We start from the raw sequence: 72089 nt of genomic DNA, 5'->3' as shown, positions 1-72089 counted from the left end.
TTGCCACTGCTAGATGGTGAATTTCTTGAGAATAGGAGCTATATATTATCAAATTCAGCAACCCCAGAGCTGAATGTAATGTCTAGTCTAGCACTGTATCTGTTAAATGAACGAGTATTGAGCACCGAACGAGCACTGCCAATAAAAAAGAAGAAAAATAGATAATAATGAAAATGAGAAATTAAAGCTTTTGATAAAATACCTTTCCCATATTATATTTGTTATATAAATATATATGCTGCCATATACTTTGGCTCTTTTTGTATCTCTCTGTAACCATTGTTACTGTTCCATTTGGGTGTTGCTACTTTGACCTTCAAAAACTAAATCAAAACCAGATGGGGATGGTGATATATGCCTGGAATACCAGTACTTGGGAGGCTCAGACAGGAAGATTGCATGTTTGAGAGCAGCCTCAGCAACTGGGCAAGACCAAATATAAAACAATGGGTTGAGAATTGGAGAAGGGCTAAATAAGTGATGTGATGTCTTGTACCCCATTAAGATGGATGACTATAATAGACCGATAAATGTAAAACAAAATTGGGCTTATTGGGCATAGCTCAGAGCTAGAATTCCTTGAGTTAAATCCCTAGTAATACACACACACACACACACACACACACACACGCACGTGCGTGTACGCATACGCACACACACACACACACACACACACTTTTACATACACACACAGAGCAAAACAAAATCTTTCATGTAAGATCATTTTTCTTGTATCACTTATGGAATATAATTATGACTCCTGCTTGTTAAAGATATCTATTTAACTCAGAAACTGGAGAAATAAATTCATGATATTGATAAGATTTCACTAAATGGAATATGTTGCAGACTCTATTCAATAGCCCATTTATTACTTGGAAGCTATAAGACCCCACTCTAACTGATTGGTTCCCAGGGACTATTGTTAACTAAAAGTCAGTGTCTAGTAAGCCCTAAAAGGTTTGGTTATATGACAAATATAGTACAAAGTTATCCACTAAACGGCCTAGCTTCCTTAAAGAAGACTTGAAGAACAAATAAGAATTTGTGCTATTATTTCCATGGTAGAATTGTATATTCAGCCAACCTTTTATTCAAAAATAAGGATAGGGAGGACCTATACTCACTATTTGATATGTCATACTCTGAGCCTTGTGGCCTTATCACAAGGCTTTGCTGCTTTGACAATTAAAAACAAAACAAACATAAACTTCTTGCAGTGAATTTTATAGCTTAAAGAAATGAAACATCTCATAAAGAATACTTTCATTCAAATTTATCTAATGTCGGTATATATATGTGCTGCTGTATTTTGTTTTAGAATAGGGTAAAGAGCACAAGTGAGGCCAAGCAGAAACTTTCATTCAATGGTTTGTAATGTGCACACTCCCAAGACTTACTTCATTTTCTGCCCAACTGGGATTCTGATTGCTGAAGTGAGGGTTGATAAGCTTCACACACACATATTTAACATACATGTTAGAACATTCCAAAGAGTGTTGCTAGGGCCACATTGTCAGAAAAGCTGGCTTAGGTAAAGAGCAGTTAAGATAGGTAGGCAAATCCACCCAAGCGAGGCTCTGCTGCTTTGTCTGGGCCCCACATACATCTAGTCTTATAACCCAATATTTTGTCATCTTGTCTTCATTCTTTTCATGACACATTGGTCTTATTCTTATCATCCCTCTCCTGTCCTTTGACTTCTCTTTTCAGGCCAAACTTCTGGATCCCTGAATGGTGACTACCCAATCTGCTCAAATAAACCCTATTGTTGGGAGAGTACTGTAGTGATGAAATAACCAAGGTTACCCAAGTTTCTTTAGGACTCACCAGCTTAAGGATAAAAAATGGGGGAGGGGCTATATCGCATATCATAAACATGAAATTCCATTGGCTTGTACTGAACGTAGCTGGGGGTCTAACTACCTCTTTGCCACCTTCCCCTACTTTGACTCCTTCTATCACCAAATATCAATCATTTAGTTCTGAAAGCAAAGCTATATGGAACGTTCTACGGTCTGAATGGAGTTGAAGCCATTAAGAAAAACAGGAGGATTTATCTTTTGCCTCATTGTAAACTCTACATTGTCACTATAGCACCAAAGTACCACTGCCTGGGTCTACATTCTCTCAAAGGCCTTCATGGAAACAATTTCCAGCAGTCCCTGGCCCCATCTATTCTCACCTGTAGGTCTTAGACATGAGTCCATACTGCCACACATTTGAAGCGATATACTATATATTTCATGTTCTTTCTCATTTTCCTTGTTCTCCAGTGTTGTTTCTTTCACTCAAAAGAACCCAATACAAATAGAGAACTGTGGTAACGTGTCACATGTACATTATTAGTTCATTCCTTATATTTTTGCATGTCTGAAGATCAGCTCAATTGAAGGTAACTCACCTCATCATCTCTTCTTCCCCTTCAAGTAATCTTTTTGAATTTGAAAAATAGTATCTGTAGAAAGAACCTACGTTTATCTTCAAATACAAATTCTTTAATATGGCGTAGTTCAAGATAAGTTTGGCAGAGGGATGTGGCAGGTATCTAGGGATATTGTTGTAGGCAGGTGCGGTCCTACTCTTTTGCTGCAATCACACCACCAATCAACCATATAGGCAGGTAAGTTTAGGGGATGAAAGAATATAAATCAATTTAAATGTCTAACACTACAAAAGAAATCCCTCTTTTCAGTTTTAAAATTATGGGATATATACACAATTCTACTCAGTGCTAGAGAAGAACAAAATTATGGCATTTTTGGGAAAATAGATGGACCTGGAGAACATTGTGTTAAGTGAGATTATCCAGGCACAGAAAGTGGAGGGTCATGTTATTTCTCACCTATGCAGAAGTTAGGGAGTAATAGGGATATAAGAGGGACTTGAGATAATGGAGGAAAAACTCCAGTGGAACCAGGGAGGTGGTATTGGGGAGGGTGGAGGGAGGAGAGGGAGAATTAATGGAGGAGACACTTCCACTGACATTATGCCCATATGTGAGAATGCCAATGAAAATCTCAATATCTTGTATGGGGAAGTGGGGTTAAGCCCATCAAGTGCTACGTGCATGTACGTCACTACCACTCTGACTACATTATGATGTGAGACTATAATGTACTGATAAAAGTATAAAAATTGATAAGGGTAAAGATATTCCCTAGACACACAAACTTGTGGTTTTAAATATGAACTACTTAAAGACAGGAATCAGTAAGCAAATACCGACTTAAGTATTTGAGGTTGCCTGAATAATGACCCACACAAATATCTACATCTTATTTCTCAGAACCTGTGACCATGTCATTATATATGACAGAAGAGACTGCTGTTGTGATACAGTTAAGGATCTTGAAATGAAAAAAAATCATACTGAATTATTGTCCTGAATTAGTTGAGTGAACTGAAGGTAATCACAAGGATGATTAGAACAGGGAGACAGGAAATCAGAATCGTAGAAGTAGTGATGACAGAAGAAATATATTGGAATGCAAATGGCCTCCTAGGAGCTAGAAAAATACAAGGAAATAAGCTATCTCTTAGGTCCTTCAGAAGAAATACAGGCCCATCGATACCTTGATTGATTGACTCCATTGAAAACTATTAATGGCATCTAAACTGCAGAACTACAAGATAATAAATTTGTATTGTTTTAAACCAAGAAGTTTGTGATAAATTGTTACAGAAGCAATAGATAACCAATACATTTCTCCTTATTGTCAAGCTCAATAAAACCTAGTATGGGATCAAAATGCTCTTTTTCTTTAGCTCTAGATATTTACTACCTATTCATTCCAGTTGCAATTCAAGTACCGTCTACTTTTTAGTAAGTCTTATTTCATACATCTTTACCACTTCTCAGCTGGGCTAGTGCTGTATCTAGAGTATTTTCATGGTTCTAAGTTTTTCCTGCTTTCTATTATAGTTACTTGTATATATGTTTTATCTTCTCAATCAGACTGTCAATTTTCTGGGAGAGGGAGTTTCATCTTAAACATTTCCTAGTTCATAGATCTCCTATCTCCACTCTAGAAATTGTATTCTGCACGTAGAAAATGCTTTGTAAATATTAGCTAAGTGAATGTTTGGTTAGGAGTAGAATTAACCAAGAACATAATGAGCATAGGCATCCGGGATTGAGCTATGTAGATGCCTTTTGCAACTTAATTATGGGTTTTGAATTTGCATCTCGATTATGGGTTTTTCATGGACAGATTTGAATTTCTGCTCGGAGGAGTTCTGCATTTCACAAGACGCTTTGCCTTGTTCTTCTAGAAAGACAGTGTTCACAGATGCCAGGGAGAGTCTCATTCCTAGGACAGAATGCTCTAACAGCTCTCTTATCAGCTTCATTTGACTGCAACCCTTCTAATCTCCTCCTGGGAAGTCCAAGTACGTACTAGGATGAAGTGGCCGCCAGGGAGGGATATATAAATAAGCTAATGGGTGTTTATTAAGTGCCTAATGTGTATTAGGCAAAGTGTTATAAACATTTTTACAAACTGGTTAATGAAGAGATGTGTAAAAAGCATGGAACTTTCCCTTAAGGAGCTTACAGTCCAAATGAGAAGACAAAGTTTAGTTAACTTGAATACTTGTATCTTGATATATATACTTCTCTACAATAGGGTCATTTAGAAAACCTTCCTTCCTTTTTTTCTCTGTAGATGCAGAAAAATTAATATTTCATGTTTCCAAAAATTCTTACCCTTAACTCAGCTAGCATGATGAGTACTCAGATGTTTTAATAAAAACCTGTTTCCTTAAAAATAGATGAAGTATCTAGACCTAGATAATAAAATCTTTACTTACCAATTCTGAGTTCTTTTATGTTTTGGGTTGTTCGGGGGCTTCAAGTGAGACAAAGGATAATGCTATTTAACTTCTCAGTTCTACCCCACAACAGAGCTATTCTAGAAGATGGCAGTAAAATGTATGGGAGTTTGGGGAGCTTTCATCTATTAGCTTTGGTTTTACACTGACCCATCCTTTTCCCAATTGAAAGTTCTTCAGTCTAATTACAGCATTGTAAGATAAGAAATGTAGTTTAAAATGCTAAGAGAGAATATCACCATCTCATAATCTCTATCTCTGCAAAGGGTGTCAGTTCCTATGTTCAGGTTATCAATGGTATGTCTGTCCTGTGACACTGACATAATACTCATCTTTAAGCAGTATTCAAAGTTCAGGGGAAAAAGAAAGGGAAAACCTGGAAAGTATGTGGAGGTTGATGAAGAAGAAGATGATGATGATGATAGTTGTCATCTTAGTTTGCTTAAATTGCAGCAAGTAACAATAAAAAGAATTATGTGCTAGTGGCCAAATGAACATTGCTGCTCTATGATTTAAGCGTGCATACAATCATCCATATGTACGTATGTATGTATGTATCTATCATCTGTCATCTTCTATTTAGAAAGCTATGTGCCTGATATTTGTCTTAAATTTATTCAAGGGTTTTCTTCTTTACTTTGAATATCATTATATCTTAGGTCATCCTAATTTGGATGTTCTGAATATGAAAAAATAAGCTTCATAGGATTGAGGTGAAAAATTACAAGAAATAGGTAAATTGCCCCATAGGAGCCAAACCATAGGGAAGGGCTTTAGGGTTTTAGGGATAAATACATTAGGATAAGAGAGTTCAGTGTGGATCTATGGGTGATCCTACTGCTCCCACCACCTCGAAGTAAACAGGGTAGTATTTTCATTTGTGTTCTTGCCTTTTATGTTCATGAAATAATATCTAATTTTCATTCCTCATTGTCAGCCATTTAATAATTTCTATTGTAGAATTTCAAAATGTACAGTGCCTAATCATTTATTCCTCAACATTTATTTATCCATCTTGAATGTTACCATTACTATGAACTGCATTATGATGTGGGACTATAATGCACTAATAAAAGCATGAGAAACAAAAATAATGTATACCAGACCAAAAACTTGGTATAGTGCCTAAGATAGGTACCATTCCTTCCCTGGGGGAGTTTAAATTCTAATAAAGAATAGCTGTACTTTAAAATTGATTCACAGATCAATGCATGATTACAAATTGTGCTAAGTTCTATATTCTAAAAGAGAATAATGATGGAGATTGTAGTGCCACTTCACATAGGTTTAAGAAAAAGTTGTTTGGGGGAAATGATATTTTATTTGAGACCCAATAAAAGGAGCCGGCTATAAAAGAAGGATAAGTAGATTAGGGGCATTTCAGCAAAGAAAATGTAAATATGAAGGTTGACTGGACTCAGCTTTATGGTTCTTGTACAGGTTTATGGCTGTGTCAGAGATACGGTTATTTTCAGATGTTGGTTGTAGTTGAGCCATCTCAAAGTCTTCATTCTGTGTCCTCTGCTCTGTTGGGAAGGTTCAAACAGCTGTTGGTTGGAACACTTCGGATGCCCAGGCATCTTTCTCTATTTCTGTGTAGTTATCCCCATAGTGGTCTAAAGGTAGTTGGACGTCTTCGATTGTGACTAAAGCCTGTCAGAGTGAGCACTCCAGGAGAAAGCAATAGAAGTCTAGCATTAGAAGTTACTTCTGTTGTATCATGTTTGCTGGAGCAGACACAGTTTCAAGGGAGGGACCTGAGATTCCATCTCTTAACAGAAAGAGTAAGGGAGCATTTGCAGACATAGTTTATTATCACCAAAGACAAAGTCCCTCATTTAAAAACTAAGCTATGCTTCAGCTAGGCATGACCAAAGAGTGACAGCACTGGAGAAAATCGAACATATTTTATAAACATGTAACTATAATATATAATGCTTCCTATTTAGAAGGCATATGCTATACATTTCCAAGCAGTGATTTATATTTACTTCTCCAACTAAATGCATAGTCCTATAAGAAAATTGAAGATTATCTAGTTATCATGTTTACCAAACTAATTGGGATAATTACTTTTGAAACCATCTGAAGGTGAGCCATCAATCCAATTAAGTGAGTTAATTTTGCATATTTGAATAATATTTTGTCTTAGTCTATTAATATAGCCACCATCACAAAATATAAGGATTTGCATTGTTTTTATTAACTAAATCAAAAAGGTATAATGTTATGAATATTTTCTTTATGAAAAATGCATATTGTTACTTAAAAATAAGCACAAATACCATAAAATTTGGAATGTTTTAATTCTATGAAATGAGTTTTAATAAATAAAACCAAACAATTTTAAACAGATCTATAAAAGAAAGTGTTATTTAACCTCAAATTCATCTCCCTTTTCCTACTATAGTCTGTGAAAGATCAATGAATCTTTCTTTTACAGTTCACAAACAATTTAGGAGTTGAGAATGGATCAGGCCAAGAAGGGTACTATTTCTACACTTTCTGACATGGCAACTATTAATTCAAAATCAAATAAAAGGAATGAATAAACACACACTTGCAGTATTAACTTTAGCTTCTGATAACCCTAGGCACAAAGGGGACACCTGCTACTGGATATCTTGCTAAAAACCTTAACAGAGATTAAATTTTTACAAAATTATGTGTTAGAAAATGTTATGGCAACATGAAATATTCTGGTATCATAAAAGGATGAATTGCTTGGTACTGAATAAATTCCTACTCATTAAACAAGTACTGAGCTTATTGAAGGACAGGAGCAAGGGTGGAAAATATGGTTGGATATGATCAATGCATGCTATATACATATATGGAATGCCACCACAATGTGTGTTAATAAGAATATAAATACAGAATATTCTCAAATAAATGGTCTAGATATGGTGTGTGTTTTGTTGTGATCTTCAAAATATTTTTTAAGAAGTACTGTGATTTTATTATTTCAGGTAATATCTAATTTGAGCCCTGACTGTCTATCCCAGGAAAGCATTTGAGTTAGACATATTGAATTTAAAGTTATCTATGTATATTTTGAAGAATAGTTTTAACTGCAATTTCCCCTTTAAAATAATTTCTTTAAAACTCCCTCTTTTTAATGTCCAAACAGTTGGACAGATGTGGTTACTGCATCAATAATAATGTCTAACAGAAGCTCATTGTACAGAACTTTACTTTTGCTGTTTAATTTTTATTGTCCTTCCCTCAAGATAAAGAAAAGTAAGTTACTTAACCCTTCCACGAGGTTGATGGTCTCGTAAGAGGGTTTCATTAGAGATTGATATGAGGTAGCAGATAGTGTCGAAATCCTTGTAGAATGCTCAGTGAATAGGCCAAATGTATTTATTACTTCCCAGTGATGATTTGGCTTCATTTCTTAGAACATGTTCTTTTGCTGAAAGTATTATTCTTGGTGGCCACCGAAATGTAAGCTTATGCCTCATTCTTTTTTTATTGTAGTGCTGGAGATTGAACTCAGAACATTCTACCTCTGAGCTACACCCCCATCCTATTTTTATCCTTTATTTTGCAACAGGCTCTCACTACGTTGCCAAGGGCCTCACTAAGTATTCGAAGCTGGCCGCAAACCTGTGATCCTCATGTCTTAGCCTCCTGAGGACTGGCATCACAAGCATGCGCCGCCACACCTGGCTTCCCTCATTCCTATATTGAGCCTTCCAACTTCAAATTTTGAAAACTAAGAAACCAATTCATATTAACATATTAAATATAAAATATGATAGAACATAGGGAAGTTGATTCATTATGCTGGGGTTTGAGATCTGGAGAAAGCTATTTGTTATTTGGCATTCAGACTAAAACAAATGAAAATGCTGGCAGCCACTTTATCTTCTGAATATGTAATCTGATTCAAAATTTGGCCTATTCATAGATAATTTCCAGGTATATAACACAGCTTTCACCTTAAACAGTAGTATAAACAACATTGTAAATCAAAAGGATTGAGACTGAGAAGAATAAATCCATACCTGGCTATTTATATTCCCTTTTGTTAGTTCCAACAACTATGAGTTTTTTTCCTGTAAGACTTAATTTCAGCCACCAAAGAAATACAGCTATCTCTGTGACAGAGTCATTTCAACAGGAGCTTAGACAATTTGAGGGTGAGGCGTCTGAAGACTAGAAGTTCTGCAGTGACATAAACATAGATTCTAGCTTCTGCCCTGTTCTTCAGCCAGAAATGTAGTCGACACATTATCTCTGCTTCTCTTCCTGAAAAACTTCCAGATTTTAAGTGACCCCTAAAGTTTATTTCCTTTTTTCAGTATCTTACTGGAAACTAGTAGAGTGCTCCCCAATAGGCTGAAGTTTCCTAGGGTGTTTACGCTGAGATGAATACTGTCATCTCGGTCTTGACTGGGTGAGTAGCTAATTTGCATTGGATGTGGGCACAGCTGGATAGTGGCCCTAGGGCCTTGCATGTGAGGAGGCAGAGAGCCCATAGTTACCTTTCACTCCAGAGCTGTGATTTATTCAATATGTCTGAAGACTTTTTAAAAATGAACTAGAGGTTTCAATAAAGGCCTTGCCTTTAATATATATAACCTGTGCTTAAAAATAACCCCAGCTGAAAGCAGAAGAATGACCTTTGCAAAAGCAGTAATGGGATATTTTGGTTCTTTTTACCATACCGAAATAGGTCTATTTAATCCTGCAAATGGATTAAAGGGAAAAATGGGTGGCAATTAAGGAAATCTCAATCAGTACTGGCGGTTGTGCAGAGTAAGGCTTCACTCTATCTTTAAAGTGAACATGGATGCAGGATACCTGGACTGCTCCTGTGAAGTGCAGAGGTGTGGCGTAGATGGTCACGTAGGGTGATGTGCTCATCCTTGTAACTCTGATGTGGAAACTGGGCACTGTCAGTAGATTATTGCAGCATGGATCCTTTTTGGGAATGGCGCTGAAGACATTAATTTGCTTTCCCCAAGTGGTTAGATTTCTATTGTGAGCTGCTTTAGCATTACATACTCTTGGGCCTCTGATTTTCAGTAAGACAGACTTTATTCTTAAAAGCCCCTAGGGGTTTTCTTTATTCCTCCAGGTTCCTGAGGCAGTTGTGGAGTGTTAATGTTGCTGTAGGTTCTGACCTGAAAGGGGTTAAAGGCCCAAGTACCATTTTCTCCGAGCTGCCTACAGATGGGCAGGGAGTACCATCAGTTCAGTAGCTGATTGTTACTTGAATTTTCTTCCTTCCCCTATAATTGATGATTGAAAAAGAGAGTTATGGTATATACATTTTACACAGTTTATTTTATTTAATTTTCTAAAAATGCTTGCCTCTTCATACCATCAATTCTCTAAAACGGCATGCTTTGATGAAGGGTAGACCGAGGTGAAGCAGTAGTTCTCATCAGCTGCTTGACATAAATTATATCTCTGACTATTTCAAAAGGGGAAAAATGGAAAAGGCTGTGAAGGGCCCTGGGTGGCAGGCAAGAGCACTCGAGACAGATGTATTGGAGAAGTTGCTTCTAAGATACAAATCCATCCTTAGCAATTGCCTGGTGGTAGAGCGGGGCGGGGGCCCGCTTCTCTCTCCGCAAGGTGGTGTCGGGACTGGTTGCCAGGTAGTAAACTCACTTGTGCACGGCGTTTAGAATGGCCTGCTATGTTTGCTAATGCTCCCACTTCCCTTTCAACTGCCTTTGTTGGGCAGGAGCCCCTAACTGCCGCTGGAATGCCAAGCAACGCGACAAATGATCTGCCAATGTTTTTCTGTTAGTCCTGTGCAGTGAGGATTTCGCTGATGGATTAGACCCCAGAAAGTATTAGAAAAGCAGCTTTTGTCCCCTTTGGAATTCTCGTAGCACTTTGTACTTCTCTCTAGTAGAGCAATTACTGTGTTGCATTGTAATTATTTGTGTCTGCCTCTCCCCCTAGACAGTGAGTACCTGGGCAGCAGAGTCATTGCTTTATTGATCCAGGGTCTAGCACAGTTTCTGGCACCAGGTAAAAATTCAGTGATTGAAGACTGAATAAAGGAATGGATGAGAAAATGGTAATCAAGACTCTGAGGCTGGAGACAGACTTGGTCCCTCCTAAGACTGCTCGTTGTTTCATGAGTGTGAACTTACTGCAGGCTAAGCTATCATTTCTAGGGCTGGAGGTCATGTTTTGTTCTATAGGACAGGGCCATGTCAGTGTCCTCTCCATTTAGAAAAGATGGATGTGCCTGGGCAATCGTTTTTCTTTTAGGAAGGGTACTAGGCAATGAACCCAGGGGCATTGTACCTCTGAGCTACACCCTCAGCCCTATATTTATTTTTTTGTTTTTTGCAGCACTGGGGATGGAACCCAGGGGCGTTCTACCTCTGAGCTACATCCCTAGCCCTATGGTTTATTCTTTATTTTGAAACAGGGGCTCACTAAGTTGCAGAGGGCCCCACTAAGTAGTTTAGACTGGCCTCAAATCTGTGATCCTCCTGTCTCAGCCTCCCATGTACTGGGATTACAAGTGTGCACTACCACAACTGGCTTGGGCAATTGTTTTCTGTAAGACTACCAGAGGGAATGTAAGCGTAGCACCTCGAACCTCTCATTTATTGCAACCATCACCTTTTTTCCCCTGTACTTGTGTGATTTCTTGATTAAGGTCTGCTTCTTCCACTAGACTGTGAGGCCAGTGATGGAGGTCAGATGGATCTGATTTAGCTCATCATCGTATCTCCAGTATCTGACATAGTGCTTGGCAGATGGTAAGTCCTCTATAAATAAATGGATGGATGGGGACACTAAAATGGCTTCCCTCATTCTTTCAGGGATATCTTTGCCTTTATGAAGTAGGGAAATTGTCATGCATCACTTTTATCAGAAGTAAGATGGACAGTTTTTTTTTTTTTTGGTTCTAGTCTAACATTTGAGTATCTAGACTTTTACAGAACATTTTAATGAAATTTCTTTTAATTATTTGATCAGATTATTGATTTGTTAGAGAAAAGTATATCCATCTTCAAAGGTAACATGTTGACTTTTAAAGTGCCCAAGTTTGGAAAACTCTGCAATTTTGATCTCAATGGAATCCGTCTGTTACTTTTTTAAAGGAGTGAGTGTTTGGCCGCTGCGCAGAGCTCTCTCAAGGGGAAAGGTCTTTAGAGTGACACTCAGTAATTTAGCCATTAAGGTTAATGTTCATCTTCTCTCTGTCTATTGAAACTTCTAGGGTAGGCAGTGCAAATAGCTTATCAGGTAGTTTTAAAGGTCATGTGCAAAGAAAAAAAATTCCTGTACCTTTCATGGAAATGTCCTTAGTAATCAGCGCCTGCTTATGGGAGGAGGGGGCTGCGGGACTCTCTCAGCTCATCTATCTTGTCTTTTCCTCCAGGTGACTTTGTGACAGATTTTGAGTTGGTAGCAGTCCAGCTTGGAAAGGTGGCCAGCTCTGCACAGCTCGGCTTCCCATATTTGCCAAGTTAGTCAGTTAAGACAAATAACTTTAACTTTCTTTTTCTCTTCAGCCTATGCGCTTTACCTCTGGGCTGAGCTTGACAGAGATAAGAGCAAAGAATAGATGCCTTTGTTGACAGCCTGCAGCCTTGGTGAAACCCACCTTTCATAGAAGGAGTTGGAATAAAGATGGTGGATGCTCAGGCATTTCCCTTTGCTGTGACTTGTCGTTCCGGCCTGTGACAGAGCCATGCCACTGCCATCTCTTTTAGCCTGCGTCAACCCTCTATGGGATGCGTCCACTGAGCTCTGCCCCGGCACGTCTGACCACACCACGAATCTCTAATAAGGTATCTGGTACTCCTCAAGAGAAACAAAAACTCAACCCACTGTTCCAAAGCCCAGCTGACACCACTGACTTGATTTCCTTTGGGATTTCACAGAGTTATTGGTCTTTGTCTATCTTCTCCTTTCTCCTACCAGTAAAAAGTATGGGTTGTAGCTGCTTGGATGCTGAAGGAAATTCTGGAGTTTTTAAAAATGGTTGCTCTGAGGCAAGAATTTAGGAGTGACTCTAATAGCTCTTTCAAAAGAGCGAACTGTACCTTCAGGCTTATTGCGATCACCCATTGAGAGAGAAATCACAGAATGAGCCTGTAATAATGATAAAATGAAGAATGCATTCTTCTGCAGTGCATCCAACAACTGCTTTGCATATGGATTCGGTATTAAGATAAGAGTCTGCTTTGCATTCAATTTTATTATCTGCTTTTGAGAATATAGCAGCAGGGTTGGAGGATTACATTTGAGAGTAAAAGTTGTATTTTCAAAATCCTATTGATGACGACAGCCATTCCCTCTATTGTCATTCTGTCCCTCCTTCCCTGAGTCATTGCTGGGAATTCTTTCAAATGAATTTATTGATGTTGTCGGTCCTATATTCAACCTAGTTTTTTGCTCTGAGACTCTGTGGTCTTCCATTTTTATTTTACATTTAATTAATTATTTTTGTGTTGCTGGGGATGAAACCCAGGAGCATTCTACCTCTGAGGTTCACCCCCAGCCCTATCTTTTGATTCTTTATTCTGAAACAAGGTCTCACTAAGTTGCAGAAGGTATCACTAAGTAGCTGAGGCCGTATATAATCCTCCTGTCTCAGCCTCACAAGTACTGGGGTCACAAGTGTGTGCCATCATGCCCAGCTCCATTTTTATTTTTGAATGAGAACTTGACAGGCATTTATGGAAGACAAAAAGAAGTACTTGGGATGGCTGAGCTGACTAATTTTCAAAGATTTAGCTCAAAAATGGATGTGGTATTGCTCAAGATTTTCGGTAATCTTACCGAAGTATATTTCACATCTCATAGCTACAAGTTTGTTTGGAGGTGATGACTAACCTGCGTGCACCAGGGCCTCTTTCGTGACATTTAATTTTGAACACGAAACAGAATGTTCTGGAGATTGTAAATAGCAAAACAAGGGGAAAATTGAAGGCTTTTATTTGATTTGATTAGTGAATAATAATTATACGTGACAATGGTTTCCTTGTGGCGTATTTTGAACATTTCTACCCTCATTTCCTCACTTTGCCCCCCACCCCCAGCCACATCCTCTTATCATACAGTCTTACTTCCACACGTATGTTCTTCTTTCTCTAGGTTTCTCCTAGGAGATAAAACATGTAATACTTTTCTTTCTGAGTCTTGCTTATTTTGTTTGACTTTAGGATCTCTACTTGCATTCATTTTCCTGAAAATGATATAATTTCATTCTTCTTTATGACCAAATCATATTCCACTATGAATCTATAGCACATTTTCTTCATCCATTCTTCTGTTGATGGCCACCTAGGGAGGTTCCATAACATGCCTATTGTGAAATTTGACTTTGAGAAGCATGGTTATGTGGGTATCTCTACGGTATGCTGACTTTAGTTCCTTTGGGTATATACTGAAGAGTCATACAGCTAGAATATGGTAATTACATTTTAGTTTTTTGAGAAAACTCCACACTGATTTACATAATGGCCCCCCATATCCTCACCAGAATTTTCTGTTTTTTATATTTTTCTGTTATTTTAAAAAATATGCTTTTATTGATGCACTATGATTATATATCATAATGAGATTAGCCGTTCTGACTGTGATGAGATGGAATATCCATGTAGTATGGTTTGTATTTCCCTCATGGCTAAAGATATTGAACATTGTTTCATATAAATATTGGTCATTCATTTTCTTTTGAGAAGTCCCTGCTCAGGCTACTTGCGCATTTATTGTTTAGGCCATTTGTGTTTTGAGTGGAAAGCTGTTTGAGATTTTTATATACCCTGGATATTAATCTTATGTTAGAAGAATATCTGGAATTTTTCTCAATCTGTAGGCTATTTTACCACTCTGTTGACGGTTTACTTTGTTGTGTAGAAACCTTTTAATTAGATGCAATCCTACTTTTTGGTTCTTGCTATCATTTTCCAAGCTATTGGGAGTCCTATTCAGAAAGTTGTTTCCTATTCCTATATCTTAAAACACTCTACCTCTGTTTTCTTCTAGCAGTTTCAAAGATTTAAGTCTTACTCAGGTCTTTGATCCATTTTCAGTTAACTTTTGTATGGGTTGAGATATAAGGATCTACATAATGGATATTTAGCTTCTGAAACACCATTTATTAAAGAGGCTATTTTCTTCTACCTTTCTATATTTTAGGCACCTTTGCTATATCTCAAAGATTCTAGTATGTCATGTTTCCATTTTCATTTGATTCTAAGGAATTTTAAAATTTCTCCCCTGATTCCTTCAATGACTCTACAATACACAAAAATGTTTTATTCACTCTCCATGATTTTATTTACTCTTGTTTCTCTTGCTATTGATTTCTTATTTCATTCAATTATGATCTAAGATATAATAAATTATTTCAATCTTTTGTATGTGTTAAGACTTGTTTTATGACCTCAAATGTCATATAATGGAAAAAGATCCTTTAGCTGCCAATATACAGTGACCCCTTATTTGCCTCCTCTTTCTAATTCTTGTGTGTGTGTGTGTGTGTGTGTGTGTTGGGGATTGAACCCAAGGACACTGACCTCTGAAATACACCCCAGCCCTATTTCTTTTATTTTGAAACAGGGCCTCACTAAGTTGATGAAGCTGGCTGTGAACCTCCTGTCTCAGCTTCCCAACTATTGGGACTACAAACACACACTACCATGCCCTTTAATAGTAATAATAATAATTTTTGTGATACTAAGAATGGAATCCAGGAGCATTCTACATCTGAGCTCCACCCCCAGCCCTATTTTTTATTCTTTATTTTGAAACAGGGTCTCACTGAGTTGCAAAGGGCCTCACTAAGTAGCTGAGGCTATCTTCGAACTGTGATCCTCCTGTCTCAGCCTCCCAAACTCTGGGATTACAAGCATGTGCCACCATGCCTGGTTTGATTTATTCTTTTTATGCATCATTTTATTTCTGTTCTTTTTTTACTCTTCAAACATTATTTAATTTTTTAAAAATTATTTTCATCTTAAACACAACGCCTTTAAAGCTATTAATTAAACTTAAAATAAGAATTTTACAACATATTTACGTAGTTGGAGCAAAAATAAGTGTATTGTAACAAATAATGTTTTTGCAGGTTAATGTCGGAGACATATGAAATGCATGTTGTAGTATTTCAAAGGTTTTACCACCTTAGTAAAAACTATGATCTTAAATGGTTTTATTTGCTGTTGTAGTTAACATTAGACAAAGTTAAATAATTTTTCCTAAACAGTACTTATTTATAAGCTGTTTTAATTTATTCAGTTTTTAAATACTACACTATAAAATCAACTCTCTGAGGAAGAAATAATCATTTATTTATGATATTAGAAACAATTTCTATAGTAATCTTTAAAACAAAACCAAGCAAAAAACATTTGTAAGATACATAGTATCTATTTGGAACAAGGTTTTTATAGCTAATTTTAAATAAAGACAATTAAAAACCAAAAGAATTAAATTTTTATTGGTTCATTGTAGTCGTACATCTTAATGGAGTACAAGATGGTGTACCTGCACACATCACTCATTTAGCCCTTCCCCAATTCCCATCCCATTCCCTCCCCCCTCTCACATTTGGCTTATTGATTGACTTTGGTATGTTTGTGAATGTACATAATGGACATTAGGGAATTTTCCTCTTCCCCCTCCCATCAATCCCAGTTAGGCTTATGTATTTGCTCATCTATGGTTTCTCCTCCTTAATCTAAAGTTCCTCCTATGACAATTCTTCTCCCTAGCTTCAGCATATTAGGGAGAGCATCCAATTCATTACTTTTTCTGCCTAATCTCATTTAGCATAATATTTTCTACTTTCACCCATTTCCCTGTAAATGGCATAATTATTTTCTTCTTTATTGCTAGTAAAATTCCATTGTGTATGTATTACAAAACATATCCCACGGTCTTGTAATCCATTTGTCTGTTGATGGACATTTTGGCTGGTTCCATAGTTCGGCAGTGGTGAATTGTGTAGCTATGACCATAGATACCATGCATGATTTTGGTGCTCTGGTTTCCCACGTCATCCCTCACAGTCAGAAAAATCAGTCCTTAAATGCATGTGGAACAACAAAGCTCCAGAATAGCAAAAATAGTTCCCAGCAACAAAAACCATGCAGAAGCTAACACAACACCTGCCTCGAAACTATACTACTGAGCTGTAGTAATAAAAACAGCATGTTACTGGCACAAAAAACAAACACAAACACATAGACCAATGGAGCAGTGAGATTGTCGCCAGGCATGGTGGTGCATGCTTGTAATCCTTGCGCTTGGGAGGCTGAGAAGAGGAGGATCTCACAGGTTCGAAGCCAGCCTTAGCTACTGAGTGAGGCTCTCAGCAACTTAGTGAGACCCTGTTTCCAAATAAAATATAAAATAGGTCTGTGAGTATGACCCTTGAGATTGAAAGCCCCTGGGTTCCACACCCAGTACTACCAATAATAATAAATAAATAATTCAGTGAGATTGGTAACAAATAACAAAATAATTAGCAATTGCAGCATTGAATATACCATAAAAATGATTATTGTTTCCATATTTTATGAGAGCTAAAACAAGAATGCAGAGTATCACCTTGTTTGAACTCTTTAGGGAACTTTGTACATGGGCAAATTTGCTTTGCACATAAACATGCCTGTGAACAACTGCAAAAGTTCTGTGAATATTGATTTTGGAATTGCAAATACTCATGAACAAGAAGATTAATTTGCAAAGTGGAATCTACAAACAAATTTAAACTCTATCATGACTTACTTCTTTCCAGTTATCTATTTTTACTTAAGGGACATGTTTTCCTGGAGATTGTACATTCCCAACTCCAGAAACCTCTTCATAAGACCTAAACAAACTCAAGACCTATCCTAATTTATCACAGAATTACTCAAAGGCCAGAAGTCATCGTAATGAAATAGGGCTTGGGAGCTCCTACCTCAGATTTTCACCATATTCTGTCCATTTTTAACATAGGCAGCTGCTTTCAGTGTTGACTTTGTGGAACCACTTTCCCCCACCTCATCTTTTCCTGACAGAGGAATATAGCCTACACAGTACCTAAGTATACTTAACATCCTTTTGGCCCAATTGTACATTTTATTGCCTGTAATGAACAGTTTTCAGTGTGTAAATAAAGTGGATTTTGCTTGTATGTATTGTTAGGAAGTGTATGGACTCATCAGGGTTCCTTTTTTCCCCAATTTGGCTAGTTAGCTTCACCCTACAAAGGCTGTTAGTCTCTTTCATCTTGTGAGCTGCTTTAGGTTTAAGAAAATAGTTGTGTGTTTGCAGTCTGTGTTTTAAGAAAGGTCACATTGAGATTTTTGTTTTGGCTTTTTGTGGATGCGCTGTCTGTCATGTCACATTAGAGGCTTTCCACGATTATACCATGCATGGCACCGTGAAAAGATTCAATCTATCATGAAAATAAAGCCTCTGCATGTGAAAACCAGGGGAAATGATGCACCTTGTTAAAACCAGGTCAAAGAAGTATAAAATACATTATTGGAAGATGAATTCGGAGTCTAAGAAACAAAGGCCAGGGATAGCAGCCTTGATCCTGTCTTCACCTTGGTTTTGAGCTCACTTGTCCAGAGGACAAGGGGAAAATTATTGCTTTAGAAAGTGACATTTGAGTTCATCTTCTCCTAGCCAAGGAAGGAAAAATGTGGAGTGCATTATTTAAACAGAGATTGCATTTTGAGCTTGAGTTCCTTACACCTAAAGCCAAAGCCCCTCAGTGGGCCCTATTCTAAGATCTGTACTAAAGCCAACTTCAAATTGCCTTGGGTAAAGTAGTAGTAGTAGAGTATGAAATGTCTGTAGCCAGAAGAAACTGTGGAATTATTTTTTTGTGTGCATGTTTCTCCCTGAAGTATAGAAACGACAAAAATAATATATTTTGGAATGAAACCTGATAGAGCATTGATACCCTTCTTCATGTCAACTCTACCGAATGAAGTATAATTTATATATGCATGTAGTTGTCTCCTTTATTCTTTTCCTCCAATATCAATGGCATACTTTTGAATTGATGTACTTTCAAGTTCGTATACCTAGATTTTCTTTCCTCTGGTTCTTTCCTTGATCACTTAGAGTTTACTTTTGACATTTATTCCTCCTAAAATTTTTCCATTTGCTTCTGTATCAAGAGGGTGCTTTTCTGTGTTCATCCTTTCTGAGTCTGCTGTCCCAGACATTAGCTCTTCCTAACTGGGGTTTTCTGAGTTAAACCTTTCTTAGTATTCCTCTCAAGCAAGGACCATCAGTGTTTTCTTCCAATTCTCCATTAGAGTGCTTGAGTCACCCCTTCCTAGTCTTGAGGTTGTTCTAAAATCTTTAGGCTCTTTCCTTCATCAATGTCAACATCTCTCTCTCCATTTATATTTCACTTTTTAAAATAAACAGTCTGTTTTATAAGCCCTTTAGAATCATTGTAACAAAAATCCTGACCTTAAAGGATGTATACTATATCTTATCTTGCTCATCCTCATTTGGCAACCATCCTAATTTTTTGTTTCTTTACCACTAAATTTTTTCAAAAGAATAGCATACTCATTATTTTTATTCCTTTTATTTTCAGTCTGTCTTCTGTTCCCATCACTCCAAAAAGACTATTCTAGTCAAGGATCCTAGAGAATTTGAAATTATAAAATCTACTCTCTTTCTTCTTCCACACTGCTTCTGAAATGTTGCCATGGTCAAAGCAGTGTTGTTTGAGTGATTATTTAGGGAAATATAAAAGTCAAAGCTGGGGGGTGCACTTTTGTAATCCCAGTACTTGAGAGGCTGAGAAAGGAGGATCACAGGTTTAAAGTCAGCCTCAGTTATAATGAAGCCCTCTACAACTTAGTGAGACCCTGTTTCAAAAATAAAGAGTAAAAAGTAGGGCTGGGGATGTGGCTCGGAGGTATAATTCCCCTGGGTTCAATACCCAGTACCACAAAATGTAAAATAAAATAAAATAAAACTAAAAATATTTCCCCAGTATTAACACTGGATTGCTTATTTCTATTCCCAAGAAATAATGGAAATATGATATTGTATATCCTTTTAGCAATTTACTGTATCTTTTAGTATAAAGTCACACACACACACACACACACACACACACACACACACACACACACCATGGATTGCTTTTTTCACTTAAAAATAAGTTTAATAGACTATTCCACATTGGTAAATATGGATCTGCCTCATTAAAAATAACTGAATAGTCTTTCTTATAAGAATGAATCAGCATATTGAACTGGTCTCCCATCAGTATATTTTTAGATTGTAACAAAATTATTATCATAGTGTTTCAGTTAACCTGGTAAGTAGAGAACAGAAGACTGAAGCTCAGAGAACAGTTACACTGAAAAGATGAGAAGAAATCAGGAAGGAAATCAAAAGAGAAAAGGTGAACAAGATAAGACACCAGAATGACAGGAAGCCAATGGAGAAAAGAATCATAAGATGGAAGAGTTAGGTGAATATACCTAGAGGATAAATTTCTAGTTTTGAAAATCCTACCAAACACTCTTTCTTTTTAAATATGAGAAGTCTAATAACAAATGTCTATATAATCTCTATCAGATTAAGACATAGAATATTTGTTTATCTTCTACTTATTTTCCTTACATCTTTCTCCCTGTTTATCAAATAAGCACTAATTTGAAATTTGTGTTGATCATTCTTTTGACTTTGTTTCAAAAAACCATTTACCATAATGGGTAAATACACACATCTCTATACAAATTGCTTGACTTTATCTGTTTTTATTAATATTTATAGAATCGTACTTTTGTCACTTGTTCCTACATTGTTTAATTTGTCTGCATTGATATATCCGACTCACTCTTATGATTCTCCCATTGACTTTCTATTATCCATTGTCTTTCAGTGTTTTCTTCACCTTTCCCATTTGTTTTCCTACCAAGTTTCTTGTCATCTGTATTGTGTAGCTCTTCTTTCTGTTCTCTTTTCATATCAATATTCAGGCAGTGATTTGATTTAGATCTTTTATTTTTTAATATTTTCTATTCTTTCATTCATGAGGAAACTTCCCAGACTTAAATTTCTGCATCCAGTCTTCTTCCTGAGCCCTAGTCTTTTATTACCAAACCTTTTTCTTTATATCTTGCTGTATCACATTAAATTATACTTTCAAATAGAATTTAGTGGGTGTGTGTTTATTTCATACCCTGTACTAGGCACTAAGGATGCAGAAAAAATAAAGGGGGACATGGTCCTGCATTTTAGTAGAAAAATTATATTAAAATCGGAATGAAAGTTAGCATGAATTTATTGTAGTACCCTAGATTCATTCTGACTTACATTTCCTAGTTCGTTAATAACATCATCACTTTCCTCCTGACCTAGGTTTATCAGTTATCGCACACTTTCATCTCCTTGAGCTTTTTTCTCCCTTCAGTTTTAGAACTTTTTTCCTCCTGCTCCATTTGAGAGTTCAGTTACTACCTTGCATCAGTTCTTCGCTGATGTAATACCCTTCTTTTTTTCCTCACTACTATTTAGTCTTCTCTTTTAACACTGGGAATGTACCGATTTTTTTTCAATCTCAGATTTATTCTGCATGGGGTAAATGCTTAAGCTTTCTTATAGCTAGATCTTAATGTCATTGTTACTCATAAACTCAATAGACTTCAGTGGGTGTCTGCTATAAAACAAGATCTAAATTCCATCATCCCACATTCAGAGCCATCCATTGTCATATCCCCAAGTTCTACAACGTTCTTTCCTCTTACTGATTTCCTTTGTGAGGGGTTTGCACACCCAGATCCCCATATGCATCAGGCAGATACTGCAAACTGGTGGGTCTGTTTGAGGGAGAACTGTGGTGACTGGGAGACAGATTCTTCATTTGAAGGGCATAGTTTATGGCTAAACTTAGGCCAATTGTTGCTATGCTTGAGTTTCAAGCCCAGTATTGCCAGGTTTTTTTTTTTTTTCATTTTAAAAGAGAAGACAGTAATCCAGATTTTTATATAAAATTTTTGTATTTTTAGATTTTGACAACTTCTTAAGAAAAGTAGTTTAGTCAAAAGAACACATGGCTGAGGGTTGCAAGTTTATGACTTTTGTTCTTTGTAAATTCTAGACAGGCCAATATATTATTTGGATTTTTACCTCTATTCTGCCTTACAGGATGACTTCAGTCTTTTTTCTCAGATTATCAGAATTTACTAAATCCTAACTCTTTTGGGAAGCTTTCCCCTGCTACTGAACTGCACTTTTTTAAAGCGTTTATTGTCCATTTTAATAATTATGAATTAAAAAATGCCTCATATTTTTTGTTTTTTCCAATTCCTATGTTGCTTTGAATATTATGATCATACAAACCATACAAATTCAATATGTAAAGTTAAAATGTATAAGAAATTATACAATTTAAATAATACTCATTGTCTTACCACATAATTCTATAAGCATTATTATATTTCTTTTTATTTCTAGGCATTTAAGAGGTATATCTTTATCACTGTCTCTGTCTATAAACTTGTATTGGTTAGGGTTCTCCAGAGAAATGGAACCAATAAAATATCTATACATTCTTCTCTATATCAATATATATATTTGATATAGAATATAGATATATTAAAAGAACTTCACTATGCTGAATTGACTCATATAAATATGGAGACTGAAACGTCCCAAGATATGCTCTTTGTAGTCTGGAGGCCTATGATAGCTTATGTTGTTTTTCCAATCTAAGTTCAAAGTCTTAGAACCAGGGCAGACAATGGCATAAGTACTAGTCCACGTCTGAAGGTCCAAGAACCAGGAGGGCAATGGTGGAGTTCTGACCTGAATCTGAAGGTACAAATACCAGGAGTACCATATGAGACGATCAGTATTCTAATTCAATGAAGTAAAAAAAGTCAGCTTTCTTTTACCTTCTTGTTCTATTAAGGCCTTTAATGAAGTATCTAACCACATTGATAATGGATGATGTTATTTACTTGGTTTTATTGTTTAGATCTTGATGCCCCCTCCCCAAACTTCATGTATTTAAACCCTGGTCTTCCATGTTGCACAGTTCAAAGGTGAGGAATGGCTAGGGGAGATGGATTATAGAGGTTGTGACCTTGAAGAGTATATCTTTTCTTTGCTGCTTTCTGTTTTTTTGCTTTCCAGCTGTCCTGAGCAACTTTCCACTATCACGCCCTGCATGCCCCATTGTTTCTGCCTTGGAGTTGGCCAACTATGAACTAAATCTCTGAAACTGAGAGCCAAATATATTTTTTCTCTTCTAAGTTGTTCTCATTAGATATTTTGGTCACAACAACAAAACGATGACTAAAGCACTCAATCTACAGATTCAAATGCTAATCTCTTCTGGTAACACTTCCACAGATACACCCAGAAATAGTTTTAACAGATATACCTAGAAACTGTTTTAACAGATACCTGGGCCTAATTTAGTCCAGTAAAGTTGACACATAAAATTTATTATTACACATTACCCCCTATCATTTTGATACTCATATTCAGATCCTTAAAATATTTTCTCTCCAAAGACAATAATGAGGTCATAAGTCTGCCTGACATAACTATCCCGTGTGCAACTTACATTTTACTAACCCTGTCTTCAGAAAAAAAAACATAAAGACTTAAGTTATGTGTAGTCTTCTCCTTAATATCACATAGTACTCTGATGTAGAATTAACTAAACTTAAATGTTGATACATCTTATGTTACATGATAAAGAAATAAGAAAAATAAAGATATTTGCTTTATATATGTGTACACAGTAATATATTCATAACAAAGTTAGTAGAAGATATACATGACAATCACATTTTTCTTTTCTGTGACCAGTCATGTAACATAGTATTTATAAATAACCTTTTCCATTACTCATTCAGCATTCCCTTTTCCTTCAAGTACCTCAGCTAGTTGTCCTTAAGCTGGTAGTGTGATACAAACCCATTCCACAAGGATCTGGGAGCCATCTATATGGTTATGCCTAGATTGGTTTGTTATAAGTCTTCATTGGCTTAAATGATCTCTTTGTATTCTAAGTACACTCTTCCTTAATTCCATGCTAATGCAATTTTCTCTTGGTGTTTTGGCTCAATTACCCCAATTGTGTTACCTTTTGTTACTGTTACAAAAATACTTGAGATAAACAGTGTTGTAAGGAGAAAACATTTATTTTGACTTACCATTTCAGAAGTTTTGTTCTATAGGTGCTTGTCTCCATTGTGGGCCTACGGCAAGGCAGAACACCATGGCAGGCTTGGTGTGGCAGAGCAATGATGCTCATCTCATGGCAGCCAGGAGACATAAAGAGAGCAAGGAATCGGCTTGTAACTTCCCAGGGCAAGTCACCAGTGATCTACTTCCTCATACTTTGCTCCACCTCTTACAGTTTTTACCACCTTCCAATGATCCATTCAATTATCAGTTAATCAGTAAATTGGTTCATTGATAAGATCAGAGTCCTTATTGATCCAGTCACTTCCCCAAAGCCCCACCTATGAATACTACTACCATAGGGACCAAGACTTCAACCCATAAGTTTGGGGGGACTTTTTAGACTCAACTATAATACCAGCATTCAACTCTCATTTTGGTCTGTTTACTCAGAGGGATGAGGATTCTAAAGTGGCCTTGTGGCAATCTTTATAATTTCCAATCTATGGACTTATTGTGTTGGATCATTGATTTTTTCTTGTTAATTTATATGAATTATTTACGTATTCTGGATATTAAATCCTTATCAGATATATTATTTGAAAATATTTTCTCTATTATAAAGATGGTCTTTTTGTTTTCTTTATAGTATCCTTTGATGTACTAAGGTTATTAGTTTATCTACAAGTCCTAATTTTTTTTCCTTTTTTGATAGTGCTTTTAGAGATCTTCCACCACATTTTCTCCTAAGACTTGTATAGTTCTAGCTCTTAACCTTAGAGTTTCATATATTTTGAATGAATTTTTCATTTATGGTATAAGAGAAAGGTCTAATTTTATTCTTTTAAATGGAAATAACTAATTTCTTCAGCACCATTTATTGAAAGATTGCCATTTTCCAATTGAATGGTCTTAGAACCTTTTTTTGAAAATTATTTGTCCATCTATGTGAGAGAATATTTCTGGTATATCTATTTACCCCATTTGTCTAAAGGTCCATGTCTATGCTATTTCTAATATGACACTATCTAAGTTTTGAAGTAAGGAAGTATAAGTTTTACAACTTTATTCATTTTTCTATAATTATTCTAAAAATTTGGGATTCTATACAATTTCATATGAATTTGAGGGTCAATTTTTTTTTACTTCTATTAGATTGCTGTTGGAATTTTGATACAAATACCATATTTTTATTATGAATTTCTCTAAATATCAGTGAATTTGGATACCTTTAAATTTATCAGCCAGCTATATCTCTTCTTTTATGAATTCTGATGTTATTTATTCATGAATTTTTAAGGCATTTGTGATTATTAGTTCAGATGAGCTCTTTATACACTAAGATTTAAATACTTAGGAAATATTTCTAAAATTTATAATTTAAAAATTTTTTTACAAACTGGAAAAGTTTAAACTTTTGTAATTTTATATTTATCACCCTTTTTGTGTTTCTTTTATTAATGTCAGCAAATTTATCTTCATTCTGAGAATATATAAATACTGATATTTATTTTAGTAAAACATTATCAAAACACTTAACTCTTTGATCCATTATGCTACTATACAATGCAAAATTTTTAACTGATTTCTTTCCTGACAAAACTTGCATTTCGTTATTTTAGACTTTTCCTTTATTACTTATTTATGCTGTCACATTATTTCTTTATGTTTATGTGTCTTAGCTGTAGAACTTGAGTCAGTCTACTTTTGTCCCAGTTCCATATCATTTCAGTTATTGTAGCTTTGAAGTGTATTTTAATATATACCCATCATTACTTTTTACCCCCAAAGTTGAATACTTTTTGCAAACATGTATCAATTAAATTTGTGACCATTTGAGGACAAGCTTTGGCCAGTACAGTGCTTTGCACAATTAAATTATTTTGGCAGAAATGGTATTTAACCCAGGGCCTCACACATGCTCAGGAAACATTCCATCACTGAGCTACATCCCAAGCCTCTTTAAAAGAAATGTATACCAGATTTCACAAAGTTGTTGAGGTTGGCCTCAAATTCGTGATCGTCTGGCTTCAGCCTCAGGAGTAGCTGGCATTACAAGGATGTATCACCATGCCTGGTACACTATTAATTTTGAATAATATCTAAACTGTATTTAATGGTACTGAATATTCTGGATTTTATACTTCTGAATAACCAAATCCACCTCAGTATCCTAGGATACTTGAAATTCAGCCTCACATGTAAGGGATGTTATTTCACTACTTCTCAGTTTTAAGTATGAGTGCCCTCTTGCATGATGGGCGTTGTTGTTTTATTCCAATGTCATGCAACACACTTAGCAAGTGTTAATTCTCTGCAGACCTGGAGACTTGTCGAGGGAAGCAGAAGCAACATTCTGATAAAGGGTAACTTGTTATGTACTGAATGGAACTTGCCATTTTTTCTCATTTTTTCTTTACCATCATTTGGAAGCTTTATCTCATGATATTATGACTTTATAAATGCTATCATTTTTCCTCCCTCTGTAGTCCTGGTTCCATTGTTTACTAAATCTATATGCTCATTTATTTACTTAAAACCAAGAGGGCTAGGGACGTACCTAGCATGCACAAGGTCCTAGGTTTGAGCCTCAGCACTGCAAAACACAACAGCAAGCACAGCAACAAGAACTGTAAAAACAAAAACAAAGAATGCTTACCCAGCCACTTAATCCCACTGCTAAAATCTTTGAATCTTATTTAGCTATGTCTGACCATGATCCTCAAAACTATTGTGTTTGGATTTCTGGCAATGTACTGCTCATTCTATAAAGTGTGTAAATGGTGGTAGTTTAGATCACTGCCCTCCATAAAGTAGTTCACTGAGCTTCTGTTTTGAAATATACCAGGGCATGGTATAGACTCCATTTGTAGGCTCTTTCAGAATTTGCCTATGAACCTCATTTGCCAATAATATTTGTATAGAAAGATGTCTGAGTGTTGCTTTGGTTTCTCCATATGTATCTGGGAAGATTCTGCTATGTTCACTAGCAGAGAGTGATATCTCCCTCTTCCATCTGTCATAAATAGAGTTTCCCAAATACTGTTTCAGATACAGCCATTTCCTGTATCTTTGGCACCTCTACAGAGACAGGCTCTATAGTCATACACTTTTTGTATAGAGGAAGAACATGCAGATTGCTGGCTGATATATACATTTTAAAGGTGACTATCACTAAGTGTTTTGACAGATGTCAGAGGGAAAAAACGCAAAATGACCTTGACCAACTGGGGGAAAACATATCTTACTGAGAAAAAAATAAAAAGCATGGACTATCACAAGGAGATAAGCTCAAATTAACAAAAATAGAGTTGAAAAAGACTGTTTCATCCCAAGCATGCAGACAAAGATCTGAGTGTTACAGTTGATCTTAAGCTAAATATGAACAAGTCAGTCAGTGCCATGGTGAAAAAATCAATTCATGCTAAATTCATAAAGTGATTCTTCTGTTGAGAAATCCAATTTTAAGAGAACCATATATATAAAATTTATAATTATTATTGGCATTAATATTGGTTTTATGGTGAACAAAGTCCTTTCATATACATTATGAGTTAAGTTGGCCTGACAACTCTGTAGATTACTTATTAGTATGTCCCCATTTAACAGAAAATAACATAAACTCAGAAAAGGTAGGTGATTCAGGTGATAATTGTCCAACTGAAATAGATATGAAAGAAGATGTGTCCTACAGATTAGAAAAAATGGGGTCCTATAGGCAGGGAAAATTGGGGACTATTCAATTAGTGAGGAAAAAAGGGAGCTAATCTTAGTGTTTGTAAAAAATTTTTTTATGAGAATTAACCTCTCAGTTTTTTGTCTTCTCATAAATGGTACAATCTTAAATTTGCTTCATTTATTCCTTCACTAAGACTTTTCTTTCAAATTTCTAATGTGTTCCAGCTGCTCTGCCATCATGTGGAAAATATAAAAATAAGTAGACCATTGCCCCTGCTCTCCAGGGCTCTCTATTAAGGTGGTGACAAATATATAAATAGGTATGGTGACATACACTTTTAATCCCAGTACTTGAGAGGTGAGACAGGAGAATCACAGGTTTGAGGCCAACCTCAGTAACTACTGAGACCCTATTTCAGACAAAAAAGAGAGCTGAGGGTGTGGTTTGGAGGTAGAATTCCTCCGTGTTCCATCTCCAGTACTACGAAACAAAACAAAAGAACAATGGAGATCTGTGTTCCTGACATGCAGGAGGAGCTAATTTTATGTTGAGATGTCATAGGAAGTGGGGATGTTTTAAAGCTAATTTGGAAGCTTGATCAGAATCTTTCCTGCTCAAATTGAAGCAGAGGAGACTTTGGTTAAACTTCAGGAAGAACTTTTGAATAATATCTTAAGAGCTATAATGGCCTCTTAAAAGAGGTAAGGAGTTTTCCAACCTCTGGAGGATTTAAATGTAAAAGATAATCTTTCAAAAGGCAAATGATGTACTACATGATTCTTTAAGCAAGGCCCTCTTCTAGTTCTGACGTTTTTCTGATAAATTGGGAGCTAATACTGCATGCTAAGAGATTTGCAAAACCAGTCAGCAGACATAATGGAAATCATGTAGTGTACCTGAAAGCAATTCAGTAAAAAATGCTTCCCTTCCCTTTATGCTTGGTTTTTATGCAGATATGTTTTTGAGGAGAAATTAAGTATGTTTGTTATAAGCAGATGTTCCTGTGCTCTCAGCTATGTATTAATGGGAAACAGTAGAGAGAGGTGGCACTGGGTATGAGGCAGTGGGACTCGGCAGTATGGATGGTGCTGTGTACTTTATAGAAGAAAGAGAGGATTGTTGCCTCCTGGGTGAGTTTCTTTTGAAAAATATACGGTTATTTTAGAAAAACCAAGATAACAAATATGGGCGAATGCATCAAAGCAGGAGCTTATAGGGATCACACTCATCTGAGGATCTTGAATCTTTTTCAGAATATCTTGGTATCAAGGCTCAGCTTGCTCCACTGGGAATGGATTGCCTGGACTTATTAAAGCTATAAGAAGGAACACAGTGTAGTGCTTAAGAATACAGAATCTGGAGCTAGACAGCATGGATTTAAAGGTTTATTCTAACAATTGTGTTATGTTGGACAAGATTTTTCATTGCCCTGATTCTCATTTCTTTCATCTGTACAATGGGGATAGTGATTGTAAAATATATTTATTTACTTACAGAGTTGTTTAAGCATTAAATAAATTAAGTCATATGGAAATATGATCTGAAACATGCTTAAGCACCATTATTGTATAAATCCAGAATTTTAGAGTTTTCAAAGGCTTCCCTCAGAACCTATGAGAAGGACTAGGCAGAGTAACCCTGTTTGATAAATGAGTCTATAGGCTCAAAGGGACTGAGCAGCTTGTTCCAGGTCACACAAAGCCAAGAGTTGAACCAGGCATTCATGCCTCATCTAGCATTCTTTCCACTTGATCACACCTGTCACTGGGTCCACATTTCTTCTTAGGATTTCCTTAGACAACTGGGGAAAATAAATGTCATTGCCTATATTAGTTTTCTACTGTTGTACCCCAAACTTCCCAATGTGATGGCTTCAAACTATACACATTTATTATCTCACAGTGCCTGTGGGTCAGGAGTCTAGGCACAGCTGAGCTGTATTCTTGCCCACAGTCTCCCAGTGCTATAGAGCCAAGGTGTCAACCAGGCTGCATTCTCATCTGCAGGCTTGACTAGGGAAGGAGCTGCCTCTGAGCTCATTGAAGTTGATGACAGAACTGAGAACCTCGTGGCTGTAGAATTCCCAGCAGTTTGCTTCTTCAAAGGCTGCAGTGGGCAAAGAGAATCTGTGTTGCTTGAAGTGTCTCCTTGTGGGGAAGCCTTTGACCTTCTTTCAAAGGCTCACCTTATTAGGTCATAGAACACTAGAAAAATCTCCGTTTTATTCATTAAAAACAATCAGACACTTTAATTACATCTGAAAGCCCCATTTTCCCTTCCCCTTTTATATAACAGACTCATGGGAATGATAGCCCATCATCTTGGCCATATTCTATTGCTTAGAAGCAGTTTACGGGTGTTGCTTTCACTGGAAAGGAAGGAATTACACAAGGGATTGCACATGGGGATCACCCTAGGGCAAGTCTACCACAAGGCTTATTGTTTTCATGCTGTGGATGATAATGTACTTTGAAGTTGGTCTAGTGATTATAAGATTCAAAGTTGGGACTTGAATCAGAGTGGATATTATTCAATACACATGTGTTTAGGAGGACAGTCAAAGGATTGCTCACTCTCATCGTACTTATCTTTCTCAATAGTTTTATTTTCATTATAAATATAGTACTCAGGATTCCTTACTCTCTGGACTGCCATTATATACATAGACCATTTGTTTTCACTTGATAGCCAGTACTGTAACAGTTAAAAATAGGAACAAAAATATTAATGATTCCTTCATTAGATTTCAATCAAGGATGCAACATGTTGGTGGGCTTCCTTGTAATCACAACTAAAAAATAAATATTGGAAATTCTCAGAAGAATAAACCTCAATACTTTGCATTCTATCGCTTCAGCAAAGCCTTCCAACATAGAACTCCATGTAAAGCTGTCGCTCTTGCTATCTCATCTATTTGTGGCATTTCCCTGTGTTTTGCATTTGTTTGAAAGCTCCTTAATGTGTTTGTAAAATGAACACATATGTTGATTGATAAATAATAAATAAAGAACAGTTGGCATAGACAATATTGCAATCTCTGAAAAGAAGCTTCAAGAACAACCAGGCTGTGTTGTGGTGGTGACTACCTTCTTCTTGTCCACCTGTGGATTTATCTGATTCATTGGCCCACACCCATTGTCTCAAATGCTTATACTGTTGTACAATTCTTCTGGAGGTCAACTGTGGGAAAGCATGCTGAAAATGGGGCTAGACAATTAAATAATGGAAATGAAAGGCAGGTTCTTAAGTTTCTATATATGTTTTAGAGAAAAAAGTCCCTACTTGCTTTCTTCAGTACCACATGCTCAGGAGCATAGAGTGAGTGTACAGTGGTAACTGCATGAATTCAACAAGATGATCATGGAAATACTAGACTGTTTCTTATAAATATGTCATTGCATATATCTAGTCTGAATCATAATAGACTAAGAAATTATTTAAAAAAAATACCCTCTGTACTGTAATGAAAGGCACAGAGGTCCTCTGAAGTATTTTTTTTTGCATTTTCTTTACATTTTCTTTTTTAATGTGCTTTTGTTGGTGCATTGTAGTCTCACATCATAATGTAAATCATGTCGACAATGACATGCATACACACAGCACTTTGTGACCCCTGCCTCCTCAATTTCCTTCTTCCCAATACAGAGTGCTGAGATTGACATTGGGATATTCACATATGTACACATAGTTGATGGTAGTATTTCCATTGATGAACCTCAATCTTCCTCTTCCCCTTCCCTTACACTACCTTCCTGGCTTCACTGCGGTTTCTCCTTCATTATTTGGAGTCCCTCTTGTATCCCAATTTCTCCTTGGATTGCGCATAGTAGAGAAAACATATGACTCTTCACTTTCTGAGAGGATATTCTCATTTGATATAATGTTCTTCAGGTCCTTCTATTTGGAAACAGGGTCTCACTAAATTGTGGAGGGCCTTACTAAGTTGTCGAGGCAGGCTTCAAACCTATGATCCTCCTGTCTTAGCCTTCCAAGTACTGGGATCACAAGTGTGTGCCACCACACCTGGCTATGTCCTTTCATTGTTTTTTTTTTTTTTTTTTTGAAAATGACATAATTTTGTTCTTTCTTTCTGAGTAGAATTCCATTGTGTGTTTCCAATAATTTTATAATCCATTCAATTGTTAATGAACACCTAGTTTGGTTCTATAATTTGGCTATTGTGAATTATGCTGCTATGAACATGGGTATGCATATATTACTGTAGTTCTCTGATTTCAACCTCTTTGGAAAGATACCCAGGAGTGGTATAGCCAGATCATGTGGTGGATCCATTCCCAGTTTTCTAAGGAATCCTCACACTGATCTTCATAGTGGTTGAACTGGTTGGCAATGCCACTGTCAGTGTAGAAGGGTTCCTGTTTCCCCACATCCTCACAAATATTTGTTGTTATTTCTTGACAGTTGCCATTCTGATTGGGGTTAGATGAAATATCAGTGTAGTGTTGATTTGCATCTTCCTGATGGCTAATGATATTGAACATTTTTCATGTATCTATTGGCTATCTCTTATTTTGTGAAGGTCTATTCCATTCCGTTGCTCGTTTTTTGATTGGGGTATTTGTTTTTTAGTGTAAAGTCTTTTAAGTTCTTTGTATATTCTAGATATTAGTCCTCTGTCAGAGGGATAGCTGGCAAAAGCTTCTCCCATTCCATTGGATTTCTCTTTGGACTCTTGATGATTTTCTTTGATGTACAGAAACTTTTTAGTTTAACAGTATCTCACTTATTAATTCTTGTTTCTATTTATTGAACTTTGGAAGTCTTGTTTAGGAAGTTTCTACCTATATGTTAGAATGTTGAACCTCTGCCCTCCTCTAGTAGCATCAAGGTCTCTGGTCTAGCTTCTAAGACTTTGATCCATTTTGAGTTGATGCCAGTGCATGGTGAGAGGTAAGGATTTAATTCCATTTTTTCTACAAATAGATAACCAATTTTCCCAACACCATTTATTGAAAAGGCTGTCCTTTCTCCAGCATATGTATTTGGCACCTTTGTCAAAAAACAATTGGCTATGCATGTGTGGATTTGTTTCTGTATCTTCTGTTCCATTGGTCTATGTGGCTATTTTTGTGTCAGTACCATGCTGCTTTTATTACTATAGCTCTGTAATATGATTTGACATCAGGAATTTTGATCCCTCCTGCATTAGTTTTTATTGCTGAGAATTGCTTTGGCTCTTCTGGGTCTTTTGTTTCCTCCATATGAACTGATTTTTTTAGGTCTATGAAGTGATTTTTTAGGTCTATGAACCGATTTTTAGGTCATATAACTGAAATTTTTAGGTCTATGAAGAATGACATTGGTATTTTTATAAGGATTGCATTGGTTCTTTAGGCCACTTTTGGTAGAATGGCCATTTTGATAATATTTATTATCTCTATCCAAGAGTAAGGGAGATCTTTCCATCTTCCAAGATCATCTTCTCTAATATATATGATGTACCTTCACAAACATATCAAAGTCAATCACTAAGCGAAACAACAAAGAAGGAGGAGGAGGGGAATGGTAGGAATTGGGGAAGGGCTAAATGAGTGATGTGTGCAGGTATGCCTCTACCATCTTGGACTTTATTAAGATGTATTGACAGGTCCAGCCCGTCAGCTGTGGGGCTGAGAAGGAAGGTTGAGTGCCGACGGCCGGAACAGAAACACACCAGCCAGGAGTTGTGTCAAGCAGGATCTCGTTTATTTATCTCAGGAAACCCAATTTAAAGCAAAAAACCACAAGGGGGATTTCCAACAGGAAACTATTCTAACCTATCAAGCTAAAGGTCACCCTTGCATGTGCAAAGCACATAACTTGCAGCCAATCATTATCCAGTGCACGAGGGGTTCACAAGCACGGAAGCATTATTTGAGCCAAAAAGGCTCAACATTACCAAATGGGGCTAGCGGGGGCAAGGAGAGTAGTTATGCTCTCCTTATGCGCTCGGCGCTACATGTTGCCGATTCATCGGAAGTTCTGTCAGGCGGTTTGAGCAGACTCCAACAATGTATGACTACAATGTACCAATTCGAAACAAAAAGATCTTCAATTTATTTCTTTAGTGTTTTATAATTTTCTCTCTAGAGGTCTTTTACTTCTTTGGTTAGGTTTATTCCCATTTATTTTATTGGTTTTGAGGCTATTGTGGATGGAATTGTTTTCTGTATTTCTTTCTTCGTGGATTTATGGTTGACATATAGAAAAGCTACTGATAATTTTTTATTTTTGTATCTTACTACTTTGCAGAATTTGTTAATTAGTGCTTGTCTTTTGGTGGAGTTTTGGATCCTCTAGATATAGGATCATGTCATCTGCAAGTGACGATAATTTTAATTCTTCTTTCTCTGAAGCTTTTGCTCAACAAAATCAGCCATGGGTTTCCTGTTGTTTAACTTGTGCTAATATAGTGCTCACTGATGGTAAGCAAATGGAATAAGTATTATTTCCCCTTGATTCTAAAGGAGGCCTATATAACATATGAAAAAAAGAAGAGTGCTGCTAGGTCCAAGGATACTGTGTTTCTTGCCTTGTCCCTTGCCTTGCTATTGCTTGGCCCTTCATCCAATATACGTCAAGACTGTACTTCCCCTCTATATGCCTCTTGAATATGGGTCCACGATTGTGACCACACATGATATGGAGTTGTATAAAGGATATAAGAATATATATATATATATATATGTCCACAAAACACTGCTTATTGAGTGAATAAATAATGTACTTTGCATATCCACGTACTACTACTTCACAAAAGTATGTTGATGTTGTAATGAAGACTAAAATCTAAGTTTATTTATAAATGTTCCTGAATTTATTTTAGCTTTATCTTGTGCATTTTCTCAACCAATATATCCTAAATACATGACTCTGTGTTTCATATGTGCATGTGTATGTGTGTGTGTGTGTGTGTGTGTGTGTATGTGTGTGTGAGAGAAAGAGAGAGAATATTTTTAATGTTTCAAAGATATCCACATATCCTAAAAGGTTAGAATCTTGCTGTAAGCATTTGCTTTTAGCACCAAGTTTTGTCTTTGTCTCTATCTCACCCTCTCTCAGTAACTTCAAAGGGGCTGCATACAATTATCTTTTTCCTTTCTTTGGTGACTAAAGCATCTTTCTCCTTAGACATTGATGCTAGGAAAGATATAATAGTCCCTCTAATAGTAATAATAATTTCCTCTTTAAATAACACCTTTTCTCGTCTGCTCTCTGAATGCTCTATGGCAGGATCACACTGTCACTGGGAAGGGAAATGCACAGCTAAAAGATGCTGCAGCTGGGGAGAGAATCCGGGCCTTCTGGTCCCTCAAACACACTTTCTCCCTATTGAGGCCTGCCTTCCTGCCTATTTCTAGCAGTGTGGGGCTCATCTATTTCTGACTTAGCCCTGCAGCTCTAGGGGAAGGTTTGGCAGCAGGGTCTCTAGCCATTTGGGTGATTTTCCAGGCTGCCACATATTCATGTATTCAGACATTTAAGTAAAATCTGTATCCAGCATAGCTGAGGAAATAGAGAGTTAGCAGTCAGTTTATAAAACTCCATGCTTCATTTTTTCAACAAATTAGAATCTGATAAAATATACCCAACACGAAGATTAGTAGGAAGAAAATTCCTTTTTCTGAAGATTCTGAGGGCATTTTCAAACTGGCATGCAGCCATGAAATCAGCATTATGGAGAGCGGTGAGCACCATGCTGCAGGTGTCTGGCTATGCTGAGGCACGGGGGAGGGAATGCACAACACACAGGAGCTGACGGTGGATGGCTGGACTCCTGTGTTGATATTTCAGAGGTTATTGGCCCAGGTGCATCATTAGGTCGACATGGGGATTGGGGTAAAAAAATCACAGGATGTGTCTTTTCCCCTTCATCACTTCTAGACAGACAAAATTGGGTTGAAACAAACATTTATGTTGCTTTGAGGGAAGAGTTGGTGAGAAGGAAATCCAACAAGGCAGTCTATGAAACAGAATTGAGAGAGGCCAAGGTAACTTTCATGTTTTAAGCCTCTTGAAATATGAAGAATTTAGAGAAGCCGGGAAAAAAAGGCTATGGTTTGAATGGTCCCTCCAAAATTTATGTCGAGATTCAGTTACCACTGTGACGATATAGGGAGGTGAGACATTCAGGACGCAATTGAATCAGGAGGGCGCCACTCTTATACATGGATTAGTGTTATTAGAAGCGTGATTTACATGCCATGGGCGTGGATTGGTTACAAATGTGAGCTCTCTTATGCACATGTTTTCTTGCCCCTGCCTTCTTTCTTTTGCTTGCTCTTCTCTATGTTATGATGCAGCAAGAACGACCTCATCAGATATGGCCCTTGGACTTGATACCCTGCAGAGTCATGAGCTAACAAACTTCTATTATTTAGAATCCTCCCAGTCTATGTTATCCTATTGTAGGAGCAGAAAATGTTCTAAGACAGGAGGAATATAAAAATAAGCATGGATTGTTTAAACTTGTATAAATATATTAAACTTGTTAGAATAGTGACCTTTATTGGGATCTCTCTCTCTCTCTCTCTCTCTCTCTCTCTCTCTCTCTCTCTCTCTCCCTCCTCTCTCCTCTCTCCTCTCTCCTCTCTCCCTTGCTCTTTCTCTCTCTCTCTCTGCCTAGAGTCCTTTTGGTTTCCAAATCTCAACACACATCATTCAGCAAAAGCCAAACAGGCTCTCTACTGTTATTCCCATCTCTATCAGAATTGGAATTAGATCTACTAAAGGTCGAGGAGCAAAAATCTTTTGAATTTAAATAGACGTTGAGCAATTTAGGCCACGAATGTAACACTTAAAGTAATTTGGTCCAGACAGAAAACACCTGTCCATGCTGTGAATCCAGATGGGGAAAGTTGGCAATCTCAGGAGAGCCATAGCAGTGCCCCACAATAAGGATAAAGAAGACCAATTATCTTGGAAGCCAAATCTTCTGAAATAAATTGTCTGAGGAATTGACCTTTGAAAGGCTCAAAATCTAGCATGGTTTGCTTAAAAATGTTTCACCCTGGATACTTCAGAATCTCATTTCCACTTTTGTTATTCTCTCCATCTCTCTCTTGCTTTAATGGTAATAAAGGAGACATATTTATCACGTTGAACATATTAAATTTTCAACCCAGAAAGTAAATTTATTTCAAGTGTGTTATCCCAAATGACTTTAGCTGCTTGAAAGGCAAACCGAGGGGAGTTTTGGCCACTGGCAGGAAAATTGGGGAAGGAAATGAAATGAGCCTAAGCCGAAGGCTGGGCCTGACCTTTCTAAGAACCAGAATTTCCAGAGGTGACCTCTGCAGTCCAGCGAGTTGTTTGGAATTCGTATGGCAATTCCAGGGGTAATCAAAAACCAGGTGCCTGTCAACCTGAGGAAAGGAGGGGCAAGTGGAAAAGTAAGAAGGGGATGTTTTCAATTTCTTCATATTTATCACTGCACAAACCCTGTTATGAAAACAAGAACATAGAATTTAGAAAAATCACCAAAATAAGCACATACACTAGCAATCATTTTTCATACGATTTTACACACTTAATTTTACAAAGTTATAAACATAATGGTGATAGGCTCATGTATTTTCTTCTTTATACAATACTGCATACACAAATGATTTCTCATGCAGACTATGTTCATCATGATAATTTTTAGTGGCTGCACAATATTCCATGAGGCAATCGATTGTAATAATTTAGAGAGTATTTCACTGGTCAGGTTGTTTCTCAGCTTTTCCTATTATAAACAATGCTGTGATAAACATCTTGTTGCATATAGCTTCATAACCTCTCAAATGATTTCATCGGCATAGATTCCCAGTAGCTTAATTGCTGGGTAAAAAGGTATAAACCTTATACTTTTCTTGATAAAAAATTGCTATGCTGATTCCCAAAAACATGGGAATAATTGACTAATTTCAATACATCCTTGTCAAAAACTAGAAAAAGTCTAAATTGGTAAAAATTATGAAGTTGAACTTTCAGTTAAATTTTTCTGATGGCTTCTATGATCGAACATATTCTCATATATTTGTTTTCCAGTTATATTTTCTTCTATAAGAACTTCCTTCTTTTTTTTTTTTTTGGCTTGGCCCTATGTCTACTAAGACTTGCAGTTTTTTTCTAACTAAAATATTGAGTAATTTATATAATGTAGGAGACATTTTCCTGTCATATTTATACCAGGTTTTATTCTTTTGCTTGATGCAGTTTCTTAAACAGAAGAGAAAAAAAAGCATGGAATGTGTGTGATTTTATTTTCCATTTGTTTTCAGGGTAACTCTTCTTCATTGTAGCTTTTGTCATTTAGTGTGTAGGCTGCTAAATTCAATACCAAAAAACAAGAGAGAGAGAAAAAAGAATATCCTGAAGGGACAGGAAGACAAGATTTTAGTTTTGGCATTAGAGAGAAAATGTAATTCAAGTCGAGGGCAACATGGGGTGGATTTTCATTATTAGATTTAAATCTTGCAAATTGTATATCCGTCCTTTTAGTACTAGAGCAATGTTAATTTCCTGGGCACTTGATTTAGTGAACAAAAATGCTGAATTCCAGGGAGTAGAGCAGCTCAAATCATGGCATCTTCCACAACATATGAAAAACTACAATTGCCCCACAGCCAATCTTTAATGCTCTAAACCTGTGACCTTGAGTCTGACTTATTGTGTAAGGGGAATCATGCAAGATGATTCTCAAGTCTATTTCTCTTTCGGGCAAATCCTGAAAGAGATCCTGTCTTTGCAATTTTTTATTGCATTTCCAATGCTTTCATGTTCATATCAGAACTTGGACTACTTCCAAAAGAGAAGAAAAGAAAAACTCTGCGCTGAAACATGCTGGATATGTCCCTGCCACTCTTAGGAGTATGTAGTTGCTGAGGGAGTTTGTCAGAATTTGTTTCCATTTTTGGGCCCTGTCACTCATTCGGTTAGCTTTTAGCAGCTACGCTCCACCCTTTTTCACTTGTTCTGCAGTTTTCGAGCATAAGAAAAATAAAGATTTTTAAGGGGAGGAACTGCTGCTGGCAGATGGGGAAAATAACTTTCATGACAGGAGATAGTGGAATTAAGAGTTTATTTTAAAAAACCTTAGCATTCATAATTGACTATTTAAAAACACTAGCTTCTTTTATTTCATTTTATTGCTAAATTTCTTTAAGAAAAGAAGGACTCACATACAATGGATATTTACTTTTCCGTTAACATCTTACAAGACAGCTAAAATTTCTATCAACAGGCTATTTGTGTTGTATGCATTTCTTTTTTTTTTTTTTTTTTTTTTTTTGCGGGTCTGGGGATGGAGCCCAGGGGCATTCTACTTCCGAGCTACACCCCCTGTCCTATTTTTTATTCTTTATTTGAAACAGGGTCTCACCGAGTTTCAAAGGGCCACACTAAGTAGCTGAGGCTGGCTGCTAACCACGATCCTCCTGTCTCAGCCTCCCGAATGCTGGGATGACAAGCGTGCGCCGCCACGCCCGGCTGTATATGAATTTCGATATACACCATTTTTATTGTTTTCCTGACACATGTCCTACTGTTTCCTTTCTCACAATTCACTTTTATCTCTTAAAATCTTGTCATTTTATCTCTTAAAGTACTAGAATACACCCACCTTTTTCCTTTCATAATTCCAGTCTTTATTTACTGAGAACTTGGTTAGGGGTAGGATAAGTTGTTCCCTATCTCATCCCCCTAGCGCAAGCCAGAAACTAGCAGAATCTGAATCCTCTTGATCTCTCTGTATCAAATATAATGATTTCCATTCACTATTGTAGTTATTTTCTTGATCTATGCCTATATAATCTCTTACTTGGAGTTTTGCAAAAGCTTCCCATTACAAGTCCCACCACCTACCTTTCTTCTTTCATTTGAAACCAGCACAGTTTTTCCAAAAGACAAGTCTTATCAGTTTACTCTTCTGCTTAGAAATCTTTGAAGATTTTCCCACTGCCTTTGGAATAGGTAAAAATCTGGTTTCTGGCTTCATTTTCTATTAATCTCTTCTAAATTTCCCATGATCCAGTCACTCCAGGTACTTCCTGTATTCCAGGTACACATCCTCACACCTCCAGACCTTCTTTATTTCCTGTACTAGCTGGGCAACTTCTAAGTAACCTATAATATTCAGTTCAGAGGTTACCTGCTCTGTAAAATAGTCTCTCATTTTCCTTTTCTCCTGACCCATTTTCTTGCCACCATCTCTCATAAAATTAGGCATTTCCTCTTATTCTATTGCAAATTGTGTATAACTGATTATAGCACATTTCCCACTGTACTGGTATATGTTATTTACTATTTTGTTTCTACATCTCTGAGGGCAGACACATGTTGTATCTTTGAGGTCATATATGTTATATCACTCCCAATACTTAATGTGATAGATTTCATATAGTTTAGTTAAATGGAAGAAGAGTGAGCAATGTGCTTTATTCCTTAAGACACATTTTCTCTGATCTCCCTAATTAATTTGTAGGCATTGGAAATTCCACTTTTCCCCCAGAGTATCTTAATTCCCAGGACCGTGATTATTTTATCTTTTAAATTCCCCTTCCTTTTCACAAGATTGTATGAAGTATTCTAAAGCTATAATTTGACTACTTTGTATGAATATGGCATAGCCAATAGACCTTAAAAAAGCTTCGTGATGACAATTTAACATATTCAGAGACCAAGTATTGCTGTTTCTTTCTCCACAGGCTGTTCTCTTTGGTAGAGATCTTTCCTGCTGCTTCAGAATTTTAACTTCCTGTTTGTATTAGAACATTCTACAAGACTCCTCAAACTTGTCCTATTTTATTTCTTGCTTCTTAAACATTTCTAATGTCCTCGGGAGTCCACCATTTTTTACTTTCTGAGCATGGTCCTTCTTTGATGATTCTTTGTGGAAAACTTTCTTGATCCTATTTATTATTTTTTTTGGATCTTGACCTTTAGCTTCTAGCTATCATTTTCTTTAAAACATTTTTTTCTTCTTATGCTTCTCTTTCTGTGCCTTTGACCTGCTTAAAATTCTTTGTTCCTTCCTTCCTTCCTTCCAAGAGGCTCATCCTGCCTTTTTTTTTGTTTTTGCAGGTAATCACTTTCCATATATGGCAAAGTCTATTATTCTCTTTTGCTTTGGTATTTCTGTATGCCTTCCACATGGATTTCATCATGTGCTTTCCCGTTTTTTCTCTGTGTAACTTTATCCAGTCTCTTTTGAGCAAGAGAATCGCATCACTGTTCGTCCAATGTCCCGCTTGCTCTTTGCTGACCATTGTGCCTGTTGCTTCCTCCAGTGTCTTTCCTTCTGTCTCTATTTCTTGTAGAAGTGCCCCTTTTTATACTGCATTCACTGGCTATTCAGTATGAGTTTACTTTTCATTCCAAGCCCTTCAAACAAGGTCAATTTATTAGTATGTGTTATATGATGGGAAAACATAACAAACCAATAAAGGTTAGAATCAGAATATTTTGCAATCTTGTTAAAATTGATTAAATATTTGGTGAAAGAAGCGCCACCCTACTTCGTGCACTAAAATTGACCCCATATTAAATTATGATCTAAATGGAGAAAATAAATAAAAATGCTAGAATAAAATATTACTGAAGAGTCAATAAGTTGGGGGGAAAGTTTTATGGCATAAAACAATGTAAAATAGCACCAAGAAAAAGTCCAATATACTTATGAACAAAAATACAGTGTTTTACATGCCAAATGCATTTCCTGAGGAATAGCTAGGTGTAGCGGCACACCTGTAATCTTAATACTTAAGAGGATGACACAGGAGCATCACAGGTTCAAAGAAAGCCTCAGAAAAGTGTTTCAAAATAAAAAGGGCTCAGGTGTTTAGCTTGGAGGTTGAATGCCTATGGGTTCAATCTCTAGTACTGAAAAGAAGAAGAAAAAATGAAAAATGAAAACAAACTAGGAAAATATTTATTTATAATAACCACAAGCAAAGGTTAATGTTTCTCACATAATTGAACAAAAATAACACTAAGTTGACATGATGCCTTCATTATATAGTTTACAAAATATTCAAACATCAAATATAGTAGTTAAAAAACAACTCTATCATGTTACACTGGTGTGTATCAAGTGAAACAGATATTTTCATATGTTGTTGGGAGGACTGGAAACTACCTTTGCAGAAAGCAATTCCCAAGTGTATGCATATTTATACATATGCACAAAAACACACAACATACATATAGCTCTAAAATATTTACAATATACCCTTCTAAGAATGCACACTAAGGAAATATCAAACTATCTAGACAAAAAAGTTCACAAGCATTATTTATAATTATATAATGTTGGATAATTAATTATCTAAAATATGTTTTTAAACATCCTTAAATAAAGTACAATGTAGTTTAATAGTCATGTATTTACTTTAGGAAGATATTAATAATATAACAATAAACAATAAAAATGCAAATATGTGGCTGTATATGTAAAATAGCACTCATTTTTTGGTACCTGGGATTGAACCCAAGGGTATCTAACCTATAGCTACACTCTTGGCCATTTGAAAATTTAAAACAAAATTTGAAACTGTATTTCACTAAGTTGTTGAGACTAGCCTTGAACTTTTGAGCCTTCTGTCTCAGTCTCTCAAGTACTGGGATGATAGGAATGCACTACCACAGCTGACCTGGCACTCAGTTTAAAAAGATCTCTCTTGTATACAAGAGTCAAGTAAATCCATCAAAGTATTGATGATAGTGATAAGTAATTTTAATTATAAATATATTTACTAATAATTTTCTTTTTTTTGGGTAGTACTGGGGTTTCTGGAAGCCCTCCTCCCTCCGGGCTACACTCCCAGACCCATTTTATATTTTTATTTGGAAACTGTCTCTTAAGCCAGCGTGGCTGGCTTTGAAACTGCGCGATCCTCCTGTCTCCACCTCCCAAGTGCGGGGATGACATGTGTGCGCCACCACGCCCGGCATAATTTTCAAATTTGTATGACCATGTTTTACTTTTCAAATAAAAGAAAATGTTATTTTATAAAGGAAATATACAATCCTACTTACTTTTGTTGGCATGCTTTTGGATAGTTTGCATTGTTTTGGGATCCTTAGAGTTCTATAATTAATTTTTTAAATTCAAAGTGCCTCTATTCTGTTAGCAATGGTTTAGTATCTCCTAACTTCATATGAGGTCCTAGTCTTTTATCTTGATGTGTTTTCTGAAATCCTATTTCTTTGTTGATCTGATGATCATATTTAATTAAGAATCTGAATCGCTAAAAGCATATTTTTTTGGAAATGTTCCAATTAAAGCATTAATTGGGGCATCCACCATCAATTTTATGCATAACTTATTTGTAAATTAATACAACTTCTGAAGGTATTCTCCTGTTGTCCTCCTTCATCACTTTAAAAAGTCCTGCTTTCTTTCCCTCCTCCTTTTGTCCCTTCCTCTCTTGTCTCCACTGCCTTTCTCTGGGTTCCCTTCTCTTCCTCTTCCCCATCTTGTACCCTGCTAGGACCAACTCTCTCTACTTCCTTTTCTTTATCTTTTCTGATTATATTTGTTTTATGTCTTCCTTTTTTTCTATGTGAATTCTTTTGATTTTCTAGCCATCTCTCTGTACTTTATCTAGCATTTTTTTTAGCTTGACACTCTGGACATACTGAAGTTCTTTAGACTAGCATAACTTTTCCTCTTTTTCTTTCATTAAGAAAAAAATCATTTTTATAACTTGATCAGCACTTACTTTGAGGCTTTGACAGTCATGTTGCTGATACATGTTCCTTTTACTTTCTACTCTAACCCTTAGACCCTTTTGTGATTCCATTTTACATTGGTGCATTTGATTATTCTTTCCTCTGTGAATCACATTACATTTATAAATGCTTTATTGAATCTTATTTTATTGATTTCTGTCCATTTAAAAAATTTGTCCTGCTCACACACTATTTTATGCCTATTCTGCAATGTGCAAGAACACCTGCAAATTTTATTAGCATCCTCTCTCTTCTATTCTCAAAGTAGTAAATGAAAATATTGAACCGTATTGAACTCAGAGTGGACCCCTAAGGGACAAATTTGACACCTCCACCCAATCCAGTATTGAACCCTTAGTGACAACTCTTTGTACTCAATTTGTTTTTACTAGTTTTGTGTCTAAACTATCTACCTATGGCACTTCCACCTAATTTACCCATTTACAATTTTTTGCTAGTACAAGTTTCCACCAACTTGTCTTTATATATACTAAATTTATTATGTCAAGGAAGAATTGAACCATGGTTTCACATAATTTGTTTGATACAAGCTAATGCTACCTACTTTTGTCCCCTTACTTATTTGGGGCCTAAATTGACCACTATTAACAGCTTCACATATCCTGTTAGCTGTTCATTGAGCTGATTCAGTAGTGAAATTACTGATTTTTTATTCTCTCAAGTCAAGTTTTTTTCTCCATGCAGCCATTATATACTTTCTGAAGGTCCTGGTTATTCAACAGGGTACCAATATAGTTGTCTCTTGATTTGTAAAATTCATCTTTCAGGTACTTTGCCTTCAACAGATTATCTCATGGGCCTAATATATGCTACATACATAAAGCATCTTCTGTTCTTTTTACTGAGGATTCAGCTTTAAAACTTTTTACTTTTTATTTAGTAGAGTTAGTACTTTCGTTTTTTTATGTTTGTTTTTTAAGACTAAATTGTTATGGTGGATTCCATATTTATATTTCCTCTTCACTTACCCATATACCAAATTAAAACTTTCAAAACTCATACTGTAGAGAGCAATTCTCTTATGACCTGAGCATGGCTGAAACATTTCTTTTTGTGACACAAAATGTAGGAAAAATATTGATAATAATACTAATTTCTCAAAAATACATTTTATGGCGGCTGGGCGTGGTGGCACGCGTTTGTAATCCCAGCATTTGGGAGGCTGAGACCGGAGGATCGTGGTTCGCGGACAGCCTCAGCTACTTAGTGAGACATCTGCAACTCAGTGAGACCTGGTTTCAAAATAAAGAATAAAAATTAGGGCAGGGGGTGTAGCTCGGATGTCAAATGCCTCTGGGTTACATCCCCAGACCCACAAAAAAAAAACAAAAACATTTTATGGCAAAATAGCCAAAACAAAAATTGAACAGAAGTAATAAACTGCCAAAGGTTTACTAATAGTTTATATCCACACTAGGCCATTCTTAATATGCAGAGTTCCTACAAATCAATATGAGAGTACAACCATAGATGAGTCAAATAAGGAGGCCTAACTGGGGTTGAGGGAGCAGGGAATAGGGAAATTCCATAATGTACATGATGTCCATTCACAAACATCAAATTCAATGAGTAAGCCAAACATAAGAAGGAGGGAGGGGGAGGGAATGGGGCGGTAATTGGGGAAGGGCTAAATGAGTGATGTGTGCATGTATGCCTCCACCATCTTGTACCCATTAAGATGGATGACTACAATGCACCAATAAAAAACTACAAAAACATATGAAAAATGGGATATTTCACAGAAAAATTCTTAAATATGAAGACTCATGATGAAATAATTAGAAAATTGTAATGTCCTTTTGATCTCCTTGGCAGATATAGAAGCATGTTTGATAATATTATGTTGGTATGTTTCTGTTAGTATGTTTGAGAGGAATTGACATTCTTATTAATTATTGGTGGAATATAATTTATACAATCCCTGTGGAGAGTAATCTACTGAAATCACAATGGATTTACCTTATTACCTAGCAACATTTTCCCCATGAACTTATTCTACAACATATTACTGAATGTGGCAGGGTTTGTAATAGGAAATGATTAGACAAATACCCCTCCTCTTTTTTAGATGGAATCTTGATATATTGCTCAGCCTCGCCTCAAAATCCTGGGCTTTGGTGATCTTCCTAAATAAGATTCCTGAGTAGAACTACAGACATGCATAGAACATATATGTCCTGGCTCTGGACAAATCCAGAATTTACACTGGAGGAAAACTGGGTAAACAAAATCTAGTGTACTGATACAGTGTTTTGGAGTGTTGACCCTATGCCCTCCTTTGGTCATTTCAAAATCTCTAATTTCCATGTCTTTGATCCCTCTTGAGTTGACTCTTGTGAAGGGTGAGAGGTTGGGATTTAATTCATTTTTTTTCAAGCACATATTTATTTATTTTTAATTTTTATTGGCATTATATTCATACATCATATTGGGGTAAAAAACTTGTGTGTACATACATGTACACATCACCAATTTAACCCCTACCCAATTCCCACCCCATTCCCTCACGATCCGTCCTTCCCTTGCTTGGCTTAGTGATTGACTTCGATATGTTTAAGTACATTGTGTGTTTTAGAGATTTTCCTCTTCCCCCCTCCTTTCTCTTCCTTTAGGTTGTCTTGTTTGCTCCTCCATAGGATTTTCTTTTTCATCTAGAGTTCCTCCTATGACCCAATTCTCCCTAACTCTCACATATTAGGGAAAACATCTGATTTCTTATTTTTTTGTGACTGACTAATCTCACTTAGCATAATGTCCTCCAGTTCTATCCATTTCCCTGAAAATGATGTAATTGAGTTTTGCAAATGGATAAGCAGCATGTTTTTGACACGTCTGTCAAAAATCAGTTGGCTGTAAGTGAGTAAATTTGTGTGTGTATCTTCTGTTCCATTGGTCTGTATGTACCACAAAATTGCAATATTTTACTATAACATATTTTAAAGACCTTTTATTAAGTAAAAAGGTCAAGTTGCATCATAGTAATCAACTAGGGGGTACATAAGAGAGAAAGAAAAACATATGTGCTATTGGTCTGTAAGTGTGTAAGAAAGTTTTGAAAAACCAGTAATAAAATGTAATAATAGTGGTTGCCATCTGAGGAGATGGGAACTGGGGATAGAACAGTAAAGGTTAGGAGGAATACAATTTTAAGTTTTGTTATTCATACAAATATATATAATCTATTTAACAACATCATCCTGGAAATGAAAACCTTAAAATATATTGTTAGTATTGCTATAAGTGAATGAGATTAAGTTTGTTATGAATTAAAGTCTGGACTTACGATTTGAATGATTTACTATAGATCAGGAGCTTGTTGCTTCCAACATTAATTATCAAGTAAGTCAAATTTTGTGGGACTTAAGTTTTTGATAATATAATAAAGGAGATTCTCAATAGCAACTCTTATGTTTTAAAAATATTTTGAAAAGATTAATAGCGATTAAGTTTGGAATTAGCAAACCTTTTAATATTACCAAATCACAGAATGTGGCAAATTCAGTGTCGTATTATGTAAGTACAGGTCATAGAGAGAGATTTTTCTCAGTTATTGTTTAGTGTTTCTCTGAACTAAAAAAGAAAAAGATGTTGAAAAACTTAAGTAGAACCTAAATGTAATATGAATTAGCAAGCAGAAGCTCAAACTAGTGCAGAAAAATAAGATTTGTTACTTTAAAAATTCAAAAAGTTTTACCATGTTCTACTTAATTGGCAGATATTAGAAGTAACTAAAGGAACCATAATCAGTTCTCTTTGTTGAGGCACATATCTGCTAATTTTTAAAATTTAAATGTGTGTATATTCAAATGTTATGCATGAGCTTATGTGGGTATGTGCTTTGTTTTTTATATAAGAAGTAGATATTTGTTTTTAACAAGAGGAGATTAAATTCTGAGGGAGGATTACTCAGAGCCTTGTGTTTATATCCTATTTATTCAAGAAAAGAAGAGTTTGGTGATCAAAATTCTACTTGTGATTTTCCAGAGTTGAATATCACCCACCCTCTTATCTCCCATTAATGCAAATTAATGCTTCCATTCTCTATAAAAGTACTATGAATGTTAGCAACAACTACATCTCACTTTGATGTCATCCTTACAGCTCACCAGCGGGTGAGCTATGGGAAAACTGCCCCTTTTTAAAGGCATTCACATTGAAACAGACGAAGGTAAGGTAATTCTTCTCTGATGAAATATCTGCTGGGAAAATGTTGGTGTTTCATAACCTGTGGAGAGGATGTTCTAAGTTGATATGATAAGAGTCTAGCATTGTCTAGCAAGACATGTGGGGTTCTGCTGATTAGGGACATAAAATAGCAATAACATCTTCTGCTGTTTTGTGAAATGAGAATATTTTTACTTATTCAAGTAAATGTAAAACAACAGAATTGAATACTGCCTTATAAGTCTGTTTCATACTTGATTTGCTTGTTGTTTCCACAAGGTATCTCCCAGTTACATTGATTATATTACCAGATTATCTGGTGATTAAGGCCATTAACAATCCACTCTTGAGTAGTCAACATAACAATGTTTAGTTGCCTTGCAGTAACAATTAGGGAATGAAGCAATTTACCATAATTAGGTACTATCTGAAAAAAAAAGTATCCACATTAAGGGATGTTAAAAAGACTTCTTTTTATGGTTCGGGATGACTGTTAAAAGAGCAGTTTTTTCTGAATTACAAAGAAAATTATTGCACTTTTAATTTGCTCATTATTGCAAACACAGAAACAACAAATGGCTGTTGTTCAGAGTCTGCCCCATGTGGCTTTGGGCAAATTTCTTAACCTTCTGTGTTCATGTTTCATCATCTAGTAGGCAATGATAATAGTCATACCACAGTGCATATGACTGATAGATAATTAATGTTTGCAAAGTGTTTTGAGATCCTGGGAAAGAAAATGCTCTGCAAATAAAAATGGTATGGTTTACATAAGGAATATTTTAACTTATGGCAATAGGCTTATTCAGATTTACGATTCAACAAGGAAAGCCCTCTGTTTCCTAGTCTTAATTTTGTCTCCTCAAATAAGAGTATTTTATGCCTTTTCCCTATTCATCCTATCTTTTCAAGTCCTTGATTGGTACTCTCTACTTTTGCCTTCTGCTGTTCAGTCATCCAGGAGCCCTACTCAAATAAGACTGGATTACCCATTTGAAAAACAGATTTTCACCTAGTTGTTTTTAGAAGTTCTGGCTTAAGGAGCACAGAATTTCTTATTTAGACATTGCTTTTCCCTCAGACTTGGCAGCTCATCTCTTCTTGGTCTCCTGGGGGAGGAAGTTGTAGTGGGTTTCAGAGGGGTAGCTAGATGGATTGGAGATGGTGCTCCAGACATAGACATTCTATGTTAGTTATGATTTGGAAAACCTGGAATTGTGGGCCCTGGATAAATTGGTGGAGCATAGCTGTAGAAGGTCAGATACTCAGCTGATCTTCTCATATTTCTCTTTAATTCTGCCCTGACCTAGAAGAAGATTGAGGTACTAGATTATGAGACCTAATAGGGGTTTAGAAGAGTGACCAAGGCAGAAGCTCAGTAATCTGCGGACACCTTGGAGTGAGGGTTGAATTGGAGTATGGAATGAAGAGTTACAAACCAGAAAGGGAAAAGGGAACTATTTCCCTCAGGAAATGGATCTCCAACATTTTACAACATGAACATGAAGTGCTTATTATGTGTCAGGCTAACTGCTTTACAAGCCTTCTCACCTTTAATCCTTTCAAGAAGTTTATGAGTTAGATACTATCATCATCCGCATTTTATAGATGGTGAAACCAAGGAATGTAAAAGTAAAATAATTTGCCCATCATCACACAAGCCAGTAATTGATAGAATTAGAGTTTGGACTCAGGTAGTATAACTCTAGAATCCTCAAATAACTATTATGTATCACGGAATTTCAGTGCCGGTTGGTAGCAAAGTGATTTAGAAGAAAATCCAGAAGCCTTGGCGATCTTTACTGAGCCATTAGATTGCAGGGAGGATGATCTAAATCCAAATGAGACTGAATCTGCTGAGACCTCCATTAGTTTGAGCTTCTTCAGTAGCTGAGAAGGACTTGGGTTTGTGCTCCACTGCCTCACCAAACTCAGCTGTGAGGAACCAAGGGAAGATTAAGAAGCATGGATGCAGAAGTGGGAGCAATGACCACCTCCTACAAGAATACTACAATTAGTATTTGCTATTCTGCTTTCTTTCAGTGTCACACACGTTCTCTTCACTGAGCCAGGTGGGTGGGTCTATGACTTGTAGGTAAAGTTTAGGAATTAACACTCTTAGAACCATACTAGAATATTTGCTGAGCCCTGACTCAAAGGGAAAGTTGCTGCCTTCCAACCCAATAAATCTTGATTGTTTACTGTGATCTTTAAGCCAAGCACTGACTAATACTAGTCCTCTTTAGTTAATTAGGCCAGGTAAGATCACAACCTGAGTTTGCCTGGGAAAATTATATATAGGAGTTTAGAAAACTTACCTTTTCAACTCTAGCAATCTTGATGATTGAAACAGATACGTATGAACTTCTTGAAGTGGAATTTGCCAATTTGAACCTATAGAAAGACATGAATCTCACACATATGTACACATGTATGTGTACATATTTCTTATCTTGTGAGCTTCTTAGTTGAATATACGAGTGAATCTTGAAGTGTGAAATTCCTCATACCATTGTAATATCTGGAGATAAGGAATAAATAGAGTGGAAAAGACATGACTGGCATGAGAATGGTAGGAAAGAGGTAGGGAACTAGCATGTTATCTACGCCTACTCTATACTGCGCTTTATGCCAAATGGCTTAAATATAAAGTATTATCCTCACTAACTGTGAAGGAACATTATTGTTCTCATTTTACAGGTGAAAAAACTGAGGCTCTCGGAGGTTAACTAGTTTATTGAATGGCACACACAGTGCTTCTAAGTGGCTAAGCTAACGTGGAAATTCAGATCTGTTGACTGTGAAGCACAAAAGCTACAATGGTCCCTGGAATTTCTTTTCTGTGTTTATTCTTCTCTATTGGTATCGTCTCAGAAGTGCAAATCATTTGGAAGTCTCTTATTTTGTCTAATTTATGCCATCATAGCCAGAGTCTGTATTTAAGGCTACTTTATTTTTTATTTATGTTTATTTATTATTTTTAAAAGTGGAACATATTGAAAGTGGTGTTCATTTAGATTGTGCTTCATGCCCTTCCCTTTCCATTTCCCTTCCCCCTCCCAATAGAGAGTGTCCAGGTTAATCATGTTGTATTTATGCCATTACACATATTCGGATGTAGCTCCTCCATTGAACAACCTCAGCTTTCTTCCTCTCCTATCCTTCCATTCTAGCTTTGCTGAGATTTCCCCTCCATCATCTGGAGTCCCTCTGGTATTACCACTACTCCCTAGCTTGGGCATATTAGAGAAAACATATGTACCTTCTCTTTCTGTGCTTGACTAATCTCACTTAACATAATGTTCTCTAGTTCCTTCCATCTTCTTGAAAATGCTAATATTTTATTTTTCTTTATAGCTGAATAGAATTCCATTGTCTGCATTTCCCATAATTTTAAAATCCATTCATCTGTTGATGGAGACCTAGGTTGGTTCCATATTTTGGCTATTACAAACTGTGCTGCTATGAACATGGGTATGCATATGTTAATGTAGTTCTCTGATTTCAACCCCTTTGGAAAGATACCCAGGAGTGGTATAGCTGGATCAAATGGTGGATCTATTCCCAGTTTTCTAAGGACTCTCCATACTGATCTCCATAGGGGCTGAACTACTCTGCACTCCCAGCAACAGTGTAAAAGAGTTCCTCTTTCCCCACATCCTCGCCAGCAATTGTTGTTGTTTGATTTCTTTATGTTTGCCACTACTTTAATAATAATAATGATGACTCTAATGATAATAATGTTAATAACAATAAAATTATCTAGCAAGCTGTACTCGATGCCAGACAGTATAGCAAGTACTTTATATGGCTTCTTTCAGCTGTTCTATACAACAAACATGGTGACCTAGGTGTAGTGATCACACTTGAGTTAAGAGAAAATAAGCTCAGAAAGGTTAACTGATTTTTCTACAGTCACACAGCTGGTAAGTATCACAACAACCAAGACAAACACTCAGCTATGACTACAAAGCTTATGTTCTTCAGGCTATTGTGAAATATTTTTGAGTTAACTTCATAACAGGTAAAATCTGTGCTTTAAGTATTTCTATGCAACACTGGTTTCTCTAATGGCTTTTAACCTGTGCACTGCTGGAATGAGAAATGCCTCGGCCTACACATCAGTCCTTTGCTGAAATCTATAAAGAAGCACTACGAGTCTAGTGGGTCATTCTTTTTCTTTCTTAATTCTTAAGTATGTCTCGCTTCTACTTGCAAGTTATGGGACCCTCAGCATTAAGCTCAATGGGTGCATATTTGGGTCCCTTAAGGCCCATTTTCTTGTTGCATGAGCTATAGAATGGCGCTTCTAGGGAAAGAATTAAGAGGGGAAGGTGATCATAGTGATTTTTAAAAAAAATAAATCTTAGTGCAAAAAGTGAAAAAAATTAATAATGGGCTCTGAAGTGGACAGAAGTAGCAAGAGGAATTTGTCACACGTTTATTAAAGTGACTGCAGGAAAGAGAAAAGTCCCTCATTAAAAGCCAAGGTATTTCTTGCTGTCTTGCATAAATGAAGTTTAAAGGTTTTCATTTCCTGCAATGATTCAAGCTGCCTTTTCTTCAAGAGAGCATAGCAGTGCCTCTCACTGAAAAATGCCAGACCTCTAAAAGTTGGGCTGCTCCCTACTCTTTCCAAAGTGGAGGAGCCTACAAACACACCATTTGAGAAAGTAAGAGCTGATGCTCACTACTCATTTCTAAGAGATCAGAGGTGACAAGAAAGCTGGTCACCCATAAAGCTGCAGCCAAGCTCAGGCTTTAAGAATGCTGTTTAGAAAGTGTGGCTACTAGTTAATAAGTTCTCAGAATGAGGTGAATTGATGTGGTTTTGCCTGCTACTTGTATAAGAATTTCGTGTTCAAAGGACCTGTGCCATGAAAGACACTGGTAGCACTAAAGGTTGCAAGCTGAGTGAACAAAACAAGCTTGGTAAGGGGACTGTCAGTACCAGGCACAGGCGAATCGCTCCAGCTTGAGGCAGGCTGGAGCCAGGCTGCCTGCATGCTGTTCCCTTCTACAGATGGGGCAGCACTTGGCAAGGTTGACATGAATTTGGAATTTAAAGCTATGTGGTGATTTCAGTATTTCATTTTCCTGCGAATCAAATAAGGATGATTCAATACCAAACCAGATGGCCACACAACTACTGTGGAATATCAGCTACAGGCCAACCCTCTATTTTTCTTCAGAACATTACCTCTTACAACAACCTTAATTTCGAAAGTGTTTTAATGCAGCAAAACACCCTTCATTGGGGAGAGTCCATAATATTCCTCTCTTTTTTTCCTCTTCCAACTTCCATTGGGAATCTCAGAAAGATCTGAAGCCTGTCTGAACTCAAAAGCATCATGCAATTTCAAAGGTTGGAGAATATGGTGCCGCTTGATAGTCAGAGTAGGCTTCAGGAGTGGGGGTTGTTGAGATTGCATTTTGTTGTTGGGGTTTTCACTTGATTTTGTGTTTATCTTGAACACTTGCAGGAGGAAGCATGATGGAGACAGAGACTCTAGTAGGCTTATTGCCAAAAGATGCTTTTGGAAGAAGTTCATAGGCCAGAAATGTAATAGCTCCAAACTCATGTTGTGTTGTTGTATGTATTCTTCCACTTCTATTAGAGGCCTTTGTGTTTCTTTCCTGAGACCCTAGCTGCTCACTCCCTCTTTCTCCTTTTGCCTTCCCTTTCTATATTGTAATTTTTATTTTGAAATATTTTTATATTACAGAGGAGTGTTAAAAATAGTAGAGAATTTTCTCATACACACTTCACCCAGCTTTCCTTATTAACACCTTGTGTAACCATGGCAAATTTATCAAAACTAAGGAATTAACATTGGTATGTTATTATTAACTAAACCACAGACTGCATTCGTATTTTGCCATTCTTCCCATCAACATCTTTTTTTCTGTTCAGGATGCAATCCAGGACTTCAAAAAATTTTTTTAACTTTTTTTTACGGTACTGGTGATGGAATGCAGGGGCATTCTACCTCCGAGTTCCACCCCAGCCCTATTTTTTATTCTTTATTTTGAAGCAGGGTCTCACTAAGTTTCAAAGGGCCTTACTAAGTAGCTGAGGCTGGCTGCGAACCGTGATCCTCCGGTCTCAGCCTCCCAAATGCTGGGATTCCAAGCGTGCGCCTCCATGCCTGGTTCAGGACTTCATTTTTGTTTAGTCATCATGTCTCCTTAGTTTCCTCTAATCTGCGGCATTTTTTTTGGTCTTCCCTTGTTTTTCATGACTTTGACAGTTTTGAAGAGCACTCAGCAGGATATTTTGTAAAATGCTGATTCCCAATTATTAATCTGGATTTGGGGAAAGAATACTGTCAAAGTGATGTGCTGTTTGTCATTTATATCGTATCAAGATATATATGATATCATCTTGTCATTTGTGATGTTAATCTTGACAACATTGCCTTGTTTTAAAAAAGCATAATGTAATGTGGGCTTCTTAAATAAGTAGCTAACTGATTAAAGTAAAAGGGCATAAGTTGAGTACCCCTTATCTGAAATACTTGGGACCAAAGTGTTTTAGGTTTCACAATTTTTCAAATTTTGGAGTATTTTCACAGAATTAATTGGCCAAACATCTCTAATCAAAAAATCCCCTAACCGAAACTTTTTGAGAACTGTTTTGGTTTAGATCTAAAATGTTCCTACTTCCCACAGCTCAAAGGTGAGATAATTGAATCATGAGATCTCGGACCTCATCAATGGTGGATTAATCATTTGAATGGATTGATTGGGTGGCAATTGTAGACAGGTGAGGTCTGGTTGGAGAAAGTAGGTCACTGGGGGAGTGCCCTGGGCGCTATGTCTGCCCTTGGTCCCTCCTTCTTACTCTGTTTTCCTGGCTTCCATAAATTGAGTAGCTTTCCTCCACCATTTCCTGCCTTCATGAAATTTCGGCCTTGGAACAGCCAACCATGAGCTGAACTTCTGAAACCATGAGCCCAAATAAACCTTTCTTCCTCTGAGTTATTCTAGTCAAGTAGTTTGGTCACAGTGATGCAGTGCTGACTAACACAAGTATGAACATAGCAATGACATTCAAGGTTTGAGACATTTGAGATTTTAGATTTTCACATTAGGCATGCGTGCTCCTATCATTCTGAACTACATTATGACATGACACGACAATGCACCAGTACAAGCATATATATATATATATATATATATATATATTTTTTTTTTTTTTTTTGGTGGTACTGGGGTTCCTGGAAGCCCTTCTACCTCCGGGCTACACTCCCAGACCTATTTTATATTTTTGAAACAGGGTCTCTTACGCCAGCGCGGCTGGCTTCGAACCTGCGCGATCCTCCTGTCTCCGCCTCCCAAGCGCGGGGATGACAAGCGTGCGCCACCACGCCCGGCTTACAAGTATATTTTTAAAAAAAGAAATACATTTTAAAATTTGGGATGCTCAACTTGGACCCATCTCAATGCCCAACACTAAGTAAATGTTCATTCATTCATTAAACAGCAATTATGTATTAGGTCATCCAAAACAACTAATATGTCATGGCACGTCTATGTATACATTCATACATTCTGTAAACAAATATTTATTAAGTGGTTATTATGTACAGGATTTTGGCAAGAGTAAACAAGTGATGGACAAACGTGAATGTGAAATGTAAGTGCAGCAACAAACACATATTTTGCCAAAAATTTGAACATCTGTGTTACTGACCAAGATGTAAGTTGCATCACCCTTGATAATTGGCATTTATTAGAGCTTTGCCATCTAGTAATGATGTGACCTCAGGCTAGTCATTTACTTTTCAAGTCACAAAGTCCACAAATCTAACTAAGAATGATGATAGTGCCTACCTCTTGAGTCTTCTGTTAAGGTCAAATGTGATGTTATGTATGATAGTGCAGTATCTGGCACTTAAGCATTATTCAATGATTGCAAATTTTTATTTTTAATCCAACTTCCCCAACACAGTTCATTTTAATCCATCTTCTATTGGTTTTAAGATTCTATCTTGACCTGTTCACTTGCAAAATCAATCAAATAAATCACCTTGCTGACCAAAAACATCCATGTATCAACCTTCATTACCAAAAAACGAATAGTGAATAGTCATATAAGTGCTACAGTAACATCTTTTATTATTACTAGTGCTATATTTTTGTTATTATTGCCTAGAAAGGTGAAATAGGAGCTAGGTATGGTGGTGGGGGCTTGTCATCCAAGTACTTGGGAGGCTAAGACAGGAGGATCGCAGGTTCGCAGCCAGCTTCAGGTACTTAGTGAGGCTCTCTGCAACTTAGTGACACCTTGTTTCAAAATGAGAAAAAATAAAAATAGGGCTGGGGATTTGGCTCAGAGATAGAATATCCCTGGTTTTCATCCCCAGTACTGCAAAAAAAAAGGTGAAATATATCCCAACTCTAAGCACCTGTCACCCTCCACACTTTCTCCAGATTTGGAGCCTATGTCTCTCCCTGCCTCTGTTGGTAGTGTAAGCCTCTGAGACCAAACTCAAATAGGAGTCTCTGTTCTCCACAGCTTGGGCTGGGCTAGTCTGACTTCTCCCTGTTCACCACACCTGTTGAGATTTCCCTCAGGAATTGTTAAGAACTATGCCATATCTAAAATTTTACCATACTTTTAAGGTGTTTATGTTTCATGGGCTGTCAAAAGGTATAGATTCCTGGGTCAGAGACCACAAGTTTTATTACCTATTACAATTGCACTAGTCAGAGTATCAGCGTGTCTTTGCAACAGTTTCCTGAGTCCCAATTCCGATTCCCACAGGGTAAGATAACAGAGAACATATTATCTGTACACGCAGAAGGTTGGTAGCAGGAAAGGAATCCTAGCCTATTTTTAATAATTTGATTGGTGCATTGTAATTATACATTATAGTGAAGTTCAAAGCGATAATTGTACACAGTACTTGGAGTTTTTCCCTCTACTCCCACCCCACTACCCACCCTTTTTCATGCATGCTAGTAAGATTAGTAGTGATAACTTCCTATGTGAAATTAGCATTATTTGAACTCAGAGGAGAAAATGGAGAACTGATGTAATAATCCTGATTTTATGGAACCCAAACCTTTCATAATCAGTAGTATGTCTCTGTTCCAAAGGGAGATGCTATCTATATCTTTGAGGACTGTTAACTATACAAACATCCTTGGGAAGATCATAAGGAACAAAGGAACCCACTGCCTCTATTCACTAGATATGAAGACGCACAAGATACCTGTGGAGAATTGCGTCACAACAGGAAGCAGTATATGCCTGTCCGAAGTTATCACCTCCACTAAGAAGGGTGACGAGCATGGAATAAGCCCCAAAGGCAGGCATTTGATGATTCAACATCCTTCCCTATGCTTTGCCTTTTAATTAAATCTTGCTTGATCGCACTGAAATCCTTAAAATGATTGTCCAACCTCTCACTGTGGAATGTGATCCAGAGCAGGAACTCCTGTGCTCTTGGTACTCATGTGAATCTTACCGTTATGTTTTTTTTCTCAGTCATAGTTTATTATTTTATTTTTATTGGTGCATTGTAGTCATATTTTACAGGGTTTTCTGATTGGATTTCCTTGCCTAGTCTCTGTCCATGTACTCCTCTTTAGACTTCCTACTTGGCTACTGCAAGTAGTTTGTTTTCTCCATTGTAAGCTGATGCCTTCAATTTGACCTCACATGTGTTCTCTTGATTAGTTAGTTTCTTTGCAAACTTGTTTCTTAGGGTAAAGTTAAAGGTGTGGAGAACACCATATATCATATCCATAAGCAGCTAACTTTTTGCCTCTGTGTGGCTTTAGCACTACAGATCTATAAAAGTCTCTTCTTTAATTGAAACATCACTTGGAATATAAAAAAACAGATGCTGCTGTTGTCACTGATCTGGCTGTAGATGCATAGCATGAGATACAGGGATCACAAGTAAAAGTGCGGGAGCCATCATTTATAAAAGCTGTTCCATTTTTCTCACCCCTTTTCATTCTCCGCCAAGTAACAAATTTTTATTTTGGCCTAAACTTAATAGCTCTTGGTCTTGGCCCAGAGGCTAAATCCCATTGAAAGTTAGAATTAAATCCATTTACTTGTTTCTGAGTTACACAAAGGGGAAAAATAACATGTTCTGAGTGGCTTTCTCCCAGTGGGCATATCTTTGAAGACCCACTGTCTGTCTGCAGCATGAAAACAGTGGCAAAGAACATGAGCTAGTGATGTTCAGGATAAAAATAAGGTCAAGATTTTTGGTCCCTTTCTCAGAAATAAGAGTTAATATACTGAAAGTGACTTTTTTTCCTATTTCCCTGAAAGAAGGCAAAGTGTAGAGTGCCTTTGTCTCAGTGGATGCAGACATTTTCAGCCTATTGCTAGTGTTATATTGTTAAAAGGTGAACAATTATTTAGTGAGTGCCTACCATAATCCAATTAGTATTATAGCTTTAAGAAACAAGTAAAATTACTGGTTTGGGTAGTACTTATTTTTACCAATTCTTGCTCCTAGTCCTTACTCATAACATCGAGTTCTTATAACCTGCTTGTTTTTATGGAAAATGAATGTCATAGAACTTGCAGAGTTGGTAAAAATAAGTACTGCCCAAACCAGTATGTTTTACTTTTCTTACAACTATAATACTAATTGGATTATAATAAGCACTCACTAAATAATTGACATTTCAACAATTAAATGAATGCTTGAAATATCCTATCATATATTACCCTTCCCATGTGAATGATTTTTATTTTAAAGTCTAATATTTCTACATAAAAGTACACAAATAATGTACAGATCAATGAGAAACTTTTTAACAAAACAAAAAATAACCCCCAAATCACTATTGAGATAAATAAAGCTCAATTCTAGTATCCCAGAGGTCCCCTGATACCCTTTCCCGGGTACTAGCCTTTTTCCCCAAATCACTATTCTGGCTTTCATTACAATTTATTATTTTGTCTAGTTTTTGAAATATATCAATATGAATCACATTATATGCTTTTCTATTTTTTGATGAATATTAGATTTGTATATATAAAATACTTAACCGTTTTTAGTATGGCTATAGTTTATTCTCATTGCTGTATATTATTCCACTGTATAATTGTGCCACAATTTATCTACTCTGTTGATGGATATTTGGATTGTTTACATATGTTGGCTCTCATGAATGTTGCTGTTATATTCTTTTGTATGTTTTTCCTATATATATATAAGCATTTCTTTGTGGCATTATAAGCACATTTAACAACAACTATACTTGCTAGTATGCCAAATGTTACTGATGGTCTGTTTCATATATCTTAGGTCCATTTCTGAGATCACTTATTGCTGTAGAGGACAATTTTTGTAAAGGCTGACAGCTTCCTACATAATTCACTTGGGTTTCTCAGCTATTCTTTTATTAAGGTGTCTAGTCTATTATATTTCATGCAATTCTGATATATTTGAGTTTATATTTTTCATACTTTTATTGGTTCATTGTAATTGTACATCACAGTGAGATTCAAAGATATGCAAAAATACATGCGTGCAGCCCTTGGTGTATTTCCTGCTCCCCCATTTTCCATCCGCAAATAGCAAACATGTCAGTGAGATTGGTACAGATATCTTAATATATGAACATAGCATTATTTGAACTTTTCCTTTCTTGAATCTCCATTTTCTTATCTACACCTTCTTCCCTTAACCCCCTTCCGCTATTCTGCTGATAACTCTTCTCAATTAAAGTCCCTTTTGTTTCCTATTTTCTTTCTAGCTCCCACATATGAGAAAAACATATACCTTTGACATTCAGAGGCTGGCTGATCTCATGTACCATAATATTCTCTAGATCCATTCATTTCCCTGAAAATAATAGCATTTTATTCTTTTTTAATTTTGTATTGGTACATTGCAGTCATACAACTTAATGGGGTTTTTTTGTTCTTGATTGCTGAGTAAAATTCCACTGTGTAGAGATACCACATTTTTTCATCCACTCATCCTTTGGTGAACACATATTTTGGTTTCATAATTTAGCTATTGTGAACTGTGTTGCTATAAACATGAGTATCCATACATCACTACAGTATTATAACTTTAATTCTTTTGGAAAGATACTAAAGAGTGATATAGCTGGGCCATAAGGTCATTCCATTCTTAGTCTTTTAAGGAAACTCCATACTGATCTCCATAGCAGCTGTACTAATTTGCAATCTTATCAACAGTGTTTAAGGGTTTCTATTTTCCCATTTCCTCACTATTATTTATTATTGATTGTATTCTTGATTATTGCCATTCTAACTTGAGTTAGATGGAATCTCAATGTAGTTTTGATTTTTATTTCACTGATTGATTTGTTCTTTGGGGATATTTTGTTTACTACATGCTAATTTTTCATAGTAAGATTCAGAAGCCATATTTTATTCTCCAGTGACACATTTAAATACTTAAAAGATGTAAAATTCCTGTATTCTTTGAGGAAAAGTTAGTGAATAAATGTTCAGAGAGTGACTGAAGGCAATCTGGCTTGTTGTGAGTTTGTTATTTCTGATGGATTTTTACCAAATACATGTTATGCCAAAGATAGATGTGTCTTTCTACTAAATCCATCTTAATGTAACTTAAGTTTTGCAATTTGGTAATTAAATTTACATAAAGTGTTGCACTACCTTCCAATTTTTCTATGATGGAAAGACTGTGATTAAAGAATCATATCAATACTTGTCCATTATATGCTTATTTGACACATGTGCAATAATTATTCTTGATGAACACTGAGAACTATCTGGATTTGAAGATTTGTGATCATAATTTTGCTTAAGATTTTAATTGTTACCATTTCAGTATATTTATATATGTGCAAATGTGTGGATTAAAAATGTAAGCAAGTTGGTAGAAGCAGCTGCTGTGATCCTAAATTGTAGACTAATACAGTACTTTTATTCTTTCCTAAAAACAAGGTCTTATTATTGTAGGGGAGGAATTTGGGCTTGAACTTTACTGAGTAATCTTTCACTTGGAAGTAATTAAAACTCAACTAATTTAGGTCATTAGAACTTTATTGGCTTATTTCTTAGTCAGCTTAGGCTGCTACCACTAATTTACCACATATTGTATGCCTTAAACATCAAACATTTTTTTTTATGATTCCAGAGGCTAGAAGTTCACTATCAGGCTGCCAACAAATTCTGTTCCTGGTGCAGGCCTGCTTTCTGATTTACAAACAGCCATCTACTCATCGTGTCCTTACATGGTAGATGGAATAAAAGAGCTCCATGGGACCTCTTTTGTGGGGACACTGATCTTCATGAGGGCTCCTACCTCATGGCATAATCACTTCCCAGAAGCCACCACATGTGGATATGATCACATTTACAATTAGGTTATCAACGTATAAATTTTGGTGGAACACAAATATTTGATCCATAAAAGCTTATATACTTGTGAAATCCAAGAGTCGATTTTTGATTGATACCCTTCTGGATCAGGGTACTCATAAGATGTTGAAACTTGGCCTCTTTTTTGACATAAATAATTTCTACTTTCTTGAACATAATCTAAGTCATGATCTGAAGAAGTTAGTCCTAGGCAATATGAAGATAGGTCTTCTTTATCTTCAGAGGCTGTTCCACACCAAATACTATACAGAGGTTCTTCTCTTAAATAACTCGTCAGCATTTGTAATGTTTCCAGTATACTTAAATCTTCACTCTTATATCCATCTTTATCCTGTTCATTTTCTGCTTCTTCAGTCTTCTTTCTCTTCAGGCTTTAACCAGTACCATGTCTCACTGGGAATCTGAATATTCTGGGTATCCAATTGTTGACAGGCTCGCTGGCTTCTTTTAATATCTCCTATCTACATTTCATCTTGTTTATTTTTTAGTCGCATCTGAAACTTTTCTGCAGCTTTCTCTTCAGCTTGATTTTTCATGTGGATCTTCTGTAGTTTTCTAATTTCTCCTCTGGTCTTTGTTTTAATTATGTTTCATGCCCACTGCCACTTTCCCCCTGTTTTCACATTGAGATGAATTGATTCAACAGTACCCTCTTCACTCTTGCCAAGAGCCTGACCACTTTTATATCACATCTTTTGGAGCAAAGCAAACGCTTTGTTTTCAGAGCCTAGTACATTCTTCAACCCAATTTTACATCTTTTCGTTCTTCTTCTTTCAAACTCTTCTCCCTGTTCTTTCAATTAGCTTCCTGTTGCTTTTTTTCTTTGTAAAGGGCTTCTCAGATCTGCCTCAGCATTGCAACCCTGGCTGATAACTTCTTGGACATTAATGAAGAAATCAGACATATAGTCCTCCTCTTCTGCCATGTTCAACTTCATATGGAAATAGTAACTGGTAGCTCTCTCGCTGTGGCCCAGTTCCGGAGAGCAACTTGACCTATTTTTGTAGGTTAGGTATTACAGGTAGAACTCAGAGGCATTCACATTCTACCTCCAATTTACTCCCCAGCCCTTTTTTCAGAAACCCACTAGGTTTCTGAGAGTCTTGCTAAGTTGCTGAGGCTGACCTGGAACCTGCATGCCTCCTGTCTCAGCCTCCCAAGTACTGGGATTGCAGGGATGTAGCCACCATGCTTGGCTAAAACACTTGGCCTTTTTCCTATTAAAAATGTTCATTTTGCTGGGCGTGGTGGCACATGCTTGTAATCCCAGCATTTGGGAGGCTGAGACTGGAGGTTCTTGGCCAGCCTCAGCTACTTAGGCCCTCTGCAATTCAGTGAGACCCGGTTTCAAAATAAAGAATAAAAAATAGGTCAGAGGGTGTAGCTCGGACGTTGAATGCCCCTGGGTTATATCCCCAGGCACACCCCCCACACCCCCCACACATACACAATATATATATGTATGTATGTATATATATTCCTTTTGTGCTGGCCTTGTTTTTTAGTCAGTTTTTTGTATATAGTAAAAAAAGTAGCTTCAAGGCTGCTTCATTATATTTCATAATCCAAACAAAAGAGAAACTTATTCTATTGTTTCTATATATTATTGGAAGACTCTGATTGGCACAGTCTGAGTGATGTGCCTAACCACAGACCAATCGTTTCTTAGGGCACGGAATTATAATTGGCTGAGCTTTAGTTACATTCTCATCTTTGTGGTCAGGGAGGCAGATTACTGTAATAGATAGCACCAACATGAGTATACAGGGAAGGAGGGCTCTTTATTATGCTTTGGTTTACTATGGTTGTCTAAAGAATAATTCTTAGAAATCTAGAATTATCTATGCATCATATGTCATTATGATAATTATTGAAGAGGTATTCAGAAAGTTCTATGGCTGTATTACCTTGTTCTAGCATAATGCCTGTGGTCTAAAAATATTTTATAAATTAAATGTTAGTGACAGGAGCCAAGGCTCTTTACTTAGGTTGTCAATGTCCTTTGTTCTGTACACAGTTGTCTCTAAATATCTGTGAGGTTCTAGAATCTCCTGTGGACACCAAAATTTCAAGTCCTGTGTATAAAATGGTGTAGTATTTACGTATAATCTATACATACCCGACTGTATTTTAAATTTTCTCTACATTGCTGATCAAACCCAATATAATGCAAACGTTCTGCAAATAGTTTTTAAGCTATATTGTTTAAGAAGTGGAGGGGAATTCTGTAATGTACATGATGTGCTTTAACAAACATGTCAATATCAATCACCAAGCCAAACATGAGAAAGAGGGAGGGGAAAGGAATGGGTGAGAACTGGGTAAGGGCTAATTGGGTGATATGTGCATGTATGTCTCCATCTTGCATCCCATTAAGATGTATGAATATAATGCACCAATAAAAATTAAAAAATAATTTGACTCACATTCTAGTTCATAGGTATTGAAAAAAAATGATAACAAATGAAAAGCTTGTACATGTTCAGTGCAAATATAATTTTTTTCTGATACATTTTTGGATTTGGTTGAATCTGTGCATTGAGAACCCACAGATATGGAGAGATCATCTTAGCATCCAAAGCTCTAAAAGATGAAGTGGCCCAAGACCATGTGATTATACAACAGAAGTGGTATTCAAACCTTCTGGTAACTATGACTCCAAAGGCCGAGGTTCTGTGTCTTTACTTTTTAGTGTGTGTGTGTGTGTGTGTGTGTGTGTGTGTGTGTGTGTGTGTGTTACTGGTGACTGTATGTTTCAAATTTTAAAAATAGCTCTGGTAGTATAGCTCAGGGGTATTCTAACTACTGAGCTATACTACCAGAGTTATTTTTAAAATTTGAAACAGGGTCTCACTGAATTACTGCATCTTTATGTCTCAGGCTCCCAAGTACTGGCATTACAGGCATACACCACCACACCAGGATAAAGGCCTGAGTTATTTTCAAAAAGGTGAATAATGGGGAAAACCGGAGGCATAGAAGCAGCATAATGTAGTGATAGATGTGTTTGTGCCTTCTACCTTCTACAAGGAACCCAAGGATTCTGGTATTCATCAAATACCAGAATAAGTATCACAGTCTCTAGAAGTAAATCTATAATAGGAACATTTGCCATAGATAGCACTGGTACCAGGAATAGCCAAACAAGTCAAGTGGGAAAACTGGGCTTAAATGTCAGAACTATCAAGTTTAAATGCAAAACTTAGAGACCAAAGGTAAGTAAAGGGAAAGTTCAAAGCTAGGCAGAAATTGGATGAGTGGATAGAGGTTCAGAACAAGTTTGGAGGAGGGAGAATTTTTTAAATTATTACTCTCCATATAAGTTGGTATTTGTGGCTCACAATTAAGGAACATGTTTTATAGGTGGTTCTATGTTTAAAGGGCCAGAACACACAGTAGCTAAGAGAAGCATGAGTTCACAGTATATTTAGCAAAGAAAATGTCCATGAAAAAAAAAAGAAGAAACAGGTGAATGTCCTGGAAAGCGGTGATTAAGGCTGTGTGGCACTAAGACTTACAGAGTACTAATTAAAAGCTGCCAAGTATGCTGTTCCCCAGGCCAAGCCCTTTGAATGGGAGATGGGGAAGCAGCTCAGCCAAGGCTTTGAACCTGCTAGGCATCCAAGACAAAAGAGTGACAAATAAGTCTTGTTCCCAAAATAGCAGTTGCTACCACTAGTCAATGAGCAGTTTTCCAGTTTGCCCAGGGTAAAAGGGATTGTTAATCCCCCTATTGTCTCTTTGGCCACACCCACAGAACTGCTTTCAGTTTCCTCACCCACCAAGCTCTGGCAAGTCTTAAAAGGAATTTTTCAAGCACTTTAGTTTAGTGCTCTAACTGTCACAGCTCACAAGCCATGCCCTGGTTCTTTCTGCACCTGGGAACGACGGGTGGGGGCTGAATTTCTGCTAGACCTGATGACTAATGCGCACCTGCACATCCTTTTGTTCCTACTCGCCAAAGAAAAATTTCTCAGAACAGCTTGAAGAATGTCATCAAGATATTTGGGTGATGATTCCTACTTGGGCCTTGTTTTCTTCAGGACTGAAATCGGTGACATTTTGTAGGATTTTAGAATTAGTATCTTTTTTTCTCATAACTTGATTTTTCTTGTAACTAATTTAGTAGACTGTGCTAGGAGAAAAGAGTAATAATTATAGTTTCTTTGGGTACCAGTGTATCTAAAGACATGTATCTCTTCTTGCTAGCTATCATGTTAACTAATTTGAAGAACTTGGGTATGATTTTTCAATTATGATGCTGTCACACAGGAGCTGGCTGTAAGGGTTGTCCCCTGTTAATGAACTTAAGCTAATTTTAAGTTAATAGTAATCAATCATCTCTTCCAAAGGAAGAAAAATCAGGAAAAGTCTTAGTATAACTAAGAGGTAATTTTAATGTCAACAGAATTCCAGTTCTTTGGAGTAGAGTCAAGAAACCCAGACTGCGAAAGAACGAAATCACAGTTTGTGTTCAAACACCTAATGCACAATGGTAAAAGTCAATCTCAATGTTAAGTAGTGATCCAACAAATGATGTGTCATGTTGCTAGAGCAGATTTTGGGTGTGAGGTAAGAAGCTAGAGTGGGAGAATTTTCATTTGAAAAGCAAGCTTTAAGGAAATGGATACACTGATGAATCAGAAAAAGGCAGAATCACAGCATCAAACAAGACTCAGGAAAAACAATGGCAACAAACCAGATTATCTGAAAGAAACAAGTATAGAATTAATGGAAAATGCAGATGTTTAAATTTAATGTTATTTTTCCAAGGCACGGAATAATGGAATAATTCTAGAAGCATATGGCCCCAATATAATCTCTGAAGAAAATAGGGATAAATAAGTTGAAATTGAGAAAACAAAATAGGGCAGAGGGAACATGCTAGCGGTATCAGGCCAGTAGCTGTAAACTGATTGGTAGTACTACAGCTATGGACAGGTTTCACTTGGTCCGCACAGCGTTTTGAGAAATAGTGTAAGTAGGCAGATGGCATAGTTGGTTGCAGTACAAGACTGTTTGCACCTATTATTCTGTATCAGGCCAGCCTCACACATTTATTATTCTTGCCTGGTTCATGTTAGACATTTGGGTTTGCTACTCCTGGAGAGGCCATCTGCTTGGCAGTGTAACTCCACATCATTTCTGTTCCTATGACCATTTAGTCCCAGGCATAAGAATGATTTTGTCCTAGTCCCTGGGATTGCTAATCTTGGTTCTAATCAGAAGAGGTTAGAACAGTCTGATCTAGTTCTCCTATACTTCATCAATACATAATGCTCCTCTGTAGTGACCATTTTTTGTCCTAGTAACTGGTTTCTTTCATTATTCCTTGTAATTACACTCAATTTTTGTACTTCAATTACAGTAAGAGATCCTTGACTTGTTCACTTCTGTTGAAATCCTATGTTGGCAACATATAGTATAATATCCAATTTCTGTTTATTGATACACGAAACCTGTACTTATGAAGTAAATTTATTCATGAGTGTTTTTATAGGTCTTCTGGTCACTTCTAAGCCTTTGCTTAGCTACCTTGCAGTCTTAAGCCATCTGACCTAAGAGAACTTGTAGTGTGGTGGTTTATGATGAATGTTATTCACAGTCATTATGCATGGCACCATATTTGTCAAACAAGTGGATTACCAAATGAATATCTTAAAAAGATAAACTGGGAAAATGAAATTAATGGGAAAGGAGGATGATAAATTACATGTGTGTAGGCAAAATAACCCCCGTCACACGTACATGCACACAAGAGCTTTAGCAAACTGAATTGAGTGATTGAAAGGAAAATTTGGTGTTATAGCCATTGGTGCTTATATGAGAGTACTTCTCCACCCTTCTGGACCCACTGTAAGAGTCTTGGCTTCCCCATAACTTGGTGTAGCCATGTAATTTGGCACACAGGCTTATGAGCAGAAGAGATATATCTCATTTCAGGGGCACAAGACCAGAATATTTAATTCTGAGTGAAATGCTTCCTAGGTTTCTTTCTCTCTGCCTTTGTAGCTAGATGTGTTTAATATGGTGGCTCCTCTCTCAACTTGAGTCCTTGAGAGATTTCTGAGTAACTATAATCAGAAAAGGACTCTTTTACCACCACTACCATCTGTATCATCTCATGACAAAAAATGTAGCATGAGCAGAAAATATACCTTTGTTGTTATAAGTCACTGCTATTTTAGTGTTTTTTTTTTGTTCTTGTTGCTACACTTACCACAGTATAACTTAGTCAAACTTACCCATTATACCCAGCTTGGATATCAGATTTCTCTCTGCAGACTCCTCAAAGAATAAACAATATCATTAGCGATGGATAGTAATCTTGTTTTGGGAGAAAAACAATTTTTGTGTTTTTTAAAAAATCAGTCAATCTATCATTCTATCTACCATCTACTTACCTACCAATCTACATGCTTATTTATTTTTACAAATAGCATTTCTTGAAAGTTGGTTGCAATGTGGAATCTGTAACCATGTCAATGAAAAATTTAAGAATTTTATTGGTGCATTATAGCTATACATCATGTTAAGTTTCAAAGTGATGCATTTTTATGTTTAAGAATCAGTGTGAGGATTGCTGAACTCCAAAGATAGAACTTCAAGAAATACTCTGCTGCCAGTTACAACAAACACAGAACAAGCTAGAGGAGAGCCCACTAAAGTCTATCCATACACTAGAAAGCAAGCTCTAGGAGAAGGGGTGCATCTCCATACAAATTGAACAAATGCCTGAAAAAATTGGCTTCTTTAGACAACACCTCCAGTATCAAAAATATTACTAATGATCACCTTCATGAATAGACAATAAACCATACCAAACTAACACAGCAGCTTAGAGGAAATAACCAGCCCAAGCAAATACTGAAACAACCTAGTTGTGTCAGACTATATAACCACTTAAGGAGACAGTGAGGGTTGAGCTTAAACACCCAATTATAAGAAGCAGATGATTAGGAACTAATTTATATTTCATCTCAGGTCCCTAAAATCCCCGAGAATATGAGGAACAAATCTGCCAAAACTATAATTAATTTTCACAACCCCATAACAAAACTCAGTGAAACAGATGTGCAGAGGATGCTAGATGGATAATTCAAAGTTTTGATCTTCATCATGATCAGTGATCTTAAAAAGGAAATCAGGGATAACATTCAGGATACAAAAAAACTATGTTCATAAAGAAGGAACAGAAATCCTGAGTGAACTGAGTCAATAATTTCTTCAAAATTATAACTAATAGACTAGATCACATGGAAAATAGTGTCTCAGCAGTAGAAGATAGTACATTTAATGCATTTAATACTGAAAGAAAAGTTATGAATTTAGATAAAACACAATGGCAGGATCAAAATATTCAAGATATTTAGGATAATATTTTTTAAATTTTATTGGTACACTACAGTGTCACATCATAATGCGGATCATGTTGACAATGACATATATACATACAGTGTTTGGTGCCTTCCCCCCTGATTCCCCTCCCCCACTTTCTCTTTTACCTCCCTCTCCCAATAATATGTGTTCAGGTTAACAATGTTAGAGTTACATGTATACACATATTTGAATATAGCATTTTCATTGACTAACCTCAGCCTTTTTCCTCCCCTACCCACTCCTTTCTGGCTTTGCTGAGGTTTCCCTCCATAATATGCTCTCTCTGGTATCCCTAATACTCCCTAGCTTGAGCATTTTAGAGAAAAATACATCCCTTCTCTTTCTGTCCTTGGCTGATATCACTTAATATAATGTTTTCAAGGTCTTTTCATCTTCTTGCAAATGGCCTGATTTTGTTCTTCTTTATTCCTCAGTAGAATTCCATTGTATGTATTTCCCATAATTTTGCAACCCAGTCATCTGTTGATGGAGACCTAGGTTGGTTTCATATTTTGGCTATTACGACTTGTGCTGCTATGAACATGGATATGCATATGTTACTGTAGTTCTCTGATTCCAACCCCTTTAAAAAGATACCCAGGAGTGGTATAGCCAGGTCATATGGTGGATCCATTCCCAGTTTTCTAAGGAATCTCCACACTCATCTCCATAGCAGCTGAACTAGTTTGTACTCCCATCAACAGTGTAAAAGTGTTCTTATTTCCCCACATCCTCGCCAGCATTTGTTATTATTTAACTTCTTTAGGCTTGACACTCTGATTGGGGTTAGATGGAATCTCAGTGTAGTTTTGATTTGCATTTCCCTGATGGCTAATGATGTTGAACATTTTTACATGTATCTATTGGCCATTGTATCTCTTCTTTTGTGAAGTGTCTGTTCAATTCAGTTGCCCATTTCTTTTTTTTTTTTCTGTTTAATTTATTATTTTTATTTTTTTATATAACAATTTTTTTATTGAACATAAATAGTATACATTTACACTATATTGGGTGCCCTCCCCCCCGCCCACATTTCCCCCCACACACACACCAATGGTTGTCCAGGTTAACCATGTCTTATTCATAATTTTACACATGTTCAAGTGTAGACCCTTATTAATCGAGACCGGCCTTCCTCCTCTCCTATCTTACCATCCAAACTTAGCTAGTATTTCCCCTTCAATATCTGGAGTCCCTCTGGTATTCTTTGTGTTTCCTAGTTTGGGCATATTAGAGGAAACATATGTATCTTCTCCTTCTGTGCTTGGCTGATCTCACTTAACATAATGTTCTCCAGGGCTTTCCATCTTCTTTCAAATGATATAATTTTGTTCTTCTTTATGGCTGAATAGAATTCCATTGTGTGTATTTCCCATAGTTTTGCTATCCATTCATCTGTTGATGGTGATCTGGGTTGGTTCCATATTTTGGCTATTACAAATTGTGCTGCTATGAACATAGGTATGCATATGTTGCTGTAGTTCTCTGAATTCAACTCCTTTGGAAAGATACCCAGGAGTGGTATAGCTGGATCATATGGTGGATCTATTCCCACCTTTCTTAGGAATCTCCACACAGATCTCCATAGTGGTTGAACTAGTTTGCATTCCCACCAACAGTGTAAGAGTTCCTCTTTCCCCACATCCTCGCCAGCATTTGTTGTTATTTGATTTCTTTATGCTTGCTACTCTGACTGGGGTTAGATGGAATCTCAGTGTAGTTTTGATTTGCATCTCCCTGATGGCCAGTGATGAAGAACATCTTTTCATGTATCTATTAGCCCTTTGTATCTCTTCTTTTGTGAAGTGTCTATTTAGTTCATTTGCCCATTTCTTGATTGGGTTGTTTGTTTTGCTAGTGTAGAGTCTTTTGAGCTCTTTGTATACTCTGGATATTAGCCCCCTATCAGAATGGTGGCTGATAAAGATCCTTTCCCATTCTGTAGGCTTCCTCTTTAGGTTATTGATAGTTTCCTTTGATGAGAAGAAACTTTTTAGTTTGATGTTATCCCACTTGTTTATTCTTGCTTTAATTTCCTGAGCTTTGGAGGTTTTGTTGAGAAAGTTACTGCCTGTGCCAATATGTTGTAGTGATGAACCTATGCTCTCCTCTACTAGCTGCACAGTCTCAGGTCTAATTTCTAAGTCTTTGATCCATCTTGAGTTGATTCCTGTGTTTGGTGAGATATAGGGGTTTAGATTCATCTTTTTACAAATGGTTAGCCAGTTCTCCCAGCACCACTTGTTGAAAAGGCTGTCTTTTCTCCAGCGTATGTGTTTGGCCCCTTTGTCAAAGATTAATTGACTAAAGATGTGTGGGTTTGTTTCTGTATCTTCTATTCTAATCCACTGGTCAGTATATCTGTTTTTGTGCCAGTACCATGCTGTTTTTACTACTATTGCTCTATAGTATAGTTTGAAGTCTGGGATTGTAATGCCTCCTGCGTGTTTCTTGTTATTGAGAATTGCTTTGGCTATTCTAGGTCTTTTCTTTCTCCATATGAAATTCATGATTGATTTTTCTAGGTCTCTGAAGAATGTCACTGGTATTTTAATGGGAATTGCATTGAACCTATAGATCAGTTTTGGCAGAATGGCCATTTTGATGATATTTATTCTGCCTATCCATGAGCACGGGAGATCTTTCCATCTTCCAAGGTCTTCTTCAATTTCTTTCTTTAATGTTTTATAGTTTTTGTTGTAGAGGTCTTTTACATCTTGGGTTAGGTTTATTCCTAGGTATTTTATTGGTTTTGAGGTTATAGTGAATGGAATTGTTGTTTTTATTTCTTTCATTGTGGATTCGTTGTTGGCATAAAGAAAAGCCACTGATTTCTTTAGGTTGATTTTGTAACCTGCGACTTTGCTGAATTTGTCAATCAGCTCCAGAAGTCTTTTGGTTGAGTTCTTTGGGTCTTCCAGATAAAGGATCATGTCATCTGCGAATAAGGATAATTTTAATTCCTCTCTTCCTATGTGAATTCCTTTGATATCCTTCTCTTGTCTGATTGCTGCAGCAAGAGTCTCAAGGACTATATTGAAAAGGATTGGTGATAGTGGGCATCCTTGTCTTGTTCCTGACTGTAGAGGAAATTCTTGCAGTTTTTCCCCCATTCAATATAATGTTGGCTTTGGGTTTGCAGTATATTGCCTTAATGATGTTGAAGTACTTTCCTTCTATCCCAATTTTTTGCAGTGTTTTTAACATAAATGGGTGTTGGATTTTGTCGAATGCTTTTTCAGCATCTATTGCTATGATGATGTGGTTTTTGTTCTTGGTTCTATTTATGTGGTGAATAACATGTATTGATTTGCGTATGTTGAACCAGCCTTGTTTTTCTGGGATGAAACCGACTTGGTCATGATGTATTATTTTCTTGATATAGTTTTGAATGCGTATAGCTAGTATTTTGTTTAGAATTTTTGCATCTATGTTCATTAAGGATATTGGTCTGTAGTTTTCCTTTCTTGAGGTATCTTTATTTGGTTTGGGGATTAATGTGATACTGGCCTCATAGAAGGAATTTGGAAGAGTTCCATCTCTTTCAATTTCCCGGAACATGTTATGCAGTATTGGTATTAGTTGTTCACTGAAGGTTTTGTAGAATTCAGCTGGGAACCCATCTGGGCCTGGGCTTTTCTTTGGTGGAAGAATTTTTATTGCCATTTCTATTTCTTTGGTTGTTATTGGTTGGTTTAGGCTTGCTATGTCCTCTTGGCTAAGTGTAGGAAGGTTAACTGTGCTTAGAAATCTATCAATTTCTTCCAGGTTTTCAAGTCTATTGGAGTATAAATTTTTAAAGTAGTTTCTGATAATATTTTGAA

The 72089-nt window shown here is 36.6% G+C and overlaps 1 pseudogene across 1 annotated transcript; it reads right to left on the bottom strand.

The window, feature by feature from the left end:
• Positions 1–12342: 12342 nt before the first annotated feature.
• Positions 12343–61810, bottom strand: LOC308279069 (G patch domain-containing protein 11-like; annotated as a pseudogene). Its single transcript has 4 exons — positions 60928–61810; positions 52476–52621; positions 49843–49918; positions 12343–12603 (listed from the first exon to the last, which is right to left on the bottom strand). The product of its transcript is annotated as a G patch domain-containing protein 11-like (transcript).
• Between the last annotated feature and the right edge of the window lie 10279 nt (positions 61811–72089).

The sequence above is a fragment of the Muscardinus avellanarius genome (genome assembly GCF_963383645.1).
Source record: "Muscardinus avellanarius genome assembly, chromosome: X".
Lineage (NCBI taxonomy): Eukaryota > Metazoa > Chordata > Mammalia > Rodentia > Gliridae > Muscardinus > Muscardinus avellanarius.
The sequence above is the reverse complement of the archived record's forward strand: the minus strand, read 5'-3'. Positions and strand labels throughout refer to the sequence as shown.